Source organism: Crocodylus siamensis, chromosome 1, assembly GCF_052110815.1.
Source record: "Crocodylus siamensis isolate JL-2025a chromosome 1, ASM5211081v1, whole genome shotgun sequence".
Lineage (NCBI taxonomy): Eukaryota > Metazoa > Chordata > Crocodylia > Crocodylidae > Crocodylus > Crocodylus siamensis.
In genome coordinates this window covers 119,942,857-120,014,945 of record NC_143395.1, presented here as the reverse complement: position 1 = coordinate 120,014,945, position 72,089 = coordinate 119,942,857, and the positions used below count along the sequence as shown (strand labels likewise).

Sequence of the window (72,089 nt, the reverse complement as noted above, 5' to 3'; positions counted from 1 at the left end):
TTCATGTACGATTAATCGTATTTCAAGGGTAAGGCGGCTACTACTGAATGTCAAGGGTAAAAATACATTTGGACCTACCAAGGGGAGGCGGTTCAGCAACTCATCTACAGAAACATCATCATAGTTTTCTGAAAAGGGTTCAAGCAGTTCTGCTTCATCATGAAGTTTGGTGGGGTTTAGCTCTTCTTGGCTGTTGCAGATCAGAAACATGGATTTGCACACTCAGAAAAAAACTAACCAACACTAATAACAGTAATTCTGTTTCATTCCATTTTGATTTCAAATAAAGTAGCATGTCACAGACTTCCAAAGTTATCAGATATACTTAGAACTACAAATACTGGTGTACATTTCAAATATTGTGTATTGTGATTTGTAAAGTTACTGCTTGAGGGCAATTCCTATGCATATGATCTAGTCTTTTATTATTTCCTTTACTAGGATGCTTGTTCTAAATACAAATTTTCAGATACATCAGTAACATTTTTATCTATTTTAAGAATACCAAACTTTGTGCATCATCTTTATTTTACAGTAATTTGACAGTGAAGTGTCTTCTAAATAAAGCACTGAGAGAAAACATCACTAGCACCTGTCTGTATTTTAAGGGGAGTTAAAGCCATTAATGCTAATTGTCTTTTATTTGTCTGTTGTTTAAACTATCTTTTTCTCTTATTACCTTCTTTTTCCAGTTAAAACTGAGTTTAAATATTTTTTCACAGCCATTTGCTTTCTAAGACGGCTGTAGTTGTCAGTAAACACAGCATCAGAGTGACGTTTTACAGGCATCTGTTCATCCAGGAGGTTGTTGCTTTTTAAACATAAAAGGAAATAGAAATTACTGCATGCATTCGATTTAAAAAGGTGAATATTTTAAAGTAAAATATGCTAGTTTCTTCATGTTGTTTATCTAAATAACCATTCTCATTTCAATTATTGTTTACCATTTCAAAACTCTCTGTAACTCCATAATTTTATTTTCCTAAAATTTTTTTTAAGTAAATAGCATCATCCCTAATTTCCAGTCAATACAACTGAAGTACAGAATGTCCAGGTATTGCTAATCAGATGTTAAAAATCCACATAAAGATAAATGCTTCTGCCTAACATGTCTTACTTACCTAACTCGCTTTCCAATAAGTGATTCCAGATATTTTTTTGCAGAAAGTTGACCCAAGAGTTTGCTGTAGCCACTGGTGAAAAGTCCATCAGCATGTCGGGTATTTCTGAAATGGTTGAAAAAAGAAGTCCACAGTAAAAATAGTGCTCTTCATGTTAGATGTAACTGCACAGGAGAGGGCAGTATTTTAATTTTATAAGCATATTATTTTTCAAATATTTTTATTTTTTTTATATATTATATGAAAAACTTATTGTATTGAAATCCTTCAAGTTGGTCATTAAAATTTTTATTTTAGCCCGTCTATGGACAGTCACAGTATTCCTGGCAGAATGGCCATATAATCAATAAAACATTTGCAGATGCCCCTACTGCTGACATTATGCATTACTTTTAAACTTAGTTCTTTCTTTCACATATCTGAATCACTTGGAAAGCTTGTAGAGATAAGTTTGAGAAGAACAGTTCCAAATGTTGGTGTCATTCAAGCAATGCATCATCATTTTCATTTAGGTCAGTAAAAATTCTCACCTATCCATAGCTCTGGATGCATCCAAATAATATTTGTCATGTTCAGGCACAGTATTTTGCAAAATGTCAGTTTCAGCTTTTAATGAATCTTGGGGTTGATCAGGTTCACTTGCTACATCAAATGGCATTCTGTTTCCCAGTCTATTGGAGAAGAAAATAGAGTGAGTAATTGTAAATTGAGGATATTTAGTACTATCGGTGTCAATGCAATTTGCATGCAGGCTTATGTGTGTCAAAACATATACATGTCTCCCATGCATTTTAAAGTAGGCTGGATAAAATGGTAGAAATACTCTTAAGGGAATTATCCTGCACTGTATGATGACAGAGAGCCTGCCATAACAGTTCTCTGCATCTTAACTTATATGATCCTTGACAATATATAATATGATATTTTTTTATGTTGTCATTAAACAAAATTTAATAACACCATACAATCAATGATAAGTCAAAGAATGACTGTAAATCTTTTAATGACGGCAGTTGCAATGTGCAGTAGTATATGAATGATATAAATTATGAATGAAATTCCTCCCTGCACAATAGGACAGTATAAGACCTATGCTCAACTTAGGTTCCATTAAGATTTCAAAAAAATATATATATTTAAATGCAATTGCAGTGGTATCTAGACTTCTGTGTACATTCTCTGTGGAGAAAAGGAAATTTTACCCTGGAGGAGTGCAACTTAAATAAGGGAGGTAATCATACATCTAAATACTATTTTTGTTCTTTTTTTGGTGGATTTTCTAGTAAATTTTCATAACATCCCACTGATCATAATGAATTTTGTTTCATAGTGTGCCTTAATCACTACTCTGTTCAAATCATATTAATATTCCAAATTTTCTCCCACAAACTTTTTTTTCTTTAATGCTGACAACATTCCTCCCACAACAGAGGCATATAAGATCTCACATATTATTGAGAAGAGCATGATTGCATTGCAGTGGTGGACTATTACTACTATATTATATAGAAAGTGATAGTTTCCTGTTTTTATGAAAAACTACCATGTATCATGATGTAAAAATTCATGTGCATGCTGAGGAAAGATCCATAGTATTGTATTGGCTTATTCATTACATATTAATTGTACCTACTGAACTACTCACATGAGTAATTCATGCATGATTTAACTGCAGTCAGCCGGCATTCATATACATATATTTCATAAAACAAGCAGAAGTATTTAAGTGAGAAATAAGAAATGAATGCATGTGCTCTGTTCCTGTGCTATATTTCTTTGTATCAATCCCTACATATTTCTCAGGTAAATAAGGAAATGCAAACTATTGCAATTGATTTAATCTAATCTGGAAAATAATAAACATTTAAACAATTCAATGAATGTAATAAATTGGGGGGGGGTTAAACAGGAAAAGGATGGGAAATATACATAGGTGAAGATTTCCTCTGCCTACTGAGTATCCTAATTTGTTGCACTTTGAATACCTTTAAGTTTGGTACATATCTGAAGAAGTACAGGAGCCAGTCCAGCTGTTTTGGTAGGGATGATATCTAGAAGAGCTGAAACTTAATATTTTTGTTGGGCCAATAGTCTCTACAGGAGTATACTTTAATCAGTGATTTTTTAAATATCCTACCATTTTTTCTGTTTGCAGTAATCATTTCCAAAGAGTTGTTGGAGGGGAAATTTTTGGTATGACCTTAAAATAATTTCGAAAGTAGTTAATCAACATCCACCAATGATGTGAGTACTGGTTGAAAAAAATTATTTACTGGTGTTCTTGAGCAGCATATGAAGAAGGGTGTTGCCTTCCTTAAGCTCCCTTTAACTTTTACACTAATGGCAAAAATAAGTTGTTGTCCATATAATTTGTTCTAATGCTAAAAAGGTTTATCTTTACTGATGCTATTTCTACCTTTGTTAGTGTATTCGATCATTATTAGTCACTTAATGTCATGTTGATTCAAGTCATAGGTACTATCAAGTCTTAAATTGAGTTTAAACAACAAATACAGTAAAACAGATATGCTAATGATTGTAACTAGTAAGTTTGTTCCCATTACTCATTTGCAAATTCATATGGTAAAGAAGCAAGGTGCATTAACTAGAGGTTGCCTAAGCTAGAATAGAACTTACCTCATAGCTGAGAATGTCCCCAAAGGAGGTAATGTCTGTGCCCGTGAACAGAGAACACTGAAGAGTGTAATGGACACAAGAAGCTGGGAGCTACTTCTATGTTCCATCTTTTTAGACCTGTGTTAGTGAATAGAAGACAGTAAAAACCTCCTATCACCACTGGTTTCCTATAAAAAAATAAAGAGGACCATTTATGAGATACTTTGCTGGTTCTGTGAGGGATTTCATGAGTAAATTTCTTCTATGGAGTATACTTTTTAACTCAACTTTATTGTGCCAAAATACCAACCCTTAAAATTTGATGAAATCTCTCTTGTTTCTCTGGCCTGAAACTCAGACTAACAAAATGGCTTTATTTCTGCCTTATAATTCCTGTTCTTTGGTAAAGACAGAAGATAAAGAAGAGACGTTTTATTGAAAACCAGTAGCATTTGTAAAGAACTAACATAAACCTGTTTGATTCTACAGAATGATGAAGTGACCATGTTAATTACTATCATGGCTCCTCTAGTTTTGTGCTTTCTTAGGAAAGCATAGTACTGGATTACTTGACTTGTAGTGTAATAACCTAAAAGTATGATGACAATCAAATATTTTAACATAGATTCAACGGTTCTTAGGCTACAGTTTCTAAATACCACCGCAGAAGAGAAGTTTCCTTCATTTCAAGCAAAATAACATCAAAACAAAACAAGTAGGAAGTGGAGAATGTCATAAAAAGAAGCATTAAACATTGATTTTAAAAGAGCATGCATTTTTTTTTAGCTTGGAAATTGTCCTCAAGTGGAAATTTTTTTAGAGTTCAATATCCCACTACTTCCCTCTTTAACCCCCTTTTCATTCCAGAACAGAAAATAGCTGATTAAATGAGAAAGAGAAACCCACTTGATTTAAATATCAAGGAAGTAGAGTAGGAAACAACTGGCTACAAAAGGGACCCAAGTAACCATGGTGTGACCTTTTCAGGTAAGAGAGAAACCACTAACGTGCACCAACCTGCCTGCAAGAGTATAGACAGAGAAAGCCCAAGGTTCATTAAAAGTGAGACTGACAGTTTGCAAAATACTCTGCCTGATCGTGACTATCAACAAAATATTATACTTAGTACTTTCTTTCACACATCTTATCCATTCCTCACTCGGCAACAGAAAGCCAGCTAACTAGAGAAAGCACCCAGGGAAGGGTGAAGGACTGCGAGCAAGATGGTCAGAGAAGGAAGTAATGTCTAGGCACTGGTAGCATCCCCACCTACTAGGTGTTCAGAAAGTTTTTAGAGCCTAGATGGTTTGCATTTCTCTTAGCAAGTGGGGCTACCCCTCCGCTGGAAGAAGACTTTCAAAGGTTTTAAAGGAGGAAGGGAGAAAGCGAGTTTACTCACAGCGCTGGGAGCCTGTGCGGTGCCTCTGGGAAGCGGGGAACTCTCCAAGGTGCTGAATCCGTGGCCGGGGCTCCCGCTGCTCGGGAGGTCTCCAGCCCTTCTTGCGAGGCTGATGCCTGCCCTCTCCTTCAGCACACTCTGGCCAGCCCATCCAACCGCCTCATTTTATAGGGTTTATACATAGGAGCACGTTTCTGCTTCAGAAACAGCGATCACGTTACTTGAGAGACGTCACTATTCCCAAGGGGATGAATAGAAATCCGTGATCGCTTTGTCCAGGACACTCGGAGAGTGGGGAGAAGTTTATATTTAATTCATGGACATCAGCGTCTCCTGTTTTCAAGGATTTATATTAATGAGTGGTTTTTGCAGTGAGTAAGACTGGCTTGACAGGGGACTTCCGTTTCTTAAAACAGATGATGGCTTTGCACGTCCTGCCTTCGTTGAATGCAGGAGGGTTGCAAAGCAGAGGTGCGCAGCAGGAACGGGGAGCTGTTGACAGGGCAGAGGGACGAGGTGGGAGGAAGAGGGACAGCAATTACTGACATTTTTCCCCCCTGAATTTCTGGTTAATCAATGATGCTTCTGTCCAGCTCTATGTCACAGGGGGTCCAAATCACTGCTGTAAAAGTTTTGGTGTAAACTAAAAGTCCCACTGAGCTTGCATAGAATGGGTTATTTGAAAGCAGTGCAGAGCCTTTAGGGGATGCTTCCACTTTCTGACACTAAATCCCGTTATGTCTATGTGTTACATATATGGACATATATATATATATATATATATATACACACACACACACATGTTGCTTCCTGCTCCATAAAATGCACAACGGGGTTTACAGTCAAAAAGTGGAAGTAGGAAGCAGTGTACACACACACACACACACACCTGATCACTTCTCACTGTTTAACTTGCAAGGACTAGGACCTGCCAAACCTTTTTTTCCAAGGTTGTATTCTCACCCAGAAAGGAAGGAAGGAAGGAAGGAGAATATTTTTCATAGATAAATGTATTGAAGGTCTATCTATTTATCTATCTATCTATCTATGCTCTAGCTACAGTTGTGAATCACCATGCTTCACAGAGCTAGGAAGCATTCTACAGCTGGGCAGGCTTCCCATGTAAACCTCAGCGGAAGGTTTTCAAGCACTGCATCTGGATTAAAAGGGACATGGTTTGATTTGGTTTGGTTGTCTTTAAAATTTCAGTCTGCCAAGTGATTTAAATTTCTGGAACAGTGAAATGTTTTCCATTTTTAGCTTTCCTGTTTAAAAATGGATTTACTTACTCAGGCAAAGTCAGCAGGGTGTCATAAGGTGTAAGAGAGAGGTTTTGTAAGCACTAAATGCATAGAAAGGTAAGATCCTAAGCACCTTGAATTGAGGACAGGTGGACTCCTAAAATAAAGCCTCTCTGCTCCATTTAACTGAAAGGGAAAGTGCTCAGCAATGGAAAAGGTCATCTTTGTCCCACCTTTGAATCCACAGCACTAAGAATGGAGCTGCTGTCATGGAAAGTTAAGCTAAACCTTTAGCTTGATCAGAGTTTCCAACTTTTGCTGGAGCAGTTGACTTGCAGGAAGGAAAACAAACAAACAGTAGGGCAGATTGCAAAGAGCAAGGGCAGTTTGTATGTAGTGCTAGTTTAAGATTTTTACAACTGGAGAAGTTTTCACGTGTACTTTCATTGCTGCTGTCATTTAAGATTTAAGTAATTAATTTCTCAAAGAGCCACATCAAGACATTGCAGTAGAAGATTGTTATCCACTCCTGCTTCAGCTTTCTTGGGTCTAGTCCTCCCCACCTCTGTCTACATCTGAAACAAGTAGGCACTGTACCAAACCAGTGCAAGAGATTTCACCATTTCCTCTTATAATAAGTTTGTCATGCTTCTCCATTTCATGTATTACTAAGGTTGTACAGGCCCAACGGTGTATTATGTGATCCTTAATCACATCTTCTAATTCAATTGCATAAAAATTAAGTGAATTAAATTTAAAAATGCCTGGAAATTTGTTTCTCAGATGACAGCCATGACTTAAACCAGAGTTCCTGCAGTGGCCTAATTCCAGGAAATTTTCCCCTTGTTGCTACATAACTGGAGGTCAGACAAGCAGTTCTGCTCTGGAATGGTAAGATGAGCATACATAGCACTTTTCCACCTAAGTCTTCATAAGTTTATTCCTCCTCTTAACCCCCACACCCCAGTTTCAGCAAGTGGTGTGCTATCAGCTGGAGTTGGTAAGCTAAAAAAGACTTAAGAAAAGATGCTGCTTTAAAATGATCATTGAAAGTAAAATAGAGGGTAAAAGTTTAAAAGTAGTAACTGATTAACTAAAAGAAAGGAAGTTGGTGTGCTGGATTGTGAATTTACAAGGTAGATCCATACAGTGTTGCCTAGCAATTTTGTACAAAGACATGGAAGTGTAAAGGTTACTGTTACACAGCTTCCTGGTTTTGTCTAGCATATTCTCCATGGAAAGAAAAATAAAGCTTTACAATTATTAGGTAGCAAAAGCATGCAACTTTGTTAGTTTCAGAAATGCTCCAACTCAAGCTGTGTGGAGAGAGCACCACCTAGATGCTAAAGCTCCTCACTGTGTGCTGCCTTAATGTAAAATTACTTGCCAGCAAAATCAGCATCAAAAGTGAATGTCCTCTCTCTTCCTTGTAAAGGATCCAGCTCAAAGATCACTTGGCTCTATGGGGAAGAGAAATACTTAGTCTAAATACAGAAAAAAGTTTCTCATAAATTTGAGCAGAATATTGAGCAATGTTAGAAATCCTATCATTTAGGTCTTTTTCCCCAGACAAGACTGAGCAAGGTTTGAAATTTGGCTTGTCTGGAAATGACCTCACCATCTCTCTGTGTGCAACTAAATCTATACTTTGAATTAGAATGGCCAGCTATTTGGGGAGATAAGAGGTTAGGAATTTCCTAGTGTATTGGCTACATTTTATTTTTTTAGAAAGAAACTTTTTGCCTGATACAGCTATTTCATATGTATAAAATGTGCTGAAACTTCCAACCTAAAAATCTTACATTTTGTAGAAGTCACCTTCCATTTTTTTCCAGATTTATCACACCTTTGTGTAGGATCACGGGATCACAGGAATATAAGGCTGGAAGGGAGTTCAGGAAGTCATCTAATCCAGCCTCCAATGCAAGGCAGAATCATCCCTAAATAAACCATCCCAGCCAAGTGTCTGGATAACCTTCTCAAAATTTCCAAGGATGGAAATTATACAATTTCTCTATGTAGTATGTTCCAATGTTTGACCACCCTCATTGTCATAAGGTTCTTGCTAATCTCCAGCCTATTTTTTTATGGGGATGATGGATGGACAAGAAAATAAAAAGGGGGGGAATACATTTAGCAAGAAAACATTGCCATAGCCTAGTCTTGATAAAAAGAAACAAAAAAGGAAGAGAAAGATTTCAGGGCTTTCATATTACCTAAGAGAAGAAACACTTTTCCTGGTCATAAGCCCTATATCAGGAAGTAGTCCTGGTGTATACTGCCCTCAATGAGTGTGTTCACATGTACTAAATTGACTCAAAATAAGGCAATTTAGCTACTTTGGCTTAAGTAAAGCCATGTCAGAGCATACACACATACAGCTCCTTGACATGGTGCCAGCCACCTTATAAGCTAAGTCGACTTAACTACTACAACTCAAAATAATATGCCTCAAAGGTGTATTATCTTGGCCTGCATGTAAGTTGACACTATTCCACATATGTATGTACGCTCTGACAGTTAAGTCAATTTTAAAAAGTTAAGCTGGTTTTTAACTGTCTAAAAGTTAGTATATTGGGTATGCACCTAATGTGCTGTTCTCTCTCACTAACGGGAGGCCATGTTCCAATGGATGAGTTTGACCCCCTGACCTATACCATTAATCACAGTATAAGAATTGTTTGTGTATGCCTAAACCCTTTGATACTTAGCATGTAGGGCAAAGGGCATGTGGAAACAAGTGTGTAGTCAACTGTCCATTAGGGGTGTGCGAAGCAGGCCCTATTCTATTCAGATTCAGCCTGAATCAGGGACAGTGATTCAATTCATTGATTTGGATCATGGTTCTTGATTTTATTTGGTTGAATCTGAATCTGAAGATTCAGTGCTGATTTGGAGAATCAGTGATTTGGACACAGACACAGACACAGCTTTAAATGTTTTTTTACATACCTCAAGATACCAGCGCAGCTCATGAATGCTGCAATACTGGGGTGGATGGAGTGTCCCACAGGAGCATGGTGGCACCACATGCTCGGTGGTGAACCTGGAAGTAAACCAGAAGTACTTCCGGTCCACTTCCAGTTCCATCAGGGAGTGCACTGAGGACCCTCCCCATAACCCCCCTGGGCTCAGAGATTGGCTGCAGGGTGCCCCCCCCAGATCCAGGGGGCACCAGTCACTGAGCTGGGGGGTGGGAGAGTCACCTGTGCACTGCCCAGCAGATCCAGAAATGGACCAAAAATGCTTCTGGTTTACTTACGGGTCTGCTGCCAAGTGTGCTGGGGAGCCCCCCGTGCTTCTGTGGGATGCTCCATGCACCCCAGCACTGCAGCATTCATAAGCCGCCTCCTATTTAGAGGTATGTAGAGAAAACATTTAAAGCTGTGTCTATGTCCAAATTGCCAAATCTTTCCGAATCTCTCCAAATCAATTTGGAGGGTTCCGATTTAATTAGGAGAGATTAAAGGGTCCTCTGATTCAATCCAGATTCAGAGATTTGGCCACCAAATTGAGCCAAATCTCTGCCAAACTGAATCAGGGACTGAAGCTTTGCACAGCCCTAGTGTCCATCATTCCTATCAAAACAAACATAAAACTTGTATTTCCATCCCCACAGATCTCATCCAAAGGCTTATTCTGACCTCCTTGCTAACACTTCCAAACCCCATTTTCTGCTATTGGATAATCCTTTTTCTCCAGCTGTTTTTTCTGGCCAGCAACTTCTTGAACTACCCAACAACCTCCACTACTTAATACTTCAGTCTAACTACTTAGAATGATTTCTAAAACCTGGAACAGCCAGTAGTAGAGTGGTAGTACTGCTCTTATCATGAAGATGGAAGTCTTTTCCTGGTCTGATGGGCAACACAGATTAATGTCTGATTTGCCCACCACTTGAAGGCTGTAAATGTCAACCTACAGCAAAAGAGAAAAATACATCTCTGGTGCTCTTTAAAGTGATATTGCCATCAGAATAAGTATGTATTTCCTGCTCATTCAGCTAATCCACCATTCTTCCATCTAAAATCATTTCAATTTACCTCAGCGATATATGACTTCAGCATGCTAAAGTGTTTAGTCTCAATTACCTGTTTTCCTCTGATGCAAAGCACAGGCTTTGTCATCTTATGAAAAAGTTAAGGCTTTCTAAGCAAGTGAAGTTATACCTCTCTATGAAATATTCCACTTCTTATATGAAGAACCTCTGAGACTTAGGTTCACTTTAAGACTTTTTAGGATCTACTAACATGTATAAGTTTAGAAGCAAATGTTCAGAAATAGATTTCAAACTACCATCCCTACATTCCTCTGTGCTGTGGCTCTTTTTCAGCTCCCTAATTCAGTAAAAGGGCAAAACCTGAAGAATCTCCTTTATTCCCTGCTCATTATAATAAATATCACAGTACCATTCAGAGTCCTTTTTACTATTCACAGCTCAGGAAGGAGAGGGAAATGGTGGCAACTGCTATGCATACAAGTATTTTCAGACCACCTTTACCCTCCTGCTCCTTTTCTGTGCTGAATGCAAGAAAGGTATACCAGAGAATTTGGTTCATTTGCTCACTGATGTCTCTCAACACAAAACCTTGAATGTGGGAGTGTGAACTTTGTGCAAGAAAACTACCTGATTTACATGTATAATTTTCCTGGCACATAAGCCTGCTTTACATGCAGCCAACATCTTTCTGTATTCCTAGTAAGTGCCCTTATTATGGCAGTGTCTAAAACCTAGTAGGAGCAGATACATCCTCTTATAAGTGTATAAAGGTTCACACTGGATAGGTATGAGGGAATGTGTCCAACTCCAGCATAGGATGGCCATCTAGACTGACCAAATTTGAATGCTAGTTTCAAGAATAATCGGAATCATTTTGAAATGAAGTCTGAATGAATGTAGATCATGTGAAGGTGGCTCACAAAAATAAACTGGGGGGGTGGGGGGCTGAATGAGTGAAGTTATATAAAATAAAGCATGTAAGAGAAAAGTTGAAAACTGAGAATCTGAACCATCTGAGCCTTTACATGAAACTTCTTGGTCCAGAGGAGGAGGATTTTAATTGTAGGAGTTATAAGCATGACAGGAGAAGCCAGTGATACCTACTTTGCACAGAGACATAAGCAAGGAAGATGGAGCAATCCTCATGTTCAGCTTTGCACTGACTGAGCTAATGCTGAGAGCATTAACTTCATGAGGAAATACTCCCAGTTAGGACACTAGGAGCAATTCACTCCCAGCAATTCACTTATCTATGAGGGAATCCCATGAAACACATGGGGAAACGTGTGTGTGTGTGTGTATATATATATATATATAAATATATATATATATATATATAAATATATAAAATCAACATTAAGGAAGCACCAGTTGTGTTATGTTCACTAAGCAGGACTAAGCAACAGTTTAAAAGCTATGGTGGAAATTAATTAGAAGATGCTTCAGTTTCAAGTGGCTACAACTGTTGTTTTCATGCAAACACTGCTGAAGGCAATGTGTTAGTGAGATTGTCTATGAGGTTGTCTAATTCTAATATACATTACTTTGGTTGAGAAAATTCATATACATATTTATCCGTCTTAAAGAAAGTAGAATATATCAAAATATTCCTTTATTAATACATCTAAACTGAACTTATTCTTTTACTATTAATATTATATTAGTATGTTTGTACTATGTGCATGGACAAAAATTCTAAGATATGGTACCATTTAGTTCAAATCTTCAAGTCATTGTAAGAAACAATAAACACCTACATCTTTTGTAACTGGCTTCTTGGCTGATAAATCAATGGCTCATTATCCTTTTTTGTCCCAGGTAAAGCATTAGGAATGTTCTAATGAACATGGTACTGCAATCAATGTATTCCACTTCATTCACTTCACATAAATAAATCCAGTCCTAATTGGATTCTAAAAGATTTTCAAGACAACAAAAAGAAAAAAGGAAAGGTAGATTTAGTTACAAATATAAATAAAAGAGAAAATAAGAGACACACCAGGAATCATGACAATGATTGCATGTGTATCTTTATACTTTCTGGTTTGTTTAAGTCAAAGGTACAAAAGATTGACAAGGTGCATCTATATGAGATGCTTAATTTCCCATTAGCATAGTTTACTGTAAAGTAAGCATGTGTTTCTACACACGCATATGCATATTATACAGTAAACCTCCCTGAGTAAATTTGCTACCTGAAAATGCAAGTACCTAATTAACTTGATATTAGTAATGGTGCAGTAGTGCTCATGTAGACAGCTGACTGGGAGCAAAATCTGCTCCCTGTTTGCCATCCACCATGGGACAGGAGATAGCTCCCTGCCTCCCGTAGCTGCCTGCTGCCAGGGCGGGCTCTGACATAGAATTACAGGTGGGGACTATGTCCTCCTGCCCCCCACACCACTTCCAGCCCCCCACGCCACTGTCAGGATCTGGGAGTGGGGGGCTGGGAGAGACTTATCTCCCAGTACCTGCCCCACGGTCATGGAGCTTCCCCACGGTCATGGAACTGGCACTGGAAGCTCCCTGCTGGCAGAAAGAGGATCCAGTTCCCCATCCATAACCCCGCCCTCATGGAGCTGGGTGGGGAACAAGCTCCCCAATCTGTTTCCCCCCCAGCTCCAGGCTCATATAGCTGAGAGGGGAACAAGATGCCCAGCCTCCACCCAGCATGCAGGACAGGGACTAGAAACTGTCCTGGTCAGTGACACGTCCCAGTCCTGTGCTCTGATCAGCTGATTGAGGCACAGGGCTTGGAAAGAGCTGCAAGGGTAGGGTAGGTCCCAGCCCCCCTACCCCAATCTACTGGTGGGGCATCTAGCAGTGAGCTAGCTGCCCAACTGATGAATCGGGGCAGGAAGCTGGGACCTGCCCCTCCCCTGAAGCTGTTTTCAAGTCCCCTGCCCCTGACTGGGGAGCCAAGGCCAGGAGTCCCCTGCTGCTAGGGCCACCCCACCAGAAGGCAGCCTGGTGTTCCCTGCCAGCCCCTGAACTAGCACCCAGGGGAAGCCTTGAGCTCCCCCCAGTGGTGTCAGGGGACCATTGCAAGGCTGCAGGAAACTTGGTGCAAAAAGCAGCAAATCTGCTCCCTAATCTCCACATGTGTATACACCTGCCTGAAAGTACTTACTCCAGAGTAGTTTACACCAGAATAAATTCAGGCCAGATCAAATGCATGAGAAGACATGCCCATAGAGTCCTTAATACAACTAATTAAATCATCAGTATTCAATGATGGCATACACAATCAATGATGTGTTTCTACTTCCATGAGCTACTGATTTTGAAAAATTATTAATTATGGTTTAGTGAGCCAAAGCCCTAAATCTTGGACATCTTCAAACCTTGAAAAGGTCCATATGCTAATTGTATCAAAACTGTGATCTGAACAGAACTGATCAACATCTGAATTATGTTCCTTCAGGATGTTGATCAATGATTCAGTTACACTGGTACATTAGAAGTTGTGTCCATGATTTCCCTTTCTCCCATGATATAGCTAAATATAGCTGTAGTTCATATGTTGAAGGCACTGGATACCTGGATGATAGATAAACAAAAGAAATGCAAGCAAATGCAAAGGGATTCATGGGCACAGGGAACTCAATAGCAGACCTCAAGTGCCCTCCCCTTAATCCCCTCCAAAGAGCAAAGCTGGAGAGGGAGGTTCCTAACTGCTCCATTTTACTAGAAACAGGACATGAAAAGGGCAAAGCTCATGACACAGTCTACTCCCTCCAGCAAACTGGAATTATGTAAAGAAGACAGTCACTGCTACTTTACCTTAGGAGACAACCACTAAGCTCTTAGCATCAGAGGAAAAGTCTGCCAAACAACAGGTGTGTCAGTAACCAGACAAAAGCTGGCATCAAATAAGGGTATGTGGAGCAAAGAATTTGGATTTACATGAAATGAAATAAAAATAAACTGTAATAAATGCAGTATTTTTATTCCTCCTACAAGTTATAATCACAGAGACCACTGCATACTGAGTTCATGCTAAAGAACAGAACAATTACATTGTGCTCACTGGTTATGTTGATGGACTTTTCTGATTTTATAGTCCAACAAAACAGAGGTGAGTTTAAAGACCAGCTTCTCACCATTGCTCAAAAATGGGTTCCGGTTAATAAACCACTTGGGGACCTTCCCTTCTTCAGGAGAGTTTCCCTGATTTCTTGCACTTCTAGTTGCTTCTGGGGATTCATGATGCTGTTTTGAGTCATTGGCCCAAATATGATTACTTCAGTGCTCATATGCGCACAGGAACTGATCAGGTATGACAGAGCCATCTTTGTGCTAGAGCTAGAATCATTCAACTTCTCTTTCCTTCATTCAGCTTCCCTCAGTTAATTCAGAACTCCCTGGAACCTTTTCTGTAAAATCTATGTCCCGAAGTAACGTCATTCCACTCCTTCCAATCAGGGTAGACCTTTAGCAGGGAGAAGCTTAGGGAAGCTCCACAAACCCTTTTGTCCTGCCAGTGTCACTTCACTGGAATTCCTCTTAAGGCTTGAGATTATGTGACATTCAGAAGAAACCAGGTACAAGGAAACATCTAAAGGGACTACATCACCTCTAATGAGGTTTCTTAATCTTATTTCAAATACTAGAGTAAAAAAAGGTCAGGCAGGACACTGATTATTCACTGAGGGTCTAATCATGAATCTTCTTAGTGTTTTTCTACATTGCAGAAGTGGTGGGACCAAGGGACCAGAATATACTCCATGTGCTCATGCCCATCAGTGTGCTCCAAACCCAAAAGCCCTAGCCAGGTTACTCCAGACTCATTCCCACCAGCCACTTTCAGGCATACCAGAGTCCAAGTCATAAGAACAGGTGCAAAGGGGAGAAGTCAAGAGTAATCTCACCACACTAAACTTCTGGGTTTAGAGTGTGCCTCAGATTGTAAGTGAGTGTAGAGTGGCAGGACTTGCTGTGGTTGAGGTATAGAAAAATTCTTACATATTCATGAAAGAGTTTTAAGGGATATAATGAGATGTTTTAAGTCCCTTAAAGACAGTAGGGTGAAGATCTAAACAAGAAGGCAGAGGTTGGTTCAAGGCAGAGGTGGCCATTCTGCAGCACACATGCCCCAAGTGGCATGAGAAACCTCGGTGTGTGGCATGCAACAGATGAGGAAAGGGACCAGCAGCACAGCTAGGACTGGAAGTAGAGCAGCAGATCAGGCAGGGGGAGGGGATCAGAAGGGCACTCAGGGAGGATGTTGGTCTAATTGTGGGATGCCTACCAAAAAAAATGGCCCCCACCAGTTTAAGAAATTAGACAGATGCACTTGAGTACGTCCACTGAAGTCAATAACTGAGGTAATCTAAACCCTGGCAGTAGTCAACAGGACTATTCACACTGTTAAAGTAAGCATATGCCTATATGTTTTGCCTGGCCTGGGCCTTCCTGCACAGTTTTCAACACCAGCTACATCAACTGCGTGGCTATGACCCACTAAACTGAGAGTCCGTCCCCAAAGCAGTAACATTTAAAGAAGCATGCTGCTTTTTTTCTTTGGTGCTGGTTTCTGTTCTATATCAGAACCTGAAATGAGAATGGATGTTGCCATCCAAATGTAAATTAACAATATCTGAACATCTAACCTTGAAAATTCCTCCATCATTGATGATTTAGTCTCTGGAGTGAACTGACAAGCAAAAAAGCATTTGTAGTCTGTTTTCAGATCTTTTGTAATGCACTACATTGGAAGTAACAATTTAAATCAACTGGCAGTTCAATGTCATCCAGGAGTTCTGCAGGAAGAAGAGCAACCTATTTATATCTCTTGTGATCCTAGTAAATACATTTAAATGTACTTGATGACATCAAGGACTATGACCTGTGTGATCTTGGCACTTCATCAGTCAATTTATCAAACACTATGTGGCCCTTGTGAATTGAACATAGGGTCATTTTAGATTAGGCTTAGGTATATAATGCGCTAATGGCTTACATCTTTGTCACTCTGGTTTAAGATCTGCTGTAAGACTTGACACAGATGTGTGAACACCAAAAAAAAAAAAATTGAAATACAAAAGAGAGAGTGCAAGGTAGAAGGATAAAAAATATTTAAGAGAAAGAATAACATAAAATATTATTTAACTCTTTAAGGAAAGAAATAAAATGTTTACATATTTCACTTCTTCATTTTCATACCATCATGATATGTAGCTTCCCAGACAAAAATTTTGTCACTTGATGAGTGCTTAATTTTGTCACTTGGTGTGTGGGATTTTGTCACTTGATGTGTGCTTAATTAGCACTTTCACCCACCTAGGGGGTCTCTTTGGAACTTCCAGGGTACATCTACATGTGCAATTAATGCAGAGCAATAAACTCCAGCACGTAGTGCACCAGCGTTTATTGCTCATGGGTATACCATTTGAACATGTGCTCAGGACCGCTGCATGCTGAGCCAGGGTGAAGCAGCCCCAACTGGAAGGGAGCCTGGGGGGTTAAGCTACCAGCCCAGGCCTGCTCCAACCCAACTCAACATGCTGCGGAGGGGCTGGCTGGAGCAAGAGAGTATTCCAAGACGCTGGTCAGCAGGCACCCCAACACTGAAGCACCCTTGTGCCTCAGCCAGCTGCTCCAGTGTCTACATATGTGCTGCTTCAGATTTAAAAACTCCACAGCAGGATGGCACTTGTATTTACAAGTATTTGCAAATACCATCCTTCTGTGAAGTCAATTCATTTACTCCAACTTAATAAGCTGCACATGTAGGATGTGTCCACACGAGTGTGCACGTGCCTTTTGCCCCCCCTCAAACCCATTTGAGGCGGGGCAACAGGCACATGTGGGAACAAAAAAATGTTCCCCGCACTGCAAGTTTGCAGTGCAGGGAGATAATTAGATCCCTGGATATCAAAGTTTAAAAAAGCAGCACAGGCAACCAGAACCAGATGCCAGAGCATCTCTATGGTTGGCCCTCATCCTGGTGCTGAAACACGCAGCCAGCCAGGCCACGTGTTTCAGCGCCAGGGCTCCGGTGCCAGTGAGTAAGGGGTCAGGGGGGCTGGAGGAGAAGGGAGGGGACTGTGGGGGGGAACCTCAATCCCCACCAGCCCTCCTGAGGCCCCTGACCCCTGCTGAGGCTGGCCTCTGCCCTCGCCATCCCGCCCAACACCCCTGAGCCCTGTTGGAGCTGGCCCCCCCCCCTGCCAGCCCCCCCGAGGCCCCCAACCCCTGGCAAGGCCAGCCCCTCCCACCGCCAGCCCCCCTAAGACCCCTGACCCCTGCCCTGGCCAGTCCCATCCCCCCAAACTCCCCAAGCTATCATAGGATGATATTATATGTTACAGTTAGGCCATGTTAAGAGCACTTAACATTTGAATGGTTGTACATTAAGGCTTATTAACAAGTGCTAAGTGCCCTTGAGGGATCTGGTGACCACCTATAAACTCACTAGGGGGGACCAGAAGGGTTTGGGAGAGACCTTGTTTCCCCCAGCTCCTGCTGGCATAACAAGGAACAATGGCCATAAATTGCTGGAAAGTAGGTTTAGATTAGACATCCACAAGAACTACTTCACAGTTAGGGCGGCTAGGAGCTAGAACCAACTTCCAAGGGAAGTGGTGCTGGCTCCTACTCTGGGAGTCTTTAAGAACAGGCTTGATGCCTACCTGGCTGGAATCATTCGAGCCCATTTTTTTTTTCTCCTGCCCAGGCGGGGGGTCTGACTTGAAGATCTACAAGGTCCCTTCAGACCCTACTTCTATGATTCTATGATTCTATGATCTTCAAGTTATGCCACTTTGGACAAAGAATATTTTTGAGCTGTGTTACCTCGTTCCAGTCCTGTTAACTTCTGGGTGACCACCTGATATCAGGTCACCAACTTGTAGTCCTCCAGCATGTCAGGTGAACTAGGTGAACTAGCTACTATCTAGTGCTCTACAGCCCTGAACTAGCAGCTAGGCACAGCCGGGTAGCAGTTGAGTGGGAAGGGAGGGGAAAGGGGTGAAGTAGAGGAAGTTTGGGAGGGCAAAGGGAAGCTGCCATGGAGAAGGGGGAAGGAGGGGCTGGAGTGGAGGGGGAAGAGGACAGGAGAAGTGAGTTGGCCAGGAGCTAATGGGCTGCTACCCCCTTTGTCCCACCAAATTGCCCCAGATCCCCAAAGTATCCTTTCCAACCCCAAATTAACCCCCTGACACTCCAATGCCCCCATCACCCAAATTGTTGCCCAGCCACCCCTGTCACCCATTCCTCCCCCCAATCACCTCCACATTCCTTCAAATTGTCCCCCCAATTATCTTCTCTACCCCTATCATTCTATCCACCCCCCACGTCACTGTTCTGCCACCTGAACAGCCCAAGAACAGCAGATACACTGGTGGAGGGTTTTCCCTCCCTGCCTGCTCCCAGGTTCCCTGTAGACTGTACCACCCTATAGACTACACACCTGGATCTAGCCCCACACCAGGCCCCACATCTGAATGGGGAGAGGGCAAGGGGGGAGGCATGGCAAGGAGCTGCTGGGCAGTCGTGGGGCCTGGCAAGGGCTGGATCCAGGAAATCTCCCCCACACTTCTGCTGCCATCACCACCACTTTTGGAGTGATGGGAGTCTTAGGGTGGCAATCTGGGGCTGGAGGAGGCAATCATGGGGTAGGGAAAATCCAAGTGGTGCAAGTGGGCCCCTTCCCCCACCCATTCCCTCCCATCTCATTCACCCTACACTGTAACTAGGGTGCCAGTGAGTAGTCCACTCACTTGCAGCCCCTTAGACATGGTGAGTAGGGTCACCAGTCCTCTAGCTGCAGGTCAGAGCAGTATATGTTAAAGAGGGTATTAATACTTAACATGCGACTAATCACTAGCACATGCTACTTTAAACACTAACTAACATCCCTTAGACTAAAAGTCCACTTACACAGCTATAAAATTGTCATTTAGGGGCACAAAAGGTAATATAATACTACCTAGAAAGTCTGACAGAGGGGAACTGCAGAAACTGTTGGGACTAAAACACAGAGGTTTCTTGTTAAACGGTCTTGTTCCTCTGCTCAGGGTTAGACCAGTCACCACATTAGGGATCAGGAAGGAATTTGACCTCATGGTCAGGTTAATATGGGCTGTGGAAGTTTTGCCCTCCTCTATGGCAGTAGGCAGGGCCCTCTTCCCCTGTTTTACCTTTGGCAGGTTAGGGAGTTTTTGGTGTCTTGGGGCAATATGCCTTTAGTTGAGCAACAGGGTTGCTTGTGTAGTTTCTGGAATGGGTTAGACAAGGAATTGTATAGGATGGTTAGGATAGGGATGATTCTGCCTTGAGCAGGGGGTTGGACTTAGATGGTCTCTGGAGGTTGCATCCCTACTTTTCTATGATTATATCGTTCTATGATATAAGCACACGTGCATGTCAGTAGAGGCAGTTGAAAAATTGCCAATAAAGAAAGAGGATCTCTTTCAAGCACCTTGGGTCAAAAGTGGTTTTCTAACACCACATAGTACTATGAATAAAAAGAAATTGAAGAAAATAACCTGAATGGATGAATGGAACAGGCTGAAAGTCAGGTCAAGCAAAAACACTACAAGGAGCTGCATCTAACTGCAGCAGGCAACCAGTACAAACCAGGGCTGTACCCAGCATGTGGTAAACAATACAAGAAATTGCAAATACCTCTGGTGTGCATACCATGTGCAAACATATTGATGATTAACATAGCTAATTCAGATGAATTTTGCATAGAGGCCATGAACACTTGAGATGAATAGACAGTAAATGGGACATTTCTTAATTTTAAATTGGACATGTATGCACAAGCCAAATGTGACAATGAGTGTTGTTAACACTAAAAGAAAAGCACAGGGTAGGAGAAAAGTGATTAGATAAATTTTAGAGCTTAGCTGGTATGCTTCTCCTCACTAAGTAATAGGTGAAGCATTTGTAGAGTCAAATAACAAAATGGGAAAAAATACAATTTGTAATAGTTTCAGGAAAAACAACAGCTGTTATTGTCTCATTTTGGTCTTCCCCTTCCTGGCCTTCCTGAAACACATATCAGGTCTTCACCTAAAGGTTTACATAGATGAAGATTTAGGGAAAAACAATAATGAGCATGATGAGAAGCTCTGAGCAGCTCTGTAAAAACAAGAGATTCTGGACTGAAACGAAACAACTGAAATGGAAATTCCACGTTCCAGAAATACCCACCCACCACACCCTTCCAAACCAACAGGTTGGTGGAAAATGGTGTTAAAATAATAAGGCAGTTACTGAAAATGTGTCAGAGTTAGACTCCAATCTATTTCTGTGAAATTACAGGGTGGCACTACAAAAAGGTTTGCCATGTTCAGATATTTAGTTGAACATAAAGCTAAGAAGGAGAATCCCTGTAACACTAGGCATTTGTATCAAGTAACTTGAAGAAATATAGCATTTGAGGAAGTAGTTTGTTGTCTAGAAAAGCTCATGCCTCTCTGAGCCAGTTAGTTTCTAAGGGGCAACCATGATACCTGATTACCATTTTCAGGGGGCAGCAATCACTAGCTCTACCAACTACTCATATACATGAGATGACGAAAGCATGGATGCAATGTGCAACTGTACTCTGGTGTATCATTATAAAAGATATTGGGATACAGTGCGGGGTATCTGACATTCCCACACTTAGTGAGTGGTATTTTTTTGCTGGCTGTCTAATAGCCAGCAGCCAGAGAACTTTACTTTTCCCTTTCTGCTCAATACCAGAGCTATGTTACAGAACCAGGATGGGGAAAAGAATCATAGAATCATAGAAAAGAAGGGCTTGAAGGAACCTCTGGTGATCATCTAGTCCAATCATCTGCTTAAGGCAAGATTATCCCTAAATTATTCTTAAAACTTCAGGACAACCCATATACACAATGACCAGACATAAATCCCAAAACATTAAAAACACCCATAACCTTGCCACAGGTAAAGCAAGGAGATAGGACACTGTCAATGTGCTGCCACAGCAAGGACAGGAAGTAGTTTATGAAAATCCACTGAGAAATCAGGATCTACTGATGCCAACTGATAAGTATTCACCTTCTTCTGTTTATCTGTAAGTAGGTGAACTAGTTTTTTACCATCTAGTCAGCCATTCTATACTTAAGAATTCTCACAAATACTCAAGCTAGTATGTAGCTCCCCTGGGAATTCAAAAGCCTGTGTAGTCTTTGGGGTTTGACCCAGGGTAGTTGTAGTAAAAAGCAGGATGGAATAAATGAATCTGTAAATCAAGTCCAGGATGTTCATAATTTGTCATGGGCCACTGGTAAAACAATACAAATAATCAATAGGTTTACAAGTGAGTAATTTTTCTAATCCTGTCCAGTGAAGACTTTTGAGCCTAAGACATTTTTAACTCCCGGTAATCTTTGGCAGTCAGGAGATCAGCCCAGTCAATGGCCATGTTCATTTGATTCACTGCAGGTAGGCACACTGATATTTCTGCATAGAGCTCTTATAGTCCTACATAAATATACGATGTGATCATATAACTAAGGACATAAATTTATTATTTGTATTTATTATATATACATGTTATTATTTCAAAAGCACATCTCTTTAAGTTTTGACATTTCCTAGCTTTTAACTGTTTAAATTTGCAATGTAAATAATAAAATTTTTCTCTTGAGCTGATAAATAATATTTTCCAAAGTACCTAAGGGTCATGCCACATGGGACATCTAGCACATGTTTTATTTAGACTGTAGGAAGCATTGCTGAAAGTTAGAACATGTTCAGAGCAGCAGTAATTCTTACTGGTCCTCTGCTTCTGGCAGCAGGCAGAGGAAGGCATGGGGAGCTGAGCCCAGGGGGTGCGTGATTCTCTGTCCCCACTCTGGAACCATATGAGAGTCTCCAACCAGCTCCAGTGCAATCCTTCACTGGTGCTTGCCCAAAAGGATATCAGCTGTCAGCTGATTTGTATAGGTGTCTGCTAGGAATAGGTCAGGTATCCTCTCTTCTCTTCCCATAGTCAACAAACTATAGGATGATAAATCAGCTGATTTTCAGTCTCAGCCCCAGGACTGAAAATGATCATATTATCTCCATGGAGTACTCTAACATTAGCTCACCATGTGTTACTTAGTATGATTTGGAGATATTCCTCACTGGAAAAGGAATAACTTGGCTATTATATCATATGATAAGAGCTCACTTAGCATGTGTTATCCTGCTTGAACATGTGGACACCAGAGTTTTAAATGGTACATATAGGGATGGTACAATGGGGATCTGATCCTTAATCCCAAAACTGTGCATTTGTTGCAGGAAAATTGCAGGAGGTGCAATTGTTGGAATCAGGGATCAGATACCATTGCCCCATTAAATGAATGTGTACCAGTAGCTGTAAGTGCTTTTGGACCTTTTACCCTATATGAATATAAATATTCAACATATATTTGTTCAGTGGGCAGGGATTTTTTCTTTTGTTCTGCAGGACATTCCAAATTAACTGAATGAAGAATTTGTGATCTATAATTTGACTTAGATTTGGCCACTTTTTCTAAATGTCTGTCTGTATGATTTTATGACATGACAAGGGATTACAGAAAAAAAAGCAATGTTTTGACACCAGCAAACTAATACTGCAGGTTTTATCACATGCAACCCTATAAATTTCCCAAGATGACTCTTTGGATAAAGAATGTCACCTTTTCTATTGCCTGGTAAAGTAACAAAAGCATTGACTGAAACCCTGTGTATCTTATTTTCTCATTTAACGGTACGCACAGAGAGAGAGACAGAAGTTCCTATTGACCTACATGGTGTTGTGAAAAATATCAGTTTTTAAAATCACTCATTATGCCTCCATTAAAAGACACCTGACATCCTTTTCTTTTTCCCAAATTGAAAATAGTAGAGGGTAATAGATTGGGTGAAAGTGTCCAGTTTCCAGTGAGTTTGAGCACTGAGGGTGGAAGTAATCTATTTACCCATGGAACAGATGCAGCATTGGCAGAGAAAGCTTCCTCAGTATGCTTTCCAGTGCACCACAGCTCAGTTCTAGATAAGCTGTATCAGGATGTAAGAATTAGTCCTCTCCTCTTGCACACCTAACCACTGACCACTTCACTGATGCTTGCCCAAAAGGATATCAACTTTCAACTGTGATTTGCATACATGTCTTCTAGGAATAGGTCAGCTATCCTACCCTTTCTTCACATAATTCAGTAAAGATGTGGAATGATGTCAATAGAAAACCATGGATGTGGATCTTTATTTGACCTAATAATCTTCTTATTAAAGTAATTTAACCCTGAGCCAAGCTATCTCCTAATTACAGGAACATAGACCGTGCCCTGGATCATCAAGTCTAGTTGCCTACTATCACAAGCAGCCAATTCCATATAACCCTTTCATAAAGTTATTCAAGCCTTGTTTAAATTAGCTGACTGCTCAAAACAGTAGTTCCACTCCTTAATGACTATAGTAACACTGCACCTGGCAGCATAGTTTGGGGAGGAGGTGAGCAGCCAATTTCATAGATTTCATAGACATTTGGGCTGGAAGGGACCTCAGAAGATCATCAAGTCCAGCCCCCCGCCCAAAGGGCAGGAAGTCAGCTGGGGTCATAGGATCCCAGGAAGATAAGCATCCAATTTGCTCTTGAAGGTGTTCAATGTAGGCGCTTGAACCACCTCCGCTGGCAGACTGTTCCAGACCTTGGGGGCTCGGACAGTAAAGAAATTCTTCCTTAAGTCCAGCCTGAAACGGTCTCGCAGTAGTTTATGACCGTTCAACCTCGTCATCCCTGGGCGCTCTGGTGAACAAACGTTCCCCCAGATCCTGGTGGTCACCCCTGATAAACTTATAGGTGGCCATCAGATCACCCCTGAGCCTGCGCTTTCCCAGGCTAAAGAGCCCCATGTCTCTCAGCCTGTCATCGTAAGGTCTGTTTTTCTGACGTCTGATCATGCGTGTGGCTCTTCACTGGACTCTTTCAAGCTTCTCCAAATCCTTTTTGAGTTGTGGAGCCCAAAACTGGACGCAGTACTCCAGTTGCGACCTCACCGAGGCCGAGTACAAGGGGAGAATGATGTCCCGGGATTTGCTGGAGAAGCATCTATGGATGCAAGCCAGTGTTTTGGTGGCTTTACTAGCTGCAGCATCACATTGCAGGCTCATGTTCATCTTGTGGTCAGTGATGACCCCTGCGTCTCTTTCTTCCATATTGCTAGCCAGCGTAGCACTGCTGAACCTATAAGGATGCTGCAGGTTTTTCTTCCCAAGGTGGAGAACCCTGAATTTTTCAGTGTTAAACACCATCAGGTTCTCATCCACCCATTTTCTGAACCTGTCTAGGTCAGCCTGGATCACTCACCTGTCTTCTGGTGTGGATGCTTTGCCCCAAAGTTTGGTGTCATCGGCGAACTTGTGAAGAAAGAACAGCTTAGAGACTATTCAGAAAAGCTGAATGTATACAAGTCCAAGGGGCCAGATGGGATGCACCTGAGATTGCTGAGGGAGTTGGTCAATGTGATTACAGAGCCACTAGTCATCATCTTTGAAAACTCATGTTGATTAGGAGAGGTCCCAGATGATTGGAAAAGGGATAAATTTAGTGCCCATATTTAAGAAAGGGAAAAAGAAGGATCCAGGGAACTACAAACCAGTCAGCCTTACGTCCGTCCCTGGAAAAATCATGGAGAAGATCCTCAAGGAATTCATTTCTAAGGAGAAGGTGATTATGAACAGATAGCATGGATTCACAAAGGGCAGGTCATACCTTACCAACCTGGTTGCCTCCTATGACAAAGTGACTGGTTCTATGAATGTGAGGAAGCCAGTGCATGTGGTGTACCTTAATTTTAGCAAGGCTTTTGACACAGTCTCCCACAATAGTCTCACTGGCAAGCTAAGGAAGTATGGGTTTGATGAATGGACTGTAAGGTGAATAGAAGACTTCCTGGATAACTGGGCTCAAAGGATAGGAATCAATGTTTTGATGTCTAATTGGCAGCTGGTATCAAGTGGAGTGCCCCAGGGTTTGGTCGTAGGTCCAGTTTTGTTCAATACCTTCACCAATGACCTGGAAGATGGCACAGAGTGCACCCTCAAGAGGTTTGCAGATGACACCAGTATGGGGAAAGTAATAGATATGATGCAGTGTAAGACTAGAATGTAGAGTAACCTCTAGAAATTGGAGGGTTGGACCAAAAGAAATCTCATGGGGCGTGTCCATACATGCAAGTCATAGAATCATAGAATCATACAAGTAGGGTCAGAAGGGACCTTGTAGATCTTCAAGTCTGACCCCCCGCCTGGGCAGGAGAAAAAAACTGGACTCAAATGAGTCCAGCCAGGTAGGCATCAAGCCTCTTCTTAAAGACCCCCCAGGGTAGGAGCCAGCACCACTTCCCTTGGAAGTTGGTTCCAGCTCCTAGCTGCCCTAACTGTGAAGTAGTTCTTGCGGATGTCTAATCTAAACCTACTCTCCAATAATTTGTGTCCATTGTTCCTTGTCATGCCAGGGGGCACTAGGGGAAACAAGGTCTCTCCCAAACCCTTCTCATCCCCCTAGTGAGTTTATAGATAGTCACCAGGTCACCCCTCAGCCTTCTCTTGTGAAGGCTGAACAGGTTTAGGTCCCGCAGTCTTTCAATGTAGGGTCTGCCCTGTAGTCCCCAGATCATGCAGGTGGCCCTCCTCTGGACCCTTTCAATGTTGTCCACATCCCTCCTGAAATGGGGCACACAGAACTGGACACAGTACTCCAGCTGTGGCCTGAGCAGCGTTGCATAGAGGGGGAGGATCACCTCCCTGGCTCTACTTGAGATGCACCTGTTGATGCGCGACAAGGTCCGGTTAGCTCTGCCAATCGTGACCTCGCGTTGTCAGCCCATGTTCATCTTGGAGTCAATAATGACTCCAAGATCCCTTTATGTCTCCGTGCTCTCAAGAAGGAGTTTCCCATTCTATAAGTATGCTGCTGGTTTCTACTGCCTAAGTGCAGCACCCTGCACTTGTCAGTATTGAAACGTATCCTGTTTATGTTAGCCCACTCCTGTAATCTATCCAGATCTTGCTGCAATCTTTCCCTCCCTACTAGCGTGCTCACCTCACCCCAAATTTTGGTATCATCAGTAAATTTAAACAGGTTGCATTTCACCCCATCGTCCAAATCGCTGATGAAGAAATTGAACAGCGCAGGCCCAAGGACCGAGCTCTGGGGGACTCTGCTGCCGGCTTCCCCCCAGGTTGAATATGACCCATCCACCACAACCCTCTGAGTAGAACCCTTCAGCCAATCTGCAATCCATCTGACTGTGTAGGCATCAGTGCCACAGTCGCCTAGTTTTTTAATGAGGATGGGGTGGGAGACAGTGTCAAAGGCCTTGCTGAAGTCCAGAAAGACTACGTGCATAGTGACACCTGCATCCATTGCCTTTGTGACCTGATCATAAAAGGCAATCAGGTTGGTCTGATATGATCTGCCCTTAATGAAACCACGCTGGTTGCCCTTGAGCATCATCCCTGAAGCCGGCCCATCACAGATGTGCTCCTTGAGAATCTTCTCAAAGAGTTTCCCAAGGATAGAGGTAAGACTGACGGGCCTATAGTTGCCTGGGTCCTCTCTCTTCCCTTTTTTGAAGATGGGGACCATGTTAGCTATCTTCCAATCATCTGGCACCTGGCCCGAGCACCATGAGCTCTCCTAAAGCCATGCCAAGGGCCCTGCAATAACCTCAGCTAGCTCCTCAACACCCTAGGGTGGAGAGCATCTGGACCCGCTGACTTGAATATGTCCAGCCCTTCCAGAAGCTTTCTAACCGGCTCCTCTCCAACCTGAGGTCTGGAGGTGTTCCCCCCAAGTCCGTCTGGCATCACAGCGGGGAAGTCCCAGTCTCTGCACAAGAAAACGGAGGTGAAGAATTGGTTAAAGAGTTCCGCTTTCTCCTCTGGTGCTACCACCAGATTGTCCAGTGTACTTTGCAGGGGCCCCACATTACCCAGTGCCTTCTTCATCCTCCCTATATATTTGAAAAAGGACTATTTATTATCCTTGATCTTGGACGCTAGTCCTAGCTCTATGTCCGCCTTAGCTTTCCTGACAGCCCCCCTACAAGCCTGAGCAGAGGAAATATACTCCTCTTTGGAGATAGCACCCCCCTTCCACTGGGTGTAGGCTGCCTTTTTGGTAAGCAGGCATTCCCGGACTCCCTTGGTGAGCCAGGGGAGCTTCCGGGCACTCTTGCTCCGCTTGCTTCTTGTTGGGATGGACTCCTCTTGAGCCCTGAGTATCGTTTCCTTAAGGAACAACCACTTGTCCTGGACACTGAGTTCCCCTGCCCTCAAGGACCCCAGTGCCTCTCCCACTAGTCTCCTCAACTTGCTGAAGTTGGCCCTCCTAAAGTCTAGGGCTACCGTCTTGCTGCAGGCCCTTGACACCCTGTGCTGGATGGTGAATTCCAGCAAGTGATGATCGGTATCACCCAGGTGGTCAAGAAGGCCCCTTACCAGGTCATCGCCTGTGGCCAGGACCAGGTCCAACGGGGTGTTTCCTCTGGTGGGACCATGCACCTTCTGGATTAAGTGGAAGTCCTGTATCTCAGCCAGGAACCTCCTGGAATGGTCCGTCCTGGCTGACTGACTACGTGCGCTTGCAACAGCTCAAATAGAAACAGTGCAAATTTAAGCCGGGGCTTTTTGCCTCAGCGCACGTGCTCAGACATGCACTTTATTGTGGAGCAAATTGTGCCACTTGGGGTTAATAACCCTGCCTGGCTCCTCCTGGATCTGCAGCCAGGGGGAGCTAGAGCCCAGAGCCAGCAACGTGCTGTCCCCAGCAGTATAAAAAGTTGCCCTGTCCTGGCCCCAGCAGTACAAAAACATGCCCTGGCCAGCACCTCATGTTTACTTGACCTCAGGAGCTTCTTGGGCCCAGGCGTTTAGTATTTGGGGACACGAGCCCCTCGTATCAGCTAGACTGCTGAAGCAGCATCCCAAATTCACTTTTTAAAATACTCCAAAATCCACTTTCTTGCACAATTAGAATAAAAGAGAGAGAGAAAGGGATTGATCAGATGGTCAATGTTTTATTGTTATATTTACAATGTTAAAGAAATTTGGAAGCCTATCAGTGTCTCTAGCATCATAATAAAATAAATCCTAAAAATCTATATGTTTTAATATTTGCTTTGGCTTTCCTTATCACATGGTGGATGTGTGATGGGGGGATGTGGGGTTTGCAGGAGGGAGTAGGAAGGGGGTAGGGGGATGTGGGTGGGTGTGGAGGGATATGGGGGGATGTGAATCACTGTGTGGTAGGTGTGAGGGAACTGTGGGTGTGGGGGCTGCTTACGAGGGGTGGGTCCCCTGTATGAATGCCGCATGCCCCTGTTGGATGGAAGGGCACGGTGGCGCTGGCAGTGGTGGAAGTGTGTTGGCAGTAGTAAGTGGGGAGCTTCCGCATATGATGCCAGCACTGTCGGCAGAGTGGGGAGGGGTGGTGAGCTGCGAACACCCACAGACACCACCAGCAGTGACAGTGGTGGCCAGCAGTGATCGCTGACTGCCCGTAGACACCACTGGTGGTGGCGGGGTGGAAAGCAGTAATCACCTATAGGCACCACCAACAGTGTCAGTGGCACCTTTTTTGAGGGGGTGCACTGCCATGCTCAGGGAGTGCACATGCACCCCTTACACATTACCAATGGTCTCCTTCCCCCCACAGGGCAGAGACCCTCCCACCACAGCACACGGACTACCCTGCCTGCAGAGTCCCAGGCCCCCCCAGGGGCGACAGCTCCCCCTCCTCCCCCACTGGTCTCCAGCCCCCTGCTCATTCCCCTGCTCTTCTTCAGCACCTGGAGGCTGGAGATGAGCAGGAGTACAAGCAGGAGTCTGGAGAGAATAGCAGAATGAACAGGAGACTCACACATTGGTTCCCCCAGCTCCCCATTTATTCCCCTGCTCCCCATTCATTCCCCCATCCACTATTCATTCCTCCTGCCCCCTGTTTGTTCCCCTGTTCATTCTCCCTAGTCCCCATTTATTCCCCTGCTCCCCACTCATTCCCCTGCCCCCATTCATTCCTCCCACACTCTGTTCATTCCCCCAGCTCCCTGCTTGCTCTTCCAGCCTCCCACCCACACACAGTAGCAGAGAATGAGCAGGAGGCTGAAGAGAGCAGAAGTCTCCAGCTTATCTCCAGGGGCTTGTCTCCAGCCTCCTGATCATCTCCAACTCACTGGTCCTTCCCCTGCTTGTCTCCAGCCTCAGGAAGGAGAAGGAGGCTGGAGACAGCCCCTGGAGACATTCCCCTACTGTCTCCAGCCCCCTGTTCCTTTCTCTGCTCTCTCAAGGCTAGAGACAAGCAGGGGAAAGAACAGGGGGCTGAAGACAGCCCTGGAGGCATTCTCCTGCTGTCCCTTGCTCTCCAGAGACTGGAGACAAGCAGAGGAAGGAGCAGGTGGCTGGAGAAAACCACGGACAAGTTTACAGCATGGGGAACATTTTTTCATTCCTGCACGTGCCTCTTGCAAAGTCCTGCACTTAGAACAGAGCAGTCCCACACATCGGTACAGGCTGGGGGTTGACTGGCTAAGCAGCAGCCCTGCAGAAAAGGACCTGGGAGTTACAGTGGACAATAAGCTGAATATGAGCCAGCAGTATACCCTTGTTGCCAAGAATACTAATGGCATACTGGGCTGCATTGGTAGGTGTGCTGTCAGCAGATAGAGGGAAGTGATTATTCCCCTCTATTCAGCACTGGTGAGGCCACATCTGGAGTACTGTGTTCAGTTTTGGGACCCCCACTACAGAATGGATGTGCACAAATTGTAGAGAGTCCAGAAGAAGGCAATGAAAATGGCTTGGGGGCTGAGGCACATGACTTACATGTAGAGGCAGAGGGAACTGGGTTTATTTATTTTGGAGAACAGAAGATTCAGAGAGGATTTAATAGTAGCCTTCAACTACCTGAAGAGTGGTACCAAAGAGGATGGAACTACACTGTTCTCAGCAATGGTCTCAAGTTGCAGCAAGGGCAGTTTAGGTTGGATATTAGGAAAAGCTTTCTCACTATGAGGGTAATAAAACACTGGAGCAGGTTACCCAGCAAGATTGTTGGAATCTCCATTTTTGGAGGTTCTTAACACCCAGGTAGACAAACACTTGGCTGAGATGATCTAGTTGTGGATGGTCCTGCTTTGAGCAGGTGCTTGGACTAGACAACCTCCTGAGGTCCTAATTTTATATGATTCTATGATTCTATAAATCACCCTGACCTGGCTGCTGAATAGACAAAAATAAGGGCCTGCCACCATTTCATAATGTCTGCACAGGAAGCATGCAAATGTAAAACAGACTTACAGTGGTACCTCAAGGATCCATGCTTGCCAAGTGCCTCCTACCATGATGTAGCAATGTTGTCAGACGTGTAAAGGGAAATGAAAATTTATTTGCAAGTCCCAAGAATCTGTGCACTCGGGAAATTGTTGTTCTCTTGTAAGCAATTTGCCACTAATTATTGATTTTATGTTTTAGTTAAACTAGTTAGTCACCTATAGAGCAGTGTGATTTTTCAATCAAGCTGTTGACCTGGTCTGTAGGTTTTGGGGACTTTTCACTATAGGCGCTTTCAGTGTGTAGAACTATGGTGTCCCAGTCCATGAGTGTAGCCTCGAGTACTATTGTAGTAGTAAAGTGAGAGAATAGATGCAGACACAGAGTGTGCTTGGGCTGAAGAAGACTCCATTCTGTTATTCTAGGTGGCTCCAGAGAAGCTACTGGTAGGTTCTTCCTCTTCCTTCAGCAATGTGCACAGCTTGTAAAGGACTATGACATTGCTGAGTGAAAAGTGCTGCATAAATTAAAGTTGTAATTATTACATCCACATGAATAAGGGCTGGACTCGATGATCTCCTGAGGTCCCTTCCAGCCCTGATGTCTATGATGTCTATGAAATGAAACAAAGTAGCAACTGGGGTTTGTTTTCTTTGTTTGTTTGTTTGTTTGTGGTGAAGGGTTTTATAAGGTACATTGTTTTCTGTTGTAGAAAAATACCGATGCTCAGACACCTTGGAAATCAGGTTAATTTTAGTAATTTTAGGCCAAATACAGATTTAGATGCCCAAATTTGGGTACCTAAATTTATAAGTCATACCTGATTTATACTCTTTTTATCTTCCTCTCTATAAAGTATGTCAGCACTATTTTCTAATCTGCTTTGGGTATGTTAGAGGTACATTTCCTATTAGTGTTTTTTTTCCCTTTCTTTTTTCCCTTCAGAAGCTGCATTGCATCATTGACATCTTCTAATTTTATAAAGTGCCTATAGGTCAGGGATCTGGCATGTGTCATTTCATTTCTGAGCGGACCTTTCCAGTAAATGTAGTTTTCAGTTTACACTTAACAATACATGTCAAGATGACTCAAAAACTTCATGGTAAATTGCAAGTGAACTTTAAAAATTTAATTTGGCAAAGACAGTATGTTCAGAAATGTAGTATTATCATCTGTAGCTGTCTGAATAAGTGATCAGAAATTCTTCAGTAATGAAAGGTCAAGGAATATTAAATATCTTGAGATGTCATTAATCTGCTTTCTGTATGGAACCAAAGCATGGTTAGCAGCTTCTGCACATGATCTAAAATGTGGATAATACAAAAAATGTGTTTTATCATATGAAAAAAATGTAGTAATTATTGTGCAAGTCTGGGTGTGAGAAGATCTGGGTTCCAGTCATGACTCTGCCAGTAACTTCCTATGTGACTCTGCAAGTCCTTTAATCTCTCTGTGCTTTACTTCCCCTAGCTCTAAAATTATATTAGTAAGGATCATCCCACATCTAAACTTCTTAAGAAGAACTTAATTCATTGTGTGCACCTGAAATATTTCTGTTCATAATGCTGCTGCAGAAAAAGAAAAACCTTTAGGGAGAGGGAAGGGGAGCACCTTCCAACAGCATGACAGAAAGGGAAAGCATTTTAATAAATAGGGCTGGCTGAAAAAAAAGAATTATGTTTTCCATAAAACAGAAGTTTTTGTGCTGCTAAAGGATAAACAACCTTTCCATACTTTTAAAGGAAAAAATGAATGAGAGCCCTTCTTGCTCCCGTTCTGAGAGAACAAAGCTTTGGGGTGGTTAGAGGAATCACTTTGCTCCACCCAACACATAACAAACTATAATATAGATCCCTCACACCCCAGGAGTGCCCTGACCGGTATGTCTCCACAAAATTTTTGGTTTGGCAAATTAGATTTTTCCAGTGAGGAAAAAGCAATCTGCTAAAAATCCCCAGCCAGCTTACCTAACAATTCTGCATGTTAAGGGAAAGCAACATTTTGTTTAAAACCATCTTCCTTTGCTTTGTATGTGCCATGCCTGGAAAAGAGGCAGTAAAGCCACTCTCATAATACCCCTCCAACCACCATTATCAAACACACTAAGCTGTGATTCTCAGTAGGGTGCCATATGACACTGGGGTCCTATGAGATTCTTTTAAGGGTGTTTCATGGTGTGAGCAACTGTTAAGTGTGCAAACACCTACATGTGATTCACATGACTCACAAGATAAACCCAAAGGCCGGAGCATGGCCATGCGGTATGTGATGCCGCAAACGTGTCTGCAGCGCTACATACCACACATTTAGATGTTCTCTGCACTGCTGCAAAGGCATGCCACCTGTACATGCACTGCAATGCTTTTTTTCCCCCCACAGATTTTTTTGACCCCTGGGTTCAGGGGTCAAAGAAAACTAGCCCAAAAAAAAAAAAAGCAGCACAGTACACGCACAGGCAGTATATGCTGCTCAAAAGCAGAGCCAAGCCACCCAGAGTCATACTCCAGCTGCTGGTCAGGCCCTGCACAGCAGAATCACTGCTGCTGCAACCCCTGGAGGCTCCTAGGTAAGGCAAGGTGTGCTGCTGCTATTTGTCTCTGGGGAACCAAACATCCACGCTCATCTGGATGCGCCCAGAGATTCCAAATAGGAAGCCACAGTGTCAAAAACTTTCTGATCTGTTGTGATCTTTCTGAGTACTTTGCACCAAGAGAACTGCTTTTCTGCAGTCAAAAAACTTTTCTGCAGGTTTCAAGAAAAGTGAAACCTAGCATTTTCTGAGTCCTCTGATGAGGAGGTCCTCTAATGAGGAGTGCCTTGAATCTAGAAATGGTTGAGAACCACTGCTCTAGAGAGAGACCTTGAGAACAGCAGCAGGGCTATCTGCCACGACAGCTCACTGCTTCAGTTCCAGGTATGGCACAGAGCAGGACTGGATAAGAGGTTCATGCTTCACACATGAAAACTGCAGATATAATATAAACATGCCCTTGCTGTTTTTTTATCTTGGTTTCCAAACATTGGGTTGTCTTACTGTATAATAAATCCTGTACTTTATATAACTTTTCTGGCGCTGTACATCTGCTTTCTACAAAAGATAGTTTATTTAAAGTACACACTGTGAGAGTCAGTTTGTTCAAAGTAAAATCAAGAAAAAACATAAGATACAGATTACAGTTTCTACCTTTATTTCACATTCCAAATTTTCCACAATGCTTACAAAATATTAATCTCAGTTATTGCTCATGCTGTTAGTCAAGCAGTTGACAACCATATTGGTTATGCACCAAAGAATTCATGTCCTAGTTTCTGTGATCCAGGGGATATAAAACAGTTTTTGTGGCCAGTGTGGATTTCTAAAGGAAAAAATACAGAACATTATAGCCTTTCCTCCTATATTACTTTCTAACTATAATTTAATACAAGAAATAATATATGGTTATATTGCAAATCTTGTATTTGTCTATGACAAGTAAATATTTTTTTTTTAATTATTTCAATGGAAAGGAGCAATCACTTTGAAATAACTTGGTTACATACTGTGGACCATATCCTCCTCTCACTTCTCATATGAATACTTTGCTGAAATCAATTACCAGCAGAACAGAAATAGACTTTATTGTATCATAGACATTACAACAGGTGGTATTACCTTTCAAAGGGACTTCAGACACTGTGCAGATGTATTTGGGGTGCGGTGAAGCCTACCAGAAACATTTTAAAAAATGAAATGTCTAATACAACAGCAGAAGCCTTCTTCTGACTGAAGTCAGAACCATTAGTGGCCCTTAGTTTATTAGAATCCATGCTTTCTGAAGCAAAATGCTGGATACAAACTTTATGAATGATATGTATTTCTAGCTATCAGATTTAATTTTATAAAGGAAAAAAGGTGCACATTAAAAAAGGCAGACAGTATGCTGAATGCAAAATATTTTTCCTTTAAAAAAGTTGGGCAGGTTGTTTAGAACTAGTAGTGATATTTGCAAAGAGAAAACAGTAGGCTTGGAAACTAAAGTGCAAAGATCAATACTGGTGACTCAGGGCCCACTCATGAGAGATGTTAAGCACCGCAAGGTGATATGCTCTCAACACCCACAGAAAGCGTAGGAATCTTGAATGATAAGCATCTTGCCTGCTCCTGAGAATTGCTGAGTGCCTGTTGTTCCCATTGACTACAGCTGCAGTTGCTGGTTCTCATTAAGGAACTGTAACTAATAACTCAAACTCATTGTAACTAATAACTTTTCCCAATTCTCCACAGGAGCTAAAGTTATTAATATTCCAGGAATGAGCAGTGTTGTTCTTGCTGTTGGCACCCTTTATGTTGAAACTCCCTTCCCGGCATTCAAACATAAAACTGTTCACTATGGGATTATCCAGCCCTCATTGCAGTTATTAGGACCTAGATCAAGTTGAATGAGTTTGTGCTTTCTCCATTGCTCCAAAACCTGAAATTCTCCCATGTCAGTGGAATCTGCCACTTCTATGCCCATGGGAAACCTGTTGTAATTGCTCTACCTTCCTGAAAGTCAAAGTCTGCATTAATCTATTCTAAATACCCCATTCATATCTTTACATACTAAAGCAGTTGTATAAGTAAATACAGAAATGTTGAAATCTGAGTCTTGAGAGTTTTACCGTTGACATTAACAGAGCCAGAATTTTACCCTTGTTGTCTAAGCCATTTCCCTTCAGCAAAATACAGTGTTTCACTGAGTAGCATTCCAGGAAGGATGAAACATTTGTGCAGCATGAGAAATACAATTTAAAGAACGGAAATGAGTATTCCCATAGCAAATCAGGAAGCTTAATTAAAAATAGTTGCCATTCATGCTGTTTATCTTGCTGACCAAGTCTGAGAGAGAAATGTCAAGGGTTCTGCTCTTTGTTGCCTTATACGGTAATAAAATGTAACTACCCATTCTGCTGATTACAGAATAAAGTGTCTATATAGTGTTTATTTTTCATTAATTAATTTGTCATTAATTTTTTACTTGGTTAGAGATATTTCTTTTTCACAGTTTTTTTAATGCTTTACCTTTTTTGGCCACAATTCATATGAAGGATTGCAACCTATGCCCCATAGGACACATCCAGCCTGTGGAACCTTTGGATTTGGCACATGGAGTCATGTTTTCAGCAGTTTTTGGAGGCAGAGCACTCTGCCCACAGTGCATCATGGCTGGGTACCATGATGCACTCCCTTCACTGGTAGGGAGCTCTTTTTGTGCTGCAATACAACTAGCTGGCATAGAAAACCAGTGGATCCTCATGTTCATCCATGTCAGGGCCAAGCTGGTTCATTCCAACTCCCTCTTGGAAAATGTTTATGATTCCTCTTTTGGAGAATTCTGTGTAAGCAAGAATTGTTTGGTGTAACTTGGAGCCCAATATGAACATTAAAATGGTACCTGCATTACCCATTAAAAAACTGGAACTCTCAAATGACTTTAAACCATGTTTCTGCTCAGAGGTTCCTGGGAATGTTTACCGTTGACGTTAACAGAGCCAGAATTTTACCCTTGTTGGAGGGTAAAAGGGATGTAAGGGATAAAGCGCTTTGTGTAAGGGATAAAACAAAGTAACTACTGAGGCTCTATACAGACATTCAAAAGGCCCAAGGCAGAATCAATCTAAATTACATGGTTTTCTATAAGTGGCGTAGTTTAGATTGGTAGCAAGCAGAATACACATTCAGCCTCTGGTGGTGGGGCTGGGGGGAGGGAAGCAAATCTCAGACAGGTTCCACTATGTTTAAATCAGTCCATGTGTGCCAAACTTCTGTTCAGTTATGGGTATAGATTGGTTTCTGATCACTTATACTGGTGGATCACTCTGATCACTCTGTACCTGGCCTAAGAATCTAAAACTCATAAACAAAATGTTTAAAAACAGCACTCCCAAAACAACCCAAACACAAAGAGTGAACTTGGAAGGAAATTAATGAATGGGTAGCAACAAAGTACTTTTAACCTGGCTCGTTTCTTCAATTAGTCACCAGTTTCTTAAACTATAGAAGATTTTCCCTCTACATTAGAAGCCCTACAGCCATTACTAATTCAAAGGATAATATAAATACACATCTACACTGCAGAGCAGTAACTTAGAGAAAAAGGTTTATTGAGGCAACAGAATACTGCATCTTGTTTAATGAATCAGTGTCACCTGCATCTCAGCAATGTATGTCCCTTTTGCAGCATACTACAACAACAGGAAGGGTTCACAGAGATCATTTGAGTGCACAGAAAATCTGTCTTGGGTTGTGGAGGTTCTTTCTAAGATATGTATGCATACCCATATCTAAAACAAAAGTCCAATTCAGGAGTCTGGGAAAGCTTTTATGATGGTCTCATAGGCAGGAGGAGGGGTTTGTGTTGAATGGCAGGTGCGGAGACTGTTGCTAGACCAGTGGAATTCAGGTCGACTTAAGCTGTTGGTGGTGCTTCCCGCAACTGTAGTGGTGGTGCTAGTGGGAGTCAGAGTAATCAGCTGACTGTTAGTTTCCACAGGGAGTGGAGGACATTGCAAAAAAGGATGGAAAGTGGAGGCTCGAAAACTTGATTTTCTTGGGAAGGAGTTGGCTTGCTCCTGAGAGGCTTGCCGTTGGAAGGTGAGACTGGCCAGGCTGAGGTTGCTGCGACGTTCACAGCTGCTGTTGCGGTAGAATCCAGGCCTGTTGGCAGCTGGACCATGAGAAGGAGGTCTGGAACGGCGGGTAGAGGTTGAGGGGCTCCACTGTGAAATGTGGGCACTGGCTCTGCGACGGGACAAGCAAGTAAACAAAGCCCAGATTATCCCTCCAATCACGAGTCCAATTGCCATGGAAACTGAGAAGGATATTATTATCTTGTCTAAACATAGAAAATAAATAACAAAGTTATTTTAATTATCTTACAGACTATGCCCTCCATAATATTAATTTGCTATTACATTTGTGCAACATACTGCAAGTCCCTCCTGAACAATAATGAGTTAACTATTTCATTCATTACAAAGCATGTGAAATACATAATTATACTATAGCAGAAACAGGCCTTACGCTGATCTTACTTATGCTGATTTTCACTGGTATCACTCAAATGTGAATAACTTGTGTCTAGTACTGGTGTGGGTGAAATAATGGGAGCTGAAAGTACTCATCATCTGGTGGGATGTTATCAATATTTATTACAATCAGAGTTAGGTCAAACATTAAAAACTGTGCTGTAAAATCACTAAGACAATTTTTTGTCACAGAGGGCCATTGGGAATGACAAAGCCTTCAATACCTTCCCTTCCCCAGTTTGAAAGTCAAGTTTTCATTAGAAAAGGAGTAAATTTCTAACTCTGTAACACCTGTCTTTACTCTAATAAAATGCATTTAGTGGAACTGACAAGAAAAAAGGACCCCAAGTAGGATAATTCTCTTCTCCACATGAAAGGCTGTGGTGGAGAATGAGGATTGATTTTTTTTTCATTCCCCCTCTCCTCGACACACACACACACACACACACACACACACACACACACACACACACACACACACACACTTCCCACTCAATGTTATGAGAGAGCAAGCCACTTCAACAAATCTTTCAACTATTTGTAAAGCTAAATGCAATCAAATCCCTTATTGACATTCTAGAATATTAGGTGATAAGTACAGATTTACATTCTCTTCATATGCCTTGGACATTTCCAGATGCTGTTTTGGACAAACAATACCATAAATCTCATATGTGAGGCTACTTGCATTAAATACTCAATGCAGTTTCAAAGCTTTCTTGAACAAAGATAAATTGAATAGATTCTAAATAAGTGACTAGAATGTTGGATTCTTATGTAACCTGAATCCTAACTATGCACTTCTTAGAGTTTTTCCCCTTGAATACTACTTGCCTGTTCTGCAATTTTGATTGTAGACATACAGTTGATATCAATAGTTAAAGACAACTTCCAAATGAGCTCCTATTAATCATGCCCTTTTCAGAATAATTTCACTGGGGCACTATGCCTGACAAGACTCCTTGTATGCACTGGGAGGGGCAATTTGTGATATCACCTTACAAGAGTTTAGCACACTCATCTTCCTGCCATCCTTCCAAATAGCTCTGCTAATCAGTACATATGAAGGGCACTCCTCAGGTTCTGCCTGCCCAATGCACTGTATACGCTTCCTTAGGCAACAGGATTTGCCTATATGGCCTCAGAATGAGCCTAAGAGTGCCACTAAGAAAAAAGCTGTACCTACTTGCTCCTGCTCTGCAGTTACCCAAGCCTGCAAATCTGGCATTAGATGCCTTAAGATCAAGCCTTAACAGTTAACAATGCCCTAGAACAAGAGTCAACAACCCCCAGCCCACATGCCAGAGCCCGGTATGAAAGGCCGTTTTGCTTAGCACACCACAGCCAGCCCAGGCTCTGTGCAACTGCTGCCAGCCATGGAGCCCAGGCTGTGCACAGCAGGCAGCTGGGAGGCTGCAAGACCTGCTGCAGACAGGTAGGAAACTTCAAACAGCTGCACCAGCCCTGGCACACATGCCTCAGAGTGAATGGCAGGGAAGGGGCCGGTGCAGTGCGACCCTGGTTCCTTCCCTGCCATCCATCCATAGGCACACATGCATCCACTGCCAGCAACAGGGATCAGGCCCCTGGCATGCCAGTTTGAGGCATGGGTAAAGGTTGGAGGGTTTTTGGCAAATGTCGTTTTTGGCCAAATGTTGCCAGCCCCTAGCCTAAAACATACATCTCAGGACCCAGCCTTTCAATCTCAGTGAGTACTCAGGTTTGCCCTCGTGCTACCTATATTGCCTAATTTGTGAGTTAGAGTGCATGCAAGTCAGTAGGCTTAATTTATCACCACTGCTCCTGGACTTGCTGTGTAGGCTATACAGGCACCATTTTAAACTGAAATCTGGGTAGCCTTTACTCCTTCACACTCCCCTGCACAACCATGGAAGGGCTAGGTACAATCTAGACTACATGCATTGAATTCTGGTCACCTAAATCAGAATACTGATTATGTGATTGCACTTTGTGGCTCTTTATAAATCCAACTTCCATCTTAGAGGTTTTATGGGGAAACTCATCACTGTAGTATCTGAACTCCTTCCCTATCGCTCAGTGGAGGGGAAGGCAGGACTGTTTGCTAAGGATTTCATCCACCCTGTGTATAAGTGAAGTCCAACCAGACTGTCGACATGCACAGGGAGGATTTAGCCAAGAATCCCTTTTATCCCTATATCTCCACCACTTGCACGTTTAACTAAGCATTTCACACTGTTAAAAACATGAAAGGCAATTGACATAATATTGAATGCACCACTTGAGCACTTTCTTTAGCTGCTTCCCCGTGCAGCAGATACAACTGAAACAATTACCTGCTATTGTGTAACTTCTTTGCCCCTTTTTGCTCTATACTCAAATTAATAAATAGAGAACCAAATTTCTACACGGGATACCACTCCTGAGGTCACCCAGACTACTTCAGTGTCCATAGAGCATCATATTTACTCTTGGTTTATTTACTCATTCTCTTTCTATTTCAGTAATGAAAAATGAACACACCAGTTCAAATCCCTCCAATCTTTTTTCATGCAAAGGTTTCATCTACTTCAGTGGAAAATGTGGGTTCACTCTAAAAACATGAAATTTACCTTCTTAAGGCTTTAACCAGGGCAAATGAAGTGCCTTGTTCTCATGCTGGTCCTCTGTGCAGAATGAATCTCACCCAAAGCTAGTACATTCTAACCACATCTATTGAATTTTAAATCTGTCTCCATCGATTTTTTCAATAGAGTATTCAATCACCCAAGCCTAAGGGACATTGGAGAAAGTTTTACATCACTTGGTTCAGATACCCAAGTGTGACAGAGCAGAAATGGCCACATCTGGTGTTTGGGGGCAAAGGTAGCTTTCTATAGCATTTTGACCTTCCAATGTTGGGCAATACTAAGGTAGGACTAGCCTCTCAGGGCAGCAAGAGCAGACACAAATGGTAATTTGCATTGGCATATTGTGCTCCCAGTCAGGTTTGCCAGCATTTATCATATCTTGGTCCTGTCCTACCATGACACTGAATGGCCTATGACATCTTTCTCTGGAATATCCCAAGCACAAATAGAAGCCAAGGATCTATCTGTCCAGAGGGCTCAATTGTGTGTTACAGGCTTTGGCCTGTACTAGAGAGGGCACAGCTACAATCGAGAGAAGCCCTGTGTCATGGAGAATTCCTCTTTGAGCTCCTTGTTGCACAAGGGATAAAGCCACTAATGTACCACTTGGAGTGTGAGGGAGCGATATAATCCTTCTGTCTTCTCTTCTATGTACCTTATATTTCAGGAGGCTGTAAATAGAGGACCCCAGAGCAGGTATATCAAATCTTGAGAATAAAAGAGTGAGAGGACTGAAGGCCCCTTCCCTATCTCTGGAACAACTGGTTTTTTTAATTATGCTGCTTACTAAAGTAAGATCCAGTCCTGCAAACATCAGGTGCAGTGCTTACTTCTGTGAGGGTCTCATTTTTTTCTGTATATGCTCCTATTCTACTAGCAAGCATGGGACCCCTGTCAACATATTATCTAGTAACTGTATCAAAGCAAGGGAGTGGGTGGAGTGTGCTAACCATTTTCAAACTTTGTTGCTTAAGGGCAAAATTATCTCTAAGAAATCTCTGAGAACCATTAACTCAGCTCATGTAAAGGCCAAAGCAGAATTCCTTTTCCTGTGCTTAGGCAATTGTAATGGCTGATCCTAGAAAGAAACACTGATCTACCAAAGAACAAAGTGTGGGTGGGCATATGGCTTCCGCTACAGACAAATGCACACATGCAGACACTAGTTAGCTGAATGGCCAACTGCAGGAGAGAAAGGACAATGCATTTCAAAAAGGTGTAGTGGCAAGAATGGTAACCTGCATAGCTGTTAGAAGGATGGAGGGATAAGTACTGATTCCAGAGGAGGAGAATGTGAGGGAAGCGTCAGATAGTCAATTTGTGGCCAAATGGCTAAACAATTAGCTGCATATTTGTATACAGTGGGGCCAACTACATGTTAAATTAATTTGAAGTAATAAATTCCAGTGCACTTCGCGCGGGAGTTTATTATTCCCAGGTGCTGTGTTTACATATTCTCCTGGGACCACAGCACATTGAACTGAGTCAGGAAGGGGGCCAGGGGTGCAGCGTGCTAGCCTGGGGCTGCTCCAGCCCAGCTGAATATGCTGTGGAGGGGCTGGTTGGGGCACAAGGGTGTTTCACTGTGTGGGCAGGCAGCCCACACATGAAGTGCTCTTGTGCCCCAGACAGCCCCATCAGCATCTACATTTGAGTTTCTGGGCAGTAAAGAACTCTGCCACAGGACAGTATTTATATTTACAAGTACTATTCTACCAGGAGTTAGTTTACTGAAGCCTAATGGGGCCCCACATGTAGATGCGGAGACTTTATTACAGGTCTAATTAGGCAGCTCCACCGTAAATGTCTCAAGTAGATTTTTCATAGATTTCATAGACATTAGGGCTGGAAGGGACCTCGGGAGATCATTGAGTCCAGCCCCCTGCCCAAAGGGCAAGAAGTCAGCTGGGGTCATAGGATCCCAGCAAGATAAGCATCACATCTGCCCCAGGATGCACCCAGTAACATTAATAACCATCCAAGATAGGGTTAGAAATGCAGAGTTCTTTCACAGCACCTGGTACATGACATATCCTTGAGTGTTAGACAGCTCCATACAATAGAATCTGCCTGAAGGGCCTCATTAAAGCCTATTTACTCCTGATGGACATACTAATCTACCTATGCTGAACATCAGTATCTCTTATGGTTATTCAATTAAAAGAAGGAATACTTAAGCAAACTTATCTTAATGTTAGCTCAAGAATCAGACAGGAGAGCCCTTGCTCTGAATGCAAGCACATAGCCTGCCACAGAGAGTTTTTCATATTAATACAAGCCTTCTATTCTCTGAAGCAACAAAGTGATTTTCCCCACTCTCCTAAAATCTGACAGCAGCTGCATTTCAAGTAAACACAAAACTAAGCACTATATGCCAGGCAAGCAAACTTTATTTTATGTGAGCTGCAGGAGATACATGAGCTGCAGGAGCTATAGAGCACATCACATGCAAGCTGCTTCATTCATTTGTCCTGAAAAGGAGAATGTATCAGGAAGAGTGTATTGCATGATGGAGAAGGATTATCTTTGTCCCTTCCCCTTTCACTTCCCTTTTGGTCTTGTTCCTGCACACATTTTTTACTTCATGCAATGGGTCAGCACATGCTAAGGAGATAAATCTGACCAAAGCACATGATTTTGCAGTCATTTCCCCCATTCTCCAATCCACAAATTGCACAGTGTTTTAAGGATGTGAAAAGTGTTTGATCAGATACTTTCACAAGTATTCAGAAATCTGGATGACAGGCCAGTCAAACAGTCCTCCTCATTACACGTCTTTTCCAAAAATACACATATGAATGCTAGGTGAAATAAACTGCAATATGGAAATCCATATGTGAGCAGGTGATTGAAATTTAGCATAGAACACTGAGTAGTGAGCCAAACATGAATTCCATCTATACCTAAACCACAAATTTAAATAGACTACAAAAACAGCCTAGCTAGGTTAGACTAGCCTGCAAAGATTGAATCAATTCAGGCTTTTTGAATGTCTGTCCTAGCCTTTATGCTGAGAAGAGCTTTGAACCCAGGTCTTTCACTTCCTAAGTGAGTGCAAGAGCTAACTTTTAAAAGAAAAGCATGAACTTGCAAACCTAAAAGTATACCAGAGGTACCTAAGTCTATGTGTGGGTTTCAGGCTGAAAATCACAGTCACACAGATGTCCAAGTCTGTGCATTGTTTGTTGGTAGGCTGATCCACGCTCCGCTTGCTAGGCACTGTGAATCCCATTACGAAGCACCTAACTAGTCATCTATGAAGGCATCTCTTTTAAAGTAATGGGAAGTTGTGTACATAACATGGGATTTCACTCCCAGAGCCAGGCAACTTACTTTTACATCTGGGAATGCTCAGAATTGTAACATCTAAGTCCCTTTGTCCTTTATATATACGCCAAGTGTGGTTCATATCTGTCTGTCACCCCAAGTTCATAACATAGTCAGTCTCAGGAAAACAAGGAGCTACCAAGTGTTCAACAAACTAAATATGTCTTTCTAGTATTGCAGAATTAATGAGTAAAAATCTGCTTGAGTTTGATGTTTCATACCAAGAAAGTTGAGCTCAAACTGGAAGCTTGGCTTGATAAGCCAAGCCAACTTACATGCCATACACACTGTTGTTGTGTATAGTTTGTAGAAACAATATCCCTACAGCTGACAAGTGTGAAAATTATTGTCTTATCTTCCCTGATCTTTATCACTAATTGCCAAGTCAAAACAACCTCTTATTAATTATTTGTAGTCAGTCCGTGATTCAGTAGGGTGGGTGAATCAGTGGGTTTGCAAAATGAACCAGCTGCAATATTTGTCATGGCACATGTTAAGAAAGGTCATAGGATGGTTATGGTTAGAAGAACAGAAGTGATTGTCTGCAGCACTGATAATTGTCACATTCAGAAAACAAACGGGCTGCGGAGTGTCATGGAGCAGACAAAGATGGTCATGAGCTAAGTGGAGAGACGCCCACAGCTCTTCCACCTAAAGGACTCCTCGAAGCTCCTGGAAACAGGGTATTTTATTGCGTAACTACAGAATCCCAATCCAGGGCCATTAAGGTGGTAACAGCATGCTTGAAATCAGGAAGGCAGTTCTGTTAAAAAGAACAGAGAATTACTTCAACAAATGAGCCACCCAGCTAGTAACAAGACTGCCCTCTGCTGGAAATTTGTACTGAAATCTGGGCAGTCAGTAAAACAGCTCAGTCATGATAGCACAAGAAAAATCTCACAGCAACAATTCAAATAAATGGAAACAATGTAACCAGTGCTCTCTTTGCTAATTATCTGAAAACAGAGATCGTTTCAGATCCCCTTGGCGTATACCCATAGGACCTAGTGTCTCACTCAAACTTTGCAATTCTTTTGAACAGGGCCACAAGGCACCAGTGCAAAGAAACTTCAGAAAGGGCTGTTTACAAAAGCTTTTTGATCCTGTGAATGTTTGCACTGAACTCAGGCTGGGTCTCAGGATCTGAACTGTACATTTGTTTTGTGTCAACCAGCCTTTTTCTGTAATAATGCACTGAAAGGAATAGTAGGATATGTGCTCTGAAAATCATAAAACCTGGTCAGAAGTAATAATGTTCACTTATCTCTCTCTCATGGACCCAGAGGAACAGACTACCATCTTTAGCTTCCTTTGGGCAAAAATGAAGTGTATTTCATAGATTTCATAGATGTTACAGTCGGAAGAGACCACAGGAGGTCATTGAGTCCGACTTCCTGCCCTGGGCAGGAAAGAGTGCTGGGGTCAGATGACCCCAGCCAGGTGTTTGTCCAGTCTCATTTTAAATACCTCCAAGTCCACCTATGAGGACCTTCTACCATTTTTAATTTTCCCTGAGCCTGATAAAGAACATGTGAGCCCGAAAGCCTGCAGAAAAAGACTTTTTTTTTTTTGCAATTTCTTAGTTGGTGTAATAAAAGGTATCATCTCTGAACCAAGAGGTCTAGAGTATTAGCACCACTTACCTCTGTTCAGCATTAAAATGGATGATAAAGACAAAGCAATGGTAATGACCAAAGGGAAAAAAATCTATGGTAAATGCATCATATTCCCCAGTGTTAGCACAATCATATACAAACTAAGCACAGAAAAACTGACTCCTCAAAGAATGTTTTTTGGAAGCCAGGATAAAACCTTTGTTACTGCAGAGCTTTTGCATACCTTCCTAACAGCTACTGAGATGTAGATATATGGTTTTGATTCTGCTCTCTCACATAGCTTATAACCCTCTGGCAAAGCACTGGTATCAATTCTATAAAATCAGTTGGACTGAGTAGTACATATGCTGCAAGGACTTAAATGAATCAGTAAAAAAATCTGTGGATATGGTTGTTTTGGTGTAATACTGCATCCCTTCTGATTTTATTTAATAGTGTGATTAACATAAAGTCCAAAAATAAAGAAGGATATTTTAAAGGGGTTCACACAAGGTAGCCAGCAGTGCCTTATAATAAAGAAAATATACAATGATAGATCAAAAGTCTAGATTTTCAGGCTACTAAAAGTCTTGTAGAATAAATGAAAAAATTAAAACATCCTTAATATTACCACAGTTCTACAACTTGTGTTGTCTGTTGCTAAAGGAAATCCTGTTTCTACCTAAAAGTATGCAAGAAGTGTCTCAAAAACAGTCCCTCTCAACTTAGAAATCTATGACTTTTGAAGTGTTGCCAAGAAAAAATTCAACCAATGGCTGCAACTTCTGCATTGTCAGTTAAAAAATATCCTACATATTCCCTTAATGAATTCACTTATGTTTTCCACTCCTAGCTCAGATTGTTCCTTTTCCCCTTATTCTTCAGGCTGTGTATCCTCCTCTTGTTTTTACTTGAAAATTGCCTCTGTTTTATCAGCCAGTAGATTTCAGTGATTACTGACTTCACAATGGCAACAGGAAAAGGAGCCCTATCTTAGTCTAGCCCAATCCATATACTGTATTACCAAAACTTTTGAGTTCCATCCAAGAATTTTAAATTTCTCTGCTACACTAGTTCTACCTAGTCCAGTAAGTAAAATAGACTAAAATCAACCTTCTTCTATGTGATGTGTATTTTTTTAGATTGTGACTGTAAATTCACATTTACACTAGTCTAGGCAGAAACCCGTTTTCTGTGATTAAATAATCTTGGAGATCTAGATTCTGTTTTCCATTCTGTTCAGCCTTTACATGTGACCTTGAGCAAAACACTTTACCTCCTTGTTTCAGGATTTTCCTCTCTAATTAATGAAACTAAGAATATGTGCTCCACTCTATGTTGTGAGGCTTAAATCATTAATAGATTTAAACTTCTATGAGACCATCAAATAAAAGATGCTGTTGTAACTTCAGAGAATTATTATCATTAGTGCCTGTATATAGCATAAAACAGTTTTTAAAGTATTAAAAACAATGGGAAACACCAATTAAATATTCAAATATGCTCAGAGTCCTTTGTTAACTTTTAAATAATTATGAAAATGTGAAGTGCTCAGTAGGATTCAAGAAAGCAACTTTAATTCTGCTTTCATATTGTGGTTACTTTCCATCTAGAGCATAAAAGCATCCTACCCCCCCCCTCCCCTTTTCCATGTTATATTTATTATAGCATGGATTAAAGACTCTCTCATATAAATGAAGCAAAGGTAATCTAGTTTGCCCACATGTCTGGGTCAGAAATACCACAAACTAGCTTCCTGCCCCACAAGAGCAAACCACAAGTGTGCTCCACCTTTCTTTCTATGGAAGTCGATGCCAAATTTTATCTGGTAGATATTATTGTTTTCATTTGCTTTGCTGACACTGAAAATTATGTAGGAATTATTAATCAATAATGCCTTCTTTGTATACATACAGATATGCGCGCGCGCACACACACACACACACACTCACACACACACAATCTGTTCCATGGATCTACACAGGTGATTATAGGGATATTATTTAATAAATTGATCTTGAGTTATAATTTTTCTGTTTTCAGCACATGGGAACAAAAAGAATGATTGGCCACTTCTAAAACCATACTTAATCATTTTTCAATCTCCATAGCTGGAACTTTATTTGTTATCATTTTCAAAAAAAGCCTCCTACCTGAAAGTTAGCTTTTGTATTTTGAAGATGTAAAGATTTTTGTTTGTTTCTTAAAAGTTATTAGGAATCTGTTAGAATATTTGTTGCAACCATTACTACATAAAGGCTACCATTTTCTCTATAATAAATAATTTGAATTAGGCATCTGTAGGAATTTCAAGTTCTTCTCAATGTAGGGAAAATGCAGCTGTAGAATACTGGGTCAGTGTTAACTCTTCTAAAAATGTTATCTAAGCTTCTTTTTCTTCATTTTCTCAGGTAAAGGGCATAAGGTTCTATAAAACAGGGGCAGTAATATTTAAAGGAGATGCTCAGGTCAAATTCCTTAGTGTTTGGGCTCTTTGTTAAGTGCATTTTTGAGTGGTTTGAGGCATTTTGGTAGAAAGCTTTTTATAAATACAAAGTATTATTTTTCAAACTGATTTAAAATAAAAAGCTATGGAGCAAGAGGAGCCAAAGAGTAGTTTTGGATTCATAATATATTGAATCATTCTGATCTGATTCTGAATGTTGCTATAGTCTTTCCAGACTTTCATATGAAAACCCTCTGAACCTAGAATTCATCTTCATGTAACTTATTCTATTGTGAGAAGAGAGAACAAAGGTCCTCCTCTTGTGCCGGCATAGACACACTCACACTTGCAGGGTGTTTGGACAAAAAAATAAGTTTGACCTCCTAAACTTATTGAATCCTTGGCTCAGAACTCTTTCCCAAATACTAAGAAGCTATGACTCTTTGGGGAGCTATGTGATGGGAGAACAAACAATAGCGCTGACCCAATCAATTCAGTAATGGTTAACCTGCCAAAGAAGCATGCACACCCTTTATATCATTAAAGCAATATAAAAAGAAACTTTTTCTAAATCTTTCCCTCCTCCACTACTACTTAAAATTAATGTTTTCCCTGTTGACAACTGTAAAGCATTGGGGAAACAGCAGTAAATAGAAGACAACAAACTCAGACCAAATATGACATGGCTACTTTTGCAGGATGATTTACACATATAGTCTATTCTTTTCAGGATGCCAATATGCCCAGATTTCATTGTCTACAACATTTTTTGGTCCTGGAAATCCCAAAAAGGCCACTGACACACTGGAAGAGAATGAATGATTACATAGTGACACCAACTGAGCTTGCATAGTAGCAGCTCAGGTAAATACATGCACCTATGAGGATTCACTGCAGCTTTAAACACCTAGAAATAGAGTAAGCTAAAACTCAGGATTGCAAAAAAGTAGTGTGTCTACCCACTTTTTGCCCCCAACCAAATCCAGATGCCCAGGTGTCCAAAAATCCCCCTATAGGATTCTGGACTCAAGGCACACAAACCTAAAGTCATTTACATCTCCCCATTAAATGAGGTGTTGCTGTCATCCCCCCACAGCAGTGTTATGTTTACCTCGAGGTTGCCAGAAAAGGGCAAAGTAAAACTAGGAGAATGTACCCATTTTCCCTCGGCAAGGACTAACTCCTGTGAGCATTGCATTTATTTTATTCACTTGCTTTTCTGCATACCTGGATTAATTGCTAATTTATCTACATTCTGTTACGTGAATTATACCTAGCAATCCATTGTATCTGTCCATTATCTATGTCCTACCCATGTCAGCTGATAGTGAAATTAGTGTATTTTAAAACCAGTATTGTGAGATCAGAAATAGACCCATCAAAAAAGGGTGTGTGACTACTTTGGCTGAAATTTTATATAAATCATACCAGTCTAGCATTTGATATACAATAATACTTCCAAAAAGGGAGTTAGCCAGAAGAGAAAACACAATAACATAGCTGAAACACAACTGCTCCTCCCAGGGAAATGTGCCTGGTTTCAGACAGCTTGTTTAAATTTGACGTATGGTTCTACTCATGTTTACGAGTGAATTCAGAGGAAGTTCCAGTTTCCTGCAGTTGTTGGGTGGTCACCAATGTACATGACCTTGCAAAATTAACAAACACAATACAGGATTTGGTGCCAAGCTGCTTCAGGTACTCCATAGCAACACAGAAAGACAACAAAAGCCACCACCTCTAAAACATCCTGTATTAACACTGCCAAATACATAAGAAATCTGATTGACATATTGCTTAAAAATCACTCATTCTCAATTTGCTGAACACAGACATCTAATATTCTGGAAATGTAGTTAAGATAATGAGTAATTACTTCCTTTAGAATTACATCACAATGTAAATCCTGTCTTTTTCCTTTTTTGGTACGTGAATATTTCCAATATGTTTGAAGAATACCTCAAGTCTTATAAAGCAATGAGAGTTACCACTAACTTTTTCATTAACATGCAGCAATCATCAATGATAACAGCTTAATGCTGTCTTTCCATTTTCTAAATTTCCTTTCATTTACATCCATATTCTTACTGCAATTTCTAATAGTCTTAGAAATTAAAATTCCAGCTATACTCTTTGATAATATTGGCATTTCCCCACTTCCCTCAGTTTTAAATCAAGGGCCCCATTGTGTACTCCTCAGCTATATCCAAGGATCAGGATGTAGGTTTCTTACTTTTTTTTTCCATTATGTGTTAGCATTTAATCATATCACTTCTAACAAAAAAAGCAAGAGACTGGCATTAGATCCAAATAAACAATTTGTTTCAGAAGCCGTCTAGTAAATGTTATACCAAGACCACTGAGTGTGGGAATACGCATATCTCCATTAAATAAAGTTAGTTTTCATTACTTTTACTATTATAGTTATTCATATTAGAGAAGCAGAAGGAGAGCCTAACAAATTGTGCTGGTACTTTAAACACAGCCAACATTAAAGGTGGTCCCTATCCCAAAGAGGTGACTGTCCAAATGGAGTTTATAATCTTAGGAACCCCAACCTCAACATGCAAATACATTGGAACTATCTTTTAGTAGTATGAAAAACAATTACTCTTACTAATTAAATCTTTTGTTAAGTAAATAGGAAAAATTATATCACTACGGGACTCATGGCACCATGCAACTTTTCATTGAAGAACTGGATGGAAGGTTTAGAAGTCCATTGTATTTAGTTTGATAAAGTGGAGGGGAAAATTGAGGTATCTCCTCCTGCTTCTTCGGTGTTGCTTTAATAGCATTATTAAAATACGTATATTGGTGTGAAATTTAGGTTTTATTTCTGGTCCTAATATATATATATATATATATATATATATATATATATATTTAATGTATATTATATATATATATAATATATACATATTTAATATACATTATATATAATATATATATATATTTAATGCAGCTGCATATTTTTGTGCATAAGATGCATAAGAAAAAAGATACCATTGATTCTTTTTCTGATTATGTATTCTTTGTAGTAATGCATTAGAAATTATCATAGTCTTTTAACAATATTTAATGCATGTACACTCACAACATCTTTGCAAGCTAGAAAAATATATTATCCCCCTTTTGCAGATAGGGGCCAGAGGCACAGGGAAATTAATTAAGTTTTTCAAGGTCACACAGGAAGTTTGTAGTGAAACAGGCACTTAGATCCAAACCTAGTGTTTCAATCATTCATCCCCTTTGATTTACAGACCTCTGATTTGGCCCAGACATCAGTGGATCCAATGCAATCAAATGTCATCTAGGACTATTCATGAAACACTAATATTATAAGTGGAAGTTTCTATCTAGTGCAGCTACTCAGCATTAAGTTCACTTTAACAGAGGATAAGTCTTTTAATCCTCCATTGAGTATGCAAAAAATTGTTCAGTCTGAGTTATTTACTGAAAAGGGAAATAGGATGTTCTAAACCTTGATGCAAGTTCGGCTCTGTGCTTCCTAATTCAAATAGCACCAGTACAGAAGAGTTCAAAGGGGCAAGGTATCTTTCAGAAAGAAATGCCTCTGCCAACAGCAGGGGGCCTGGACTGAAAGTCATCTATTCCAACCCTTTGCTCAAGGCAGGATCATCCCTGTATAGATTATTTCATCCAAGTGTTAGTCTAACCTGCTTTAAAAAGTTCTAGTGATGGAGGGGCCATCTACACAAGATGCTTACTTTTAAGATGATTAATTAGCTCTGCAGTAAAATGCCTTCATCTATATGTGCAGAACTCTTAGACCTGAATAAACTAATTAACTCTGCCATAGGTTAGCTGCCCAATATAACTACTGTTCTATCCATAGGTGATGTGTAGGGGGGGATGGGGGATGGGGCATGTGCCCTCCCTGAAATTGGCCCTCACCAGCCAGGGAGTGGGGAGTGCAGCCAGTATGCCACCTGAGAAGCACTGGCAGCACTTCTGGTTTTGCTGGCGGCACTTCTGGTTTCTCACCGGCACTTCTGGGGTCATTTACTCTGCCACAGTGCACATGTAGATGGAGGTTATGGGGCTGGCTGGGGCATGAGGGTGCTACAGTGCAGGACTGCCTGCCATCTAGTCCCATACTGTAGCACCCTCATGCCCCAGCCAGCCCCTCCACAGCATGTTGAGCTGTCAGGGAGCAGTCCCCTGCTGGCAGGCTGAACACCTGGCACCTCTGTCAGCTGGGGCTGTGCCACCCCAGCTCAATGTGCTGCAGTCCTGGGAGCATGTGTAAACACTGTACCCAGGACCAATAAACTCTGGCATGAAGTGCACCAGAGTTTATTGTGTCATGCTAATTTCATGTGTAGATGTGCCCTGAGATTCCACAACCTTTCTCGATGACTTCTTGAGATAGGACCTCTTCCAGTCCTGTTTTTCTCTAATTTTACTATTAAAATGGGATCCTTAACACTGGAATCTATACTCATTCTGCCAGCAGGAAAAAATGAAGTAATGTTGCTTAGTTAGAGGAGAAGGACCTCATCTCGCCTTTATCTTCACCAAGTGCACATTAGGTGGATGAGGCAAACTTACAAGCACCTTTTATTTGATATAATCATGATCCAGATTCCCCAAAGTGCATAGTCTGTCATTTGAGGGGGGAACTCTGGTCCTTGTGCAGATTGCACATGTTACACACTATGACTGGTAGCATGTTGTAGATGTTGACACACATTGCTGGGAGGAGAACCTGTAGATAGTATGATTTCCATTCTCGTCATCAGTCTATTAGACAATCCTTCTTTACTAATGCTTTTTAATAGGACCTTTCTTGACCTTCTTATTTATGATTTCTTTTTATTCAGATAATAAATTCTGCCTGATACTTATTTCTGTTCCTTACTGGATTTGTTTCATCTAGAGTTTACATGCTATATGATTTAAATGCAAACTGGGCACATCTACACAAGAGACACTGTACTGTAGCCTAATAATACTGCACAGTAGCAGAAACTCCTGTTACTGTATATTTATTTAGTATTTGATTATACAAATCTCTTGAGCTGCATGCAGTGCTAGGTCTAGCCCATGTACAGAGGGCAGCACAGGTCCTGTGCCAGTCCTGCATGCCGTGTGTACAACAAGCCCCAGGGCCAGCAAGTACAACATGCAGACTGAGCAGGCCACATGTGCTGCACACAGAGCAGGAGACAAGGATGGAGCAGGCACTACATGTGGCACCCTGCTGGGCTGGCCTTGCATATTGGCTCTGGTGCAGCCCAATATAGAATGGCCTCAGAGCCAGTGCCCAGGACTGATCTGGTGGAGCACCACATGCAGTCCATGTCCTGTGTGCAGGCTGCACAGTGCTGAGTCCGGTCCATGTGCCATGCATATGGGCTCAGTCCAGAGACCCACAAGCTAGACCATACAGCTCCACAGATCAGATCCAGCCTGTAGGCATACGTTTGACACCCCTGCTCTAAGTTAATAGAAGCTTAACCAATCATCAGTAATCATCAGAAATACTAGCCTCTGGCTCATGATGTCAGCACTGAAGAGTCCTTCTGTCCTGAGGGTGAAGGGGTGGAAGGGAGGGAATTGTTCCTTAGAATTAGTATGACATAGCTAAATTACTCTACTGTAAGGCCATATCCCTTTTCTCCTGGGTCTCTTTCAGAGTCTGTAAGGACTGAAGTGGTCTCACTCCTTCATTCAGGGATCACAAAGGAAACAAATGTTCCTGGTTCCCTTCCTCACATCTCTTCTGTACACTTGGTCAGTCACAAGCTAGCCCAGAGATACTATGGGAATGGGATCCATCTTGACTCCTGCATTGATGTTGCAGAATGTTAACATTTTTTAATTTGGGGGATTTTCCAAATCACAGTAAGTGTTGCAGAAAGTGCCAAGAAGAAAATGATTGTGCAAGCAAATGCCATTAAGTTATTAAGCCATCCTGCCTGGAGAAAGGTGATCCTGCATCAGGAGTCTTGGCTCATCTCCACTAATTAAAATACCATCAGAACAGGCATTCTGGCACTAAATTCTTTAAAAACAAAAATAGTAATGCTGTTTTGGGAAATAAGGCCACTAAGGGTGACACTGCACCTGGAGTCTGAGGTGCTAAGTCTGTGGTGTACTTCAGCTGCTTTGTTCTATTCCAGTAATACAAAGCTCCCGTGTAGTCTTCTTTACCAGCCCTCTGAAAATTTCTTCTCAAACAAAATCTTTGGTGGTGTGAAGTGTTTGCAGTGGGGTTTATGCCCCATCCTCTCTTCCTTGTAGCTGCTAGCATAGGAATGATATCTGGAGCTCATTTACTTCCAGCAATTCTGACCTGGCAGAACAGTGGAACCCTCAGGCTGCTGTGACTTATATCAGGGGTCTTGCCCAGTGCAGAACAACTCCAGATCTAGGGGGGAAATGCTGGGGTTAAAGCTATTATTGCTATTTCAACCTATGCTCTTACATGTGCACCGTGAATGTTCAACCCCCCGATATGTTTTTGGAAGGTTCTTTTGTACTGCTGAAGCTGTAATGGAGGAGGACAACTCATCAAGCAAGGATATGGAAGTGAGAAAGCAGAGAAGTGAGTGAAAGTGTGTCCAGAAAATGAAGTCTGAGAGAAAAGAGATGTGAAAGATACACGAGAAGTAGGGGGGAGACACTCGGAAAGAGAGGGAAACAGTTGGGGACAGTGCTACTCACTATCACTATGACCTTCCAAGAGAATCCTGGAGGAAGATGACCCAGGACCTATTGCCATGATACCACGGTGGCAGGTACACACCGGAAAGGCATCGACACATTCCATAATTCTATAGCCTTTCACGTCAAGCTTGCTGTCCAGAAGTAGTATTTCAGACCCTAAAAGTAAGCAATCCTATTCCACTCTGATAAAGTTCCTGAAAAACTGTTAATGCTACAGATGGGTGGTCTCTCTTCTTCTTCACTGCTTCTTTGTGACTTATTTTTAAAGCTAAGGTACAGACAAGAACAGATTCATTAATGAATGTACAGCAACTCAAGTTGGAACAGGATCACACTTAGGCCTTTACATCTGCTTACATACATGCTTGGAAGAGTAGGATTTGGCCCATATGCTTTAATTCTTTAGGATGTAACAAAGGACAAAATCTGGACCTCTGTTTTCAGGCTATTAGTGTGCATTTGATGTAGAAGGCAAGCTCAAGCTATGCTTGTAGCTCTAGAATCAGTAATGTTTATAGTAAATACCAAACCTAAGATTTGAGAAGCAAACTGATACTTAGCATTATCCCTCATGTACTGTGTAAATGACTGCCTGGATTCTGACCCTAGGGAAAAATACTTTTAAAGGTTAATAAATTGCCATGTTATATTTTTTAAAAGAAAGCAATGCTTGATTTAATCATGACTGCACAAAGAGTCTAGGGATCCAAGTTGGTCATGATTAATAACTGCTTACATTTATTCTCCCCTGTTCTCCAATGGTATTGATCAAAAGTACTATTTAAATTAAATTTCCTAATCTGAAAATATATTACCATCTACACTGCATGAACGGAATTTTTCTCAAAGTCCTTTATTGTGTTTAATCAGATTGTAACTGAATGCATGTCTTCTAATAATTGCAGAAATGTCATTTTCCCTCCCACGGTAAAAACATGAGCATCTCTTTCAGTCTGTTTCACTTCTCACCTACAAATCAAAATTAACTCAATAAAGAATATATTAAAATGGTAAAAAAAAAATAATAAAAAGTGAAGGTAGTGTTAGCTGTCTGGGTGCCAAACCTTGAGACTCTTATTTACATTATACTCTGTCCTTATTCAGATAAACTCCAGTTGAAGTCGCCAATGAAATCATCATTTCAGATTCTCCACCCACAGGTCCATGTGACTCCAGTAATACTGTACTGCACCAGGTATTGGATTCCATAACTTATATTCCCACCCTTTGCCAGAACATCACCTTGTGGCTTCCCAAGGCAAGATCAAAGTTACTAGAGATAGCAACATTTCATAAATACATGGAAAAAGGAATGGGTGTTAATAGAGAGAGCCTTCCTTCATAGAATATCAGTCCAGCCAAGTTCTCTGAGACAACGTATGCATTTGAGAAGCACTCTTGATACATTTTTAATAAAATGTGGGTATTTGGAAAGTAAGGAATAGAACTGCCAGACATGAGAATAACTTTGCTAACTCTAGGTAGCAGGAAGACAACATATCACCTACTGAACAAGGGATATTTGGTGACATGACCATAACCTCTATCATAAATCTCCTAAAAGTATAAAACAAGAGAGGAGATTAAAATAGTTAAAATAAATATTCATGAATTTAAGCCTACAGTTTATTCCTTTAGATGTTTTGTTTACAATTTATTTTATTTGCTTTGATGCCTGTTCCTTTTTCCCCAGCCTATTTGCACTTTTTAAAGATGTTTAAAAAAGATTCCGTATGCAGACAATGGAGGATAAGACCTCCAGAATACGCACAATTAGCAGTGGCAAAATCTCCTTTCACATTCCCCTACCAATGTGATGATAAAGAGTAGTTAGGTTTATTCAGTCTTTGGCCTCTAATCATACTAATCTGTGGGATTTGTCAAAAAGTCTTTTTTCATGACATGCACAATTGTACAACAGAAAGTGGACTGAGATCACTAATGCAATTTATATAACATGACTTAAACAAAGTTGTGCTTCTAAGTTTCATGACTTTGCTTATGATAACTATTAATATAATTGTATGGCATGGACCATATGTGAAAATAATATTATCTTATCAAATATAAACAAGCACTGTTTCAGAGTGGAGACCTTACTTTGTTCATTGTTTTAAAATTCTTAAGGTTATTTTGAAAGAGCTATTGTGTTAAGCTATCAGGGGAAAAGTCAAGAGTTTCAGAAAACAAGATGCCTGTAGTTCTTCTAGAACACGGTATCAACCATTAGACAATAATAAATAATTTATAAAATCATAAGAGAGTAATGACAATGTTGAATAATTCTTTCAACAATTTTTACAGTATTTAATATTTTCCTCACAAAGCAAGTACCTGGTCAGCAAACACACATGTCTAAGTTTGCATATTGGCAACCAGATTGAGAGTGGTGTCACAGGGTCAATTGTAACAGTTGCAAACCCTTGGACTGTTGTGACTTAGTTATTAGTATATTTTAGGATATAGCCCTTGCCTGAAAAGGAACAACTTTGCAATGCCAAGATGGCACTTAATATATGCTGAACTTCTTAAACACAAGTCTGCTCTCATTTTAACTTCACTTAATAAGTGTTAAGTTGAACATGTGACACCATCCTGAACGCAATAGGATACATAACAAAAGAAAAGAAACATGTGGACATCAGGGCTTATATAATTTGCTAGAGCTCATAACACTATCTGGCTGTTTAAGGTACATGTTTCCCTTGCTTTATGCTGTACTTGTGTTCCTGGAAAATGGTGCATAACTTGAATTTGCATTAAGGGAACCCACTTTACAATGTAACTAATAGGGATAAGTTCCAAGACCTCCACTGTACTGACTCCCAAACCCATTTTTGCCACTTTTACAAGACAATTTTGGTACTCACCAACAGCAGACGGTACACCCAAGTACAGGGTGGTGATGAATGTAACCATAATGGGGATGGCAACTACAAAAACACGTGTCGCAGACAACAACCGAGGAGCACCGATCCACACAGGAGACTATATTTTGGTGTGTGTCACTCCCACAATGCACCACACAAAGCAGCTGACAGCAGGCTTCCACCACACTGATTGCATAAGAGCGCATTTACCTCCCATATAATAAATTATTGGTATAGAAATGGTCATCACATAAGAGCGAACTTGCACATTCAGAACCTGCATAAAGTGAGGGAACCCTGTATTGATATTAGTATAAAATACCTAGGAAATATAAACACATATGTTTAAGGGCCGTGTCATTCATTGCACTCAGGACAAATTAACTTAATTTAACATTCAAGGATTCACATGCTCAAGCAGTAAAACACAAGCAAGATCCTATCATAACATACAAAGGCAAATACTGTGTCTAGTTTTGGGCCCCCACTACAGAAAGGATGTGGACAACTTGGAGAGAGTCCAGTGGAAGGCAACAAAAATGGTTCAGGAGATGGGGCACATGACTTCTGAGGAGAGGCTGAGGAAACTGGGCCTATTTAGCCCAGAGGAAGAGAGGACTGAGAGGGGATTTGATAGCAGGCTTCAACTCCCTGAAGGGGGGTGCAGAGGATGAAGCTGGACTGTTCTCAGTGGTGGCAGATGGCAGAACAAGGAGCAATGGGGTCAAGCTGCAGCAAGAGAAGTTTAGGATAGTTTAGGAAAAACCTTTTCACTAGGAGGATAGTAAAGCACTGGAATAGGCCACACAGAGAGGTCATTGGATTTCCATTCTTGGAGGTTGTTAGGACCCAGCTAAACAAAGCCTTGCCTGTGATGATATAGTTGGGAGTGGTTCTGTTTTAAGCAGGGTGTTGGACTAGATGGCCTCCTAAGGGCTGTTCCAGTCTTAATTTTCTATGATACTATGATTCACAGTGACATTTTTTTCATGGGAGGAGTATTTCCAGATCATATTAAGTAACACCTGTTTAGCTATCATTGGCCTACTCCACAGAGATAAGACAAGTTTAGGACTTGGTGTGGTGTGAAGTCTAGGACTAACAATCAGCTGATTGCCAACCTCAGCTCTGCACAAGAGCTAGTTCAAGATTCTTGAGTGGTGCAAAAACTGGGACAGACAGTCAGCTGCTTCTTAGTCCCAGGCCCAGTACTGCAACAAGGCCAGTTCAATGCTGCAGATCCAGTGGCAGGTGTAGATCCAGCAGCAGAAGCAGCACCCTCTACCAGGCTCAGTTCTCCATGCCTCCCTCCTCCTGCCACCAGTGTCAGGCCTGGCTTGCCCCACTGTGCCAGGGGCACATGCAGTGCTAGAAGGCAGTGGTAGGCACATGATGTGGTAGGCACATGATCATGGGTTCTGGATGTTGTGACTACATGTCCTCACAAACATGTGAGCAGCAGTGCTGGGGTCATTGTCTAGGGGTGTGGGGGCATAGCTAGCTACAGCCCTGTCTAGGGTGGGCTGAGATTATAATAACCATTACTGTACAACCACTCAGAATATGATATAACTTTTAATATGCTATAGTAATATGATCTCAGATAAAACACTTGTTCAGTGTCCCAAGAAACAGGGTCCTAAAAAGAAAGAAAGGGAGAAACAGAATGTAAAAGAGCATATTCATAAAATTAGGCTTTAGAGAACAGATACATTACATGATATGATATGAAAAGGCAGATATATTAAATGTTTTCTCATTGTTCATTATTTTTAATTCATGATATTTAGCTTTAAGTATGCTGAAAATAAAAAGCAGTGCCCTTCAAGGATTCCAAAAAAATATTGGATCATACTATTTCCTTTCCTTTTCCTCACTTCCCATATATTACATTTGGGAAGAAAGAAATGGAAACCCTACTGCAACGTGCCAAAAATTGCCAGGGAAAAGAAAAGAAAGCCAAAGAGGCCTTTGCAACAAAGAAAGCCCATGCATGAGAAGACTGGTCAGTTCACAATAGGGACACTATGACAGCTCTGCCAAGTAGAAGCGGTCATGGGTATGTATATTATTCCTTGGCAACCCATAGGATATTATTCCTTGGCAACCCATAGGAGTGATAATTAATGCTGACTCTCCCCATATTATGGAAACTTGTGCAGGTTCTGCTCTATACAGTCAGAATATGGGAAAAGCATAGGTTTGGCAAGCCCAGAAATACACCTAGAAGTAATGTGAGCATAGAAGTAATGTCAATACAGTTATTGCTGTCAGCAACAGGTATAAAAAGGGAAATAGATGCCCAACCCTGAATGCAGATGAAGGACCCATAAAGAGAACCACACCACTGCACTGTTGAGTTAGAAAATGGCTAATTAATTCTCAGAGTCTCAAATAACTTTGTCCTTCTCGTGAACTTTCTGATGAGTAGGCATATATATCCCTGTGACAAGCCCTGCCCCTCAAAATTTTACCCTTTACTCCAGGTTTCTCACAGATCTAACTCTATGAAACCACTTTTGTTTGGAACTAGCTAAATTAAAAACACATGGAGTTTACATTTCAAAACTAGTATTCACCTATGTTTCCAAGACCAGCTAACACTGCTTTAAGCACAGAGAATGTATTTTATAAAAATATAATAATATTCAGCTCCAATATAGCCTTTTTCCCCTGCCAATCTCAAAATGTTTTACAAATCCAATTAGTATTGTCCCCATTTTACAGAAGAAGAAACTGAGACACAGAGGTGAAGTGTCTTATTCATCCTAATCAAGCAGGGAAGTATGTGTTACTGAAAGAATCAGAATTTGCATGGTATAGTCTTTTTCCTGCTCACACGAGAAGAAATGAAGGAACTCCCTTAAAAGTTCTCCCACAACAGACTCATGCTTCACCAGTATAAACCAGTATGTAACTTTATATATTTCAAGGATTCCTGTAAAAGTCTCTTGTTATGACACACATACAATAGGTAAATACAGTGTATATGACACACATCTAAAAGAAAACAAGTCAAATAATAGAACAATTTGGAATAAAGATTGCTCCACAGCTACTACTGGGATTATTTTGGGATTGATATACTGGATCATCTGAAAATTAACTAAATCCTACTTACCTTAATTGAATTGTTCTATGAAATCATTGAGATTAGGCACTTTATCTGAAGCTGTATGACTATCAATGGACAAAACTCTCACTGACTTCAATAAGGAATTTTGGATTAGTCCTTGGGTGAATTCATTAAGAAATTATCTTAATCCTCCAGCAATATGCATTTGAAATATACTTCTGTTTTGCAACACAATAAATATTGAAGTATTCTGTACTACTATGTTTCTATTGAAATGCTAGAAAGTGTCCCAAGTAAGCTTAGATGTCACTTTTTAAAGTAATTAATGTAATATTTCAGAATTCCCATTCCCCTTTCTAATATGTAAAAAAATCTCAAAATCCTTACCCCAAAATTTTGGTGGCCATTCGATGTCAGAACTAGTACCCTGTTTATCCATAACATCCAAAACAGTATTTGCAATACTAGTATGTCCACAATGGAGCACTTAATTTCAGAACATCTGAGGTGTAGCAGCAGAAGAAATGCTTTTACACAGCCGGTCACACTGTTTTGCTTGCCTAAAAGGAAATTAGAGTATCATTTCCTGCTTGGACACTCAAATTAGCAACTGTTTGTCTTATCTTGGAGCACCACATGGTTCCTGAGACAGAGGAACTATTTCCTTCTTGTCATTTCCTTGGCTGAGTGCTTTAACTTAAAACAATACCAAATCTCCTTCTTTTCTGAAATATGGGACTGCATCACAGTTAGAGAGATGAATGTCCACTCTTCATCCCCACAGTGATTCTCTCTAGTAATGGCTTCATGCTCAAGCATTCAAAAACAACCATTCTTGTCATAGTATGGGAATAGTAGGCAAACCAGGAATGAAGAAGCTGATTGACTCCTATTAAGTATTCCTTCATTAAATATAACATTTTATTGTGTTGTTTTCATAGGCATATATAAGCATACTGAAAACATCTATATTTTCATTAGTAGAAAATGTCTAGGAAATGTAAACACACATGCTTCTTGACAAGAACCTACAAGAAGTCCAAATAAAAAAACTCCCTCTGGGAGCACTAGGATGGAAGTTCTCTTATCTTCCTCTGAAGAATCTGCTACTGGTTATTGTCAAAGACAGACTACTAGTGTAACTAAAATGGCAATTCCAATCACGCCTCTATAAATGCCATACACTATTCAAAATATGACAAAGATTAAATATGTTAAAAAAATGATTGTTACATGCTTTAGGTTTATCTTATGATTGTTGGGCATCTTAATACTGATCCCAATTTCACACTATGTTTCACACCGAGAAACACGTTCTCTGCATTTAGTTACACTGAAATCATTGGGACTACTGGTGTGGTAAAATGGTACTCAGTTTAAGTGGTCAAACTAGCCCATTGTGTTTGCTAACAAATATGAAGTAGAGAGAAAGTAAAAGACAAACTGCTGAATTCATTGTTGGTGTAAGTGGGTTCACCTCCCTTCAAACAAATCAAACTTTATGTCCCTTTAAAATAAGAACTAAATTTTGTCCTTTCATTTTCATAGATTTCATAGACATTAGGGCTGGAAGGGACCTCGGGAGATCATCGAGTCCAGCCCCCTGCCCAAAGGGCAGGAAGTCAGCTGGGGTCATAGGATCCCAGCAAGATAAGCATCCAATTTACTCTTGAAGGTGTTCAATGTAGGTGCTTGAACCACCTCCGCTGGCAGACTGTTCCAGACCTTGGGGGCTCGGACAGTAAAGAAATTCTTCCTTATGTCCAGCCTAAAACGGTCTTGCAGGAGTTTGTGACCATTCGACCTCGTCATCCCTTGGGGCGCTCTGGTGAACAGACGTTCCCCCAGATCCTGGTGGTCACCCCTGATAAACTTATAGGTGGCCATCAGATCACCCCTGAGCCTACGCTTTTCCAGGCTAAAGAGTCCCATGGCTCTCAGCCTGTCATCGTAAGATCTGTTTTCCTGACCTCTGATCATGCGTGTGGCTCTCCTCTGGACTCTTTTGTGAAGTTGGCAGTAAAGTTAATGCAGTTACCCTGGATTTAGTAATGTAAGCAAAAGCAGAAGTTAACTTTATGTCTCCATGGGCACAGGGGCAACACATAGGGGGTACACGCGGGTACACGTGCACCCTCTGAGCGTGGCAGTGCACCCCTTACAAAAAGGCACTGCTGACACTGTTGGCGGCATCTGCAGGTGGTCCACAATCCCTGCTGGCCACTGCTGATGCTTCCTGCAGTGGCTGTGGGTGATCACTGATCCTTGGTTGGCGCTTTCCAACCCCCCACCGCTGACATTGTCGGCAGCAGCTGCAGGAGCTCCCCCGCTTGCTACAACCACGCTCCCACTGCTTCTGTTGCCACTGTGCCCCCGCAGCTGCCAGGGGTACGAGTCATTCATACATGGGCATGTCTACACAAGCTGCTTAATTTTGCATTAGTATAGTTTACTGCAAAGTAAGTATGTGAATCTACACAGGCACATGGTTACTTCACAGCAAACCTCACCAATCCCAAGTAAATTTGCTACCTGGAAATGCAAGTACCAAATTTACTTGGGATTAATAATGGCACTGTAGCATTTGTGCAGATGCCTGACCAGGAGCAAAATCTGCTCCCAGTCAGCCATCCACCGGAGGGCAGGAGATAGCTCCCACCTCCTGCCTCCAGGAGCTGCCTGCTGCTGGGGTGGGCTCCACCACAAGAGCCCAGGTATGGAATATGTCTCCCCTGCCCTGGCAGCAGGGAGCTCCAAGCCCAGATTTCGATTGTGGAGAGGGGACTGAGACATCCTTATCCTTATGCTCATGGAGCTGGGTGGGGAACAAGCTCTTCAGCTCCTGCCCTGCATGTCCAGGAAGAGACAATATACTCCTAATCTAGCAGCAGGGAGCTTCCAGCCTTCTACTCCCTGATCACATTTGCAGAGTGAGGACTGGGAGCTTGTTTCTAGCCCCTACTCTGCAATCACAGAGCTGGGACTGGAAAAAAGTTCTTCAGCCCTTATCCTGATCACAATTGTGATTGTGGAGCAGGAGCTGAGAGCTCCCTCAATGGGGACAGTTCCCCGCCCAGTCTGGAGCTGGCTAGAACCTGCCCCTGACTGGGACAGTTCCGCCAGCCCCAGGCTGCACAGGGAAGTACATGCAGCCTGCAGGTGGCTGGGGACTGTCTTGTTTTGGGCAGCCCCCAGCCAGCTCCAGGCTGCAAATGCAGACTTCCCAGCACATCCCAAGGCTGGCCAGGAACTATCTTGGTCAGAGGTAGGTCCCAGCCCCATGCTGTAATTGGGTGATCAAGGCACGGGGCTTGGAAAAAGCTGTAGGAGTGGGTATGTCCCACCCCCTACACTGATCTGCTGTTGGGGCAGCTAGCAGAGAGCTAGTTGCTCCACTGGTGAATTGGGGGAGGGGCCTGGAATCTGCCTGTCTCCTGCAGCTCTTTTCAAGTACCCTGCTGCTGGGGCAGAGGGACATTGTCCCTGTCCAAGCTGCAAACAGCCCTGCCCCTCCTCCCCCTCCCCCCTGGCCAGGAGACAGCTGTCACCTGGCCTGGTCCTCCCTGCCAGCCACTGGGCTAGCACCCAGGGGGAACTCCCTCCAGTGGGTGCAAGGGTCCATTGCAGGGCTGCAGGGAACTGGGTGGAAATGTGCTCCCTAATCCTCTCATGTATAGATAGATGCCTACCCAAAAACCCTTACTCTGGCTTAGTTTACACAAAAATAAATTTAGGTTGGGGTAAATGCATGTGTAGATGCACCCTGCATATTCTTAAAAGAAGTTTATTAAAAATCAACTTATCCTTCACTGAATTTGAAAAGCTGGGTACATTTTTCATGCTTTCCAAGATTTAGTACACTGTATGTACTTATAATGAATTCTTCTGACAGTTTTTTCAGTTCTTTCTATACAGCTCAGGAATATACAGATTCACTCAAGAGAGAGGTGAAACAGATTAGATTGTATGCATAATTCTTTCCATTTGGAGATTCTGATTAGGTTGGGATTTCCTTTCATTGTGTTACATTTCAGCAATCCCTAATTTGCCCTTGGTTAGTTTACAGTTCTCCGGATACATGAAGAACAACTCCAAGGAATTATTTTTCTTTAGCTAGTGATGAAAAATGTTCCCATCTCATAGTAGGCTATCTCTCTGAAAGGGTATTCATAATGTGACAAATGACATAGAAACTTCCACTGAAAAATATTGCCTGTAATGATTCACCTGTGCATGTACAAGGCCATAGGCTTGATGCAGATTTCTGCAGTTTAACCCCTGTGGAACGTAATCTTCATTAAGAAGATGTAATTGTCTGTTTAGCACATCTTCCAAATGCTGTGACTAGCATATGAAAGACTGGTCTGAGTTTTCCACTTCCCATTTCCAGTCCCTGGTCAATGGACATCCACATGCCAAAAGAAGACTTGATTTTCCACAGAGAAAGATACTCAATTGGTTTTCTTCACACTTGCTAGAAAAAAAATCTTTCCTGATTAAGAATAGCATAAGAAACATAAACAGTAAGAATCTGAAAAAATATAGAATAGAAAGAAAATACCTTTTTAAGTATTATTGTACCTTTACACTAGTGGTGGGACATCCTATGCAACATATACATTGTGAATATGGCCAGTATTTAGAAGGATTTTAAGTCCAGCATTCAGCACAAGATTCTGAAATTCTAAATATCCCCTAATGTGAAAGTCCTGTACCCAGGTATAGTAGTCCAAAGACTAGGCTGAAGCATTTCAGTAGTCAAGAAACTGTACTGTGAGCAACAGAGAGATCAAGGTACCACCAGTACCCAAGACAGGAAACAAATTAGGTGAGATATATCCAGAAGATTAGGAGGGATTGGGACAAAATCTAAAATAGTTTTAACATGGCATTTGATAAATTTGTGAAAAGGAAAATACAATATAGTTCTCTGCAAAAGGAGAAGTGAGATGGAGAGATTGGACTCAGTGATCCAGGAAGTCCCCTTCAATCTGATGTTTCTATAATCCCAATAGGTGAACCACTTCTTATTCTATAGAAGGCAGAAAAATTAAAAAAAAAAAAATTCCAGTATGGAGGAAACTCCCCCTGTAGTCCAAAACTAGTAATTTAGTTCCATATCAGCCCCCTAGTCCAAATCTGACCCCGGAGATGTGAGTAAGATACACCAGACTGGCATGAAGAGTGCCTATACATGTGCAGTGAGGCTGCTTTGAAGCACTGTAATTACAGAACGTCAGAGCAGACACAATTAACTGAGTATGCTGGACCATGGTAATTACCGCACTCCAGCAGACTCCAGCATCACATGTATCATTGCCCCCATGCTGCAAAATGGCAGCAGGGGCACTTTAATTAAAGCTCGTTTGACGAACTTTAACTAAAGCATCCCCACCACCATTTTTCAAGCCAGGGACACTGATACACGTGATGCTCCGTGCGCTTTAATTAGAGCAGCTTTAATTCCAGCAGCCTCTCAGAGCCACTCTAATTAAATCGCCCCTGCTCCCAGAGCCCGTATATAAACGCTATAAGAGAACACTTGCTTACCCTGTTTAACAGTCCATCTCCTGGCTATGGCCAGTCTATGAATCTTTAGCAAAAGGGAGGGAGAGAGAGAGAAAGGAAACAGAATACAGTTAGTTCTGCACTGAGGGGAAAAATCTTTCCTGACCTCTGTGGGTGAACAGCTGAAACTCAGAAGAATGAGATTTGATTATAATCATTGTCTTAATACAGAACTCCAAATGTTATGATCCTCTTGAGGGCAATGCAGACAACCCTGTTCTTACCATGATCCAGGAAGGAAGGGGTTTCTGGATTCTGAGGCTAGAAGTGACTGCCAAGAAAAAGTTCAGTATTGTTTGCTAGGAAATAACACTTCTATAACACTTTTATACCAACTGATATAATTCTATAGCAGGGACATACATTTTGCATCTGACTGTTTCTTTTTTACTGTTATCTTTCATATCTGCTGCTTTTAAAAAAAGAAAGAAAAACATTTTCATTTTGCTCACTCTGAAGGAGACTTGAAATTTTCAAAGGACATTTACAAGTAAGTTTTTGGATACACTTACATTTTCTCATGCTGGAAAACTTCCATTTCCAAATTCCAGTTTACTGGTATGACTTATAAGTATCTAGTTTACTTTTTCATTGTATGAAATATGTAACAGCAGAATAATATTTGTCCCAAGATGCAAAAATGGATGACTTGACAACCTGCAGATTTTTTCTATAACCATAAAGTTTTTTCTATAACTTTATCCTTTAATCATAAGCTGAGTGATAATGTTTACACTTGAACCTGCATATTTGTGTGGGTATAAAAATATTTCCTTCCAGCTGTGTTGTAGAACTGTGCAAAATTTTGACCAACATTTTGTTTTGAAGCTGTTTCGACGTGTTTTGCGCTTGAAACAGTGAAATTGAAACAAAATGAAAGGCTTTGAAACAGCTGCAAAATTAAATGAGGGCACTCAAAACATTTTGAAAGTTTTGAAATGATTTGAGTTTCAAAGCAAGCAAGTGGCAGGAAGCAGGGGAGAGCCACAGCAGCCTCCTGTCATCCCGTGCACAGACCCAGGACCCCCGCACCTAACTCCTTAAAACTTGACAGGCTTCATGCCCTCAGAAGGGGCTACCATCACCACAATTTTCATCCAAATCAGCCTAGAAATGACAACATTATAGGCATTTTCATGATTCCCCATTATAGTCTATGGGCCATATGTCAAAACATGTTGAATCAGCAAAAGTTTTGATGAAACAAAATGGAACAGTGCTTTGAAATGAAACAAAATGATTAAATGAAATACTATGCCTTTGAAACAGTGAAACAGAAGTCAAAACAAAACGGTGATGTTTCGCACAGCCCAACTGTGTTGTAGCCTCACAGGCAGAGGTTGCTGTCTATAGTTCTTATTCCAATGAAGTATGGAATACATGATACCAATCAACAGGTATTCATTTCCACTAATGCTAGGAGAACAACAGCTGAATGTATGGTGTGCTAAGTTAAAAGCATCCCTTTAGGTTTATAGTTTCTTTTGCAGAAGTACTTCCCTACTCATGTCATTACATGTATAATGTAGGTGCCTAATTCAAAGCATACTTAAGTTAATTAAACACACTCAGAGGCTTTCAGTAGGCTACATTAACTTGAAGCACGGAAAAATACTGATTTCTGTTAATTTGGGGTGCTAAGTATTTTATTTAGGTGCATACCTGAAATCTGTTCTAAAGTTGCAATGGGGGGGATTGTACAAGTTAGACTCTGCAAGTGCTACTGCTCCTGTTTCTCATACTTCTATTTCCAGTATTAAAGTTTTACTATGAAACAATTTCTCAGAACCATATTATCATAGGTTGACTCTCAGTAGTTAGACATGAGATCCTGTTATCTCAGAGAATCATAGAGAAGCAGGGCTGGAAGGGACTTCCACATGTCATCTAGGCCAAACCCCAGCCTGAGGCAGGATCATCCCCATCTCAAGCATTCCTATACACATCCATTGTGTAACCTATTAGGAAGACTGCACAGTCAACTATGACACATAACCTCAAGACATAACACCCTAACATAGGTAAAGCAGGAGGACAATGGCAGACAGTGTTCTGCTGCTGCAATGATTGTTAAGATATGCTTAAGAGAACCAAGGAAGAGGACCATCCACCCACCATTCCCCCCCCCACTACAGAAGAAAGGACCACCCACAGTCCTTACCAGTCTGACTATGGGGTAAAATTCCTTCCTGACTCCAAATGTGGTGATTGGTCTGAGCAGAGGGGCAAGATTTTTTAGCCAGGAATCTTCAGCTTTAAGTCCCAGCAGGAGCATTGGCACACCCTGGTCAAAATCCCCAGCCTTAGTTGCAGTTAACATCCAATGCCTCTGAGGCTTATAAAAATATACACATACACACCTGGCACACATAGCAAAAAAGGTCTGGTGAAAGGAGGGGTGGAATTCCTTTCCTGCCCTATAAGGCAACTAGCAAAGCCCAGAAGCACGGGCAATATCCATAGTAAACCATAGGCAATTATGACTTAGATCATCCCTGACCAGTGGCTGTCAAACCTTTTCCTGGACCTCTCCAGTGATGGAGAGTCCACATCTTCTCTAGGCAATCTATTCCGGTGCTTCACGGTTCCACCAGTCAAGATGTTTTTCCTGATAGCCAATCTAAACTTGCTTTGCAGTGACTTCAGGCCATTGACCTAAGTATTATTCTTTGCAGCAAGAAAGAAAAGGTATTTTCCCTCTTCTTTACAGCAGTCCTTCAGGTATTTGAAGACTACTATCACATCCCCTCTTAAGCACCTTTTCCACAAGCTGAACGTGTTTAGTTCCTTCATTCTCTTCTCATGACTTGCCTTGCTAGCCCTTTATCATTTTTGTTACCTGTCTTTGCACCCTCTCTAACTACTTGTGACAGGTTTGGGTCCCCCAAGTGGCTGTGATGCCCCCTGGTAGCCAGGCAATTCCTGCCCTGGCTCTAACTCTAGAGGCCTTCATCTTCTTTACTTGCCTGCCGCACTGTTGATTTAAAATTTGGAAAGGAGGAAGGCTGCCTGAGCAAGCGCTCCATTGTTCCCATGTCGGACTTCATCCTTCTTGGCCCCTGCCCTTTTTGCTCTTCCTGAGACCTCTAGCTCTAGTCCACAGACTGAGCTTAAGGTTTCCCAGCTTCTTGTCTGTCTTCCAAGTCCTTATCTCAGCCACCTCTCAGGCTGCTGAACCTCCCTGGAATCACTCTGTCTCTGAGCCTCAGGCTCTAGGCCTATCTGTTCAAATGCATTTGCCTAACACCTTCTCTTGGGCTGCTGAGCCTCCCTAGGCTCTCCGGGATCACACCTTATGGGCTCTATGAGATTGCCTCTCTGAGTGTGCTAGGTGCTCCCCTGGCAGGTGTTATAGGATTGCCCCTCTCAGGCACTTTGGGATTGCTGTGCCCCCCTTGCAGGCACTGTTGGACCTCTAAGACACCTTCATGGTCCCTACAAACCACCATTAGAATGTTAAAGATAGGATATTCATGCATTTGGTGTGGTTATTTGACCACTGCATCATTGTAAATATGACATTTTTTTTATATAGCACCTTCTGTCTGTGGTATCCAAAAGAAGCTCATGTAACCATATTACATTACATTCCAGTGTTCCAGAACTATACATCAGTACTATATTCCCCATGTGGCTTTGGTCATTTAAAACTGTGTAACTGAAAGGGAATGTTGGTTATGTCACTGCAACTATCTGCACTATGTTTTTTTCCATTCAAAATGTACCTTAGAAAGGCACTTTAATTTCTCCCTAGGCATCACCAAAGATGAGAGAGAAATGAGTTTCTTTTTTTGCGTTTAATGCTGCAATTTGTAAACTACTAGTAATGTCCCTTCTCACTGCAGTTCTGTGCTAGCATGCAATCCAAGTTGAAGTTTTTCTTACCAAGAAAAGAAAATGATAGAGTCACGCTGACATTCTGCACCTCATATTCCCCATTTTTAGTGGCAAATTTGACAATCTAAAAACTTTGACTGGTAAGTTTGACAGTCTAAAAGAATTTAGCTGCTATTCAGGGAGCTAGCCTCAGTTTATTTTCATAGCAATTACTTTGTTACAAAACTGTGGTTTTCATACAGTGTTTCATAGCTGCTGTTTCATCCATGAAATACACCACTCTGAAGAGATCTTAGTTAAATAACATTACTTTATTTACTTTTCCAAAAGCAGTTTAATTAAAAGGAATGGGCTGGGCTGGTGCAAGCACAAAGGCACACAGTGGACAGCTCAGAGGTTGTAAGTTTGAGAACATAGCAGACGTGCTTACAGTGCAGTCTGTCAAATTCCAATGAATCTGCAAATCCTCCTAAATACCTTGTCACAAAGACATGAAAAAAGGAAAGGAAAGGGCTTGATCATGGGTGCTTTTTACACAGGTGGAGATAAGAAATCAACTTACTAACTTTACAAAGATATTGTTTACTGGAAAGATAAAGCCTTTTTTGAAATTTAGAACAAAAGGAAATCAAAGGGGAAATGGCAAGTGTGAAACTAAGACAAACAATAGAAGGAAATGCCTTTCAGCAATCATTAAATGTTCACTTTAATGCACCTTGTGTTTTCATAGGGTTTTGACCACTGGATAATTGCAGAATACCTATGTATAAATTAAATCATTCTGGGATGCAAATTATAAACTTAATTGCTTTTTGTCCAGTGCATATATCACAAACCCATCTATGGGGGGACACGCAGAGCCCCAAGTTTCTCTCCATTCATCCCATGAAACAGACCAAGACTGCCCTGAGCTAGCTCCCTATCCCAGCACCTCAGTTCCTCTGCCTTTACAGTGAACTCTGCAGTTGCAATGAAGGATCTCTGACAGTCTCACATGGCCATTTCTTTTGGGTTATGGAAAAAATTATAAGTCCGCCTTTCCGTAGAGATAGTCAGCCTGGAATAGCACTCACCCAGAAATCACATTTTTCCACCAGCAATCAGTAAAGAGACAAACAGCAAAAGGATTTATTACATAAGATGGAAGAATTATGCAACCAAAACCGATCATAGGCTTGGGGATAGAAAAGTAAAACAAATACAGTTTCCTACATTCTCACCTGGCTATTCCTAGCTTTATGAGAGTCACTGCCAGAGCTCTTAGAGTTATCAGCTTTCCTGATAACTCTACCAGTCCTGGTAACTGGGGCCAGTGAACCCTCAGAGCCTGAGATTAAAAAATGATCACTGTAGACTAGCTAGGCTCCAAAAAACTTGCACACTAGCCACCCAGTTAGCATTATTCCAGTGCTCATGAATCACCAGAAGCCTTCAGAAAGTTCTGGTGTACCTGGGGTGTACTTGGAGTCATGCTAGCTTAATGGACCATTACTCACAGATGCCTTTGCTATCTTAGGCCCTATCACAGGCAGACACTGCCCCCGGATGCCCATCTTACCAGTGGCCCCTTCTACCTACTATTGTGAGTAACAGTTTTCCTGGCCTTAAAAGGAAATGGTAAGGGGTAATAATCTGTTCCACCTAGTCCTTGAGATCCCTGGCTAAACCATACCCAAAACCATAGAGTTGCATACCCCAACACGACATAATTCAGAGAGTAATAACAATAGCATAAATGGATACAGCATAACATGGGCTTTCCAAGAAGACCACACATGCCATGTCAGTACAATAAAACACAAGAAAACAATTTTGAGATGCTGCAAACTTCAAAACATGACAGTGTTTGTAACAGTGTACATTATCATTATCACTGAGCAGAGAGAGGTAGTTAGCAATGTTAGTATGAAGGCAGGCAGACGGTAAGGTAGATATGCATCTTACAAACTAACTAAATCAGAGATGTATAAACTTTTATGAGAAAGAGCTCACTTCATCAGATCATAGGCTCACAGAAGCATAGAAAGAAAATGAGGGTTAGAAGGAACCTCAGAAGGTCATCTAATCCAACCCCCTGCTCAAAGCAGGACCATCCCCAAATAGATCATCCCAGCCAAAGCTTTGTCTATCCAGGTCTTGAAAACCTCCAAGGATGGAGATTTCACAATCTCACTGGGTAACCTGTGCCAGTGTTTTACTACCCTTCTAGTGAGAAAATTCTTCCTCATATCTAACCTAAACCTCCCTTGCTGCAACTTGAGACCATCGCTCCTTTTTCTGTTATCTGGTACCATTCAGAACAATTTAGCTCCATCCTCTTTTGAACTTCCCTCAGGTAATTGGAGGCTGTTATTAAATCCTCTCTCA

The 72,089-nt window shown here is 41.5% G+C and overlaps 2 protein-coding genes across 2 annotated transcripts in view; both read right to left on the bottom strand.

Annotated features, from left to right (window-relative positions):
* Positions 1-5,260, bottom strand: part of VIP (vasoactive intestinal peptide) — a 7,476-nt gene extending 2,216 nt beyond the window's left edge. Inside the window, exons 1-6 of the mRNA XM_090031470.1 lie at positions 5,137-5,260; positions 3,759-3,875; positions 1,652-1,792; positions 1,122-1,226; positions 680-811; positions 79-190 (exon numbers count right to left, since the gene is read on the bottom strand). Coding sequence (XP_089887596.1) covers positions 79-190; positions 680-811; positions 1,122-1,226; positions 1,652-1,792; positions 3,759-3,865 — 597 coding nt within the window. The 5' untranslated portion in view covers positions 3,866-3,875; positions 5,137-5,260. The remainder of the gene's footprint in view (positions 1-78; positions 191-679; positions 812-1,121; positions 1,227-1,651; positions 1,793-3,758; positions 3,876-5,136) is intronic.
* A 31,493-nt stretch (positions 5,261-36,753) lies between these two features.
* Positions 36,754-60,853, bottom strand: MYCT1 (MYC target 1). Its single transcript, XM_090041581.1, has 2 exons — positions 60,705-60,853; positions 36,754-37,505 (listed from the first exon to the last, which is right to left on the bottom strand). The coding sequence occupies exons 1-2, from the start codon at positions 60,754-60,756 to the stop codon at positions 36,973-36,975; spliced, it is 585 nt and encodes a 194-aa protein (XP_089897707.1). The 5' UTR covers positions 60,757-60,853; the 3' UTR covers positions 36,754-36,972.
* Positions 60,854-72,089: the final 11,236 nt, after the last annotated feature.

Excerpts from the sequence above, each read along its gene's own strand:
- MYCT1 (XM_090041581.1), bottom strand. The coding sequence starts at position 60,756 with ATGGATAAACAGGGTACTAGTTCTGACATCGAATGGCCACCAAAATTT. Across the intron at positions 37,506-60,704 it reads ATGGCCACCAAAATTTTGGG|ACAAGATAATAATATCCTTC; the intron begins GTAAGGATTTTG and ends TTCTATGTTTAG.